The sequence below is a fragment of the Anomalospiza imberbis genome, chromosome 4 (genome assembly GCF_031753505.1).
Source record: "Anomalospiza imberbis isolate Cuckoo-Finch-1a 21T00152 chromosome 4, ASM3175350v1, whole genome shotgun sequence".
NCBI lineage: Eukaryota > Metazoa > Chordata > Aves > Passeriformes > Viduidae > Anomalospiza > Anomalospiza imberbis.
Window position 1 is genome coordinate 57,247,936 of NC_089684.1, and position 72,089 is coordinate 57,320,024.

A 72,089-nucleotide genomic window follows, 5' to 3' on the forward strand; every position below is an offset into this window, starting at 1 on the left:
TGGCAATGCAAAGAGTATGAAACATCATCAGTCAAGTCCTAGTCTTTCACCACTTTGCACATCTTTACTGTAGTAGGAGAAACTAGACATACTGTGTTGTGAAAAAAAGAAGCAGTTGTGGAATTGTGGGGGTTCTTTTTCATTAACTACTTTATTCAAAAGTGGTATCTTACTGGTATCACCTAAAAGAACTAAAAATAATTGAAACAATGATTTGAAGAATCTAAACCACATAAGTCCAGCAGCAGCAGTATAAGAAAGTGAGGTTTCTTCAATCAGGATATGGACAGTTGAAAGAGAAATATTTAACTATTCTTAACTTTTCATTTAAATAAAAGAATGAGCTTTTTATGTTAAAATCATGCAACAAAGTTAAGATTTTCTATTCTTTTTTTAAAAAATCACTGTATATGTTAAAGGGTCATTGTCTTTTATGTCAATGAGTTTGTTTACCAGTAATCTTTATGTTAAGCTGCCTGAAGTCAGATGAAAACTATTAGAGGCCAGAAAGAACATTTATACCCATGAAACAAATCAAACTTACATAATAGACTTTGCAAAATAGGATGAAAAAGTAGAGGGACTTTTTACTCATTAACAGAAGAGAAACCACTTCTGACATATAAAACTGCCATTTCTGTGTCGCTTGCTTAAGATGTGTAAACAACAAAGTGATCTTGAATTTTACACTGTTTCTGGTAGAAATGAAATCCAAGTGGCCAATTTGAGTAATTTTATGTCTTTCAGATGAATAGCTGTGAGGTACATCCTTTGAGCCAGACAAATGATCTGAGACAGTTCCCAAAACATATGATTATATATAAGCACCTGCTTGCTCTTATGATGATTCAGTCAAGAACAATTGTGACTGCTTTTATGAGATCTGCAAAGCTATTAACCTCAGCTGAATACAAACCAGTTTTTTTCTTAATGTCATAGTACTGAAATCCCTCCAACAACTCTTTGTATAATGGGATGAGCAAGTCTCTGTATATTGGACCACATAATTTAGAAGGAAAAAGTTTCAGACGGACCAGCTACAAGGAAAGGAGTGAGCAGTGAACCTCTACATGGATTAAACTGTTAGAAAACTGAAATGGGTCTTATTCAATCACAATCAGATCTGTGAAAGATCTTTTCTGGTCCTCTGGGCCATGTGAACTGGTAAGAGGGCAGTCATGTTCTGGCAAAAGTTCTTTTAAATTGCTTCAGGATGTAGATTCCAATGTCCAGATTTCTGCAGCCAAGTAGACAAGAACTGTGCAGCATGAAGCTCAACTTTAATTTCAGTCTTAGTCAAAGTGGTGTAAAATGTAGCAAAAGTCTCAAAAATGAGACTATCATTACTCCAAGAGAAATGTCAAGGAAAACCTCTCACCTTGCATGTTTGTGTAAGGCAATGACAATTAAACAAATAGGGAATGTAAAAAAGGTGATCCAAGAGAAAGCAAATGCTGTTATTGTCCATATGCAAGATTGACTATTAGGAATGCTAAATGTCAGAATTTAATAGCACAAGCTCCTTTCGTTTGTGTCTGTCATAGAAATCAAAAACAAGAAAAAGAGGAAAGACAACATTGTGCCCAGGAGCATGAATAATGGACTTAGTGAAGACAGGTCATGAACTTATCACAAGATTAGAGTTTCTTAACAGGAGCCACTTATGAAAATGAAGGTGGCTTATGATGGTCCACATTAAAATGTCATGTAGCAAATATTATGCAGAATGGATAAAATTATATGTATGTAGATATATATATATATATATATATATATATATATAATGGACATAAAAGCATAATTATGCATACTGTTTGATGACACATTTGCTATAAAGCCAGAGCAGGCAGAAAATGAGATATCATATGAATATCACTAGTCTATGTGAATGAGAAGAGCTCCCCCCTGACCAGAAGTCCTGAGAATGTGGCAGTGGTGCTATAACCCCTTTTTTACTGAAGAGAAATACAATCCTTTAGGTCATGAACTTCTACTCTGTGATCAGTGATTTCCAGATTCATTATGCAGCTTTGCAGTTTCAAAAGTCAAACACATGAATAGGAAGGATTTATACATATATATTTAGATATATTTTTCTCCTTTGCAAAAATTTATGGCTACTAAGGGTACAGACAGCTCTTAATATTCACCTATGTAACAAATTTTTCTCATGCTAGGCCTGTATCATCAATAGCTATCCATGCAATGAAACTTGAAAAATAATTTTTCCTTTGGCCTTATCAAAAAAAAGCCCTTGTTTACAGAACAGCATGACCTCTAGGGAGACTGACTTAGAATGGGAGAACATTTCTACCCAACTTGCTACAATGTCCATGACTTGATAAAGCCGGTCAGTGAAGAGCACACTGTCTCCCAGCCACAGTGAATGAGGGAAGAGTGACCAGCAGGAAGCACACAGTGTCTTCCCCTATCATTCCTTTGCCTCTGTGCCTTCATGGAAATGACTGAGGCTGGAGCCTGTACAGCCACAGTCTCTTTTTCCTCCTCCCCTTTTCTTACCTCTCTTTCCAAACTTGGTATAGCAAAGGCTGGTGCTAGAATCACCCAGATCAATGACACTTTTCAAAGAGATTGAGTGAAGCATGTAAAATTCCTGCAGTCAGTCTGCCCTTTATAGCTTACATAACCTTGATTGACATGTGAAGTGGTTGGGTGGGCTGTGATCAACTAGGGATTAGGCTGATTTTGAGTTTCAAGCACAGATTAAGGGGTTGGGTAAGAAAAGTAACTTTTTTTCTGCTTATTTTGTGAGTGGAAGTACCTGTCTTGTTTGGAAAGACTGTTCGTAGAAAGCTGCATATTTACCATTTCTTCCCTGTTTCGTAAGAGGCATGGAAGAAATGGCAGATTACCTATGTTTTGCCACTTTTCTAGTCTGCGGCTTTGCTTGACTTGTATTAACCCAGGCATTCAACAAATGAGATCCCTCCAGTCAACAACAGCTCACACACCAAACCCATGTGTGTCAAGCAATGTCTGCTCCAACTGCAACTTGAATAAATATACAAAATATAGTTTTAATCTTGGTAGTTTGTGTTCTGGCGCAGCAAAAATGTGTTTACACAAAGGTGCATTCAGTTCCCCAAGAGCTGAAGCTTTCTGGAGGGCTCGTTCAGTGTTTCAGTGTTGAAATTCACTCCATCATCCCCTCATTTATTGGTCTGTGTAGTTAGATTAATTCCTGCTTGGTGTTGTGCCAGAAAGTGCATGCGCTACACCTTTTGCCATGAAAATTTGCTCCTGCAGGGTAGAAACACTTTCAGTCTGAGCTGCTAGCTCATCTGAGGTTTCTGTCATAGAATCATAGAATGTAAAGGATTGAAAGGGACCTTAAAGATTGTCTAGTCCCAGTCTCCTGCCAAGTGTGGGGACACTTCCCACTAGACCAGGTTGTTCAAAGTCCCATCCATCCTGGCCTTAAACACTGTCAGGGTTGGGGCATCCACAACCTACCTGGGCAACCTGTTTTAGTATGTCACTATCTTCAGAGTAAAGAATTTCTTCCTGATATTCAACCTGAATTTCCCCTCTTTTAACTTGTGCCCATGACTCCTTGTCCTGTCACTGCAGCTCCTGATGCAGAGTCGCTTTCCAGCTTCCTCGCAAGCCCCCTTCAGATACTGAAAAGTTGCTACGAGGTTCCCACACAAACTTCTCTCCTCCAGGCTGAACAGCCCAAACTTTCTCAGCTTGACTTCGTAGGGCACATGTTCCCATTGTCTTATCAAATTCATGGTGCTCCTCTGGACTTCTCCAACAATTCCTTCTTATGTTGGCAGCACCAGAACTGTACACAGTGCTCCAGGTGGGAGTCTTATAAATGACTGCAGCTCACAAAGAAAAAATAATCCCCCAGATTCACAGAATCACAAAATAATTGAGTTTGGAAGGACTTCTTTAGATCATCTAGTTCAATCACCCTGCTAAAGAAGGTTGAACAGGATTACATCCAGTGGGGTTTGAATATTCCCAGAGAGGGAGATATTCAAGCAGCTGCCCACAATCTCTTTGTGCAGCCAGTTCCAGTGTTTGGTCACCCTCACACAAAGAAGTTTTTTCTCATATTCAGTTGGAACCTTCTGTGTACCAGTTTCTGCCCTTTGCCTCTTGTCTTATTACTTGATACCAGAGAGCAGAGCCTGGCTCCATCCTCCTGCCACCCTATCTTCAGATTCTCATAGATTTTGATGAGGTCCCCTCTCTGTTTTTCCTTCTCCAGGTTAAACACACCCAACTCCCTCATCCTTTTCTCATAAGTGAGGTGCTCTGGTCCCATAATCATCTTTTTAGCCCTCTGCTGGACCACTCCAGAAGCTCCTCAAGTTTCTTGAGCTGGGAACCCCAGAACTGGACACAGCACTCCAGCTGCTGTCTCTCCAGGGCAGAGTGGAGGGGAAAGATAACCTCCCTTTACCTGCTGACCATACTCTTCCCAATGCAATTTCTAATTTGGCACAGCCCAAACCTTTATGCATTTGTGCTTTCCTTGTGTCACATTTTCTACTAGGGACTCAAAAGAGCAGTCATGTTTTTCTGCAAATAATGGTGAAAATATCCCAGAATGGCTCAATTTAACAAGTGCTAAGAATGATTGGATGTTGTTAGCACCATGCAGAGTTTTTCTTAAATACCATTTGCCAGATGCAAAATGTCTGAAATAATCATAATTTTCATAGGCTAAGAATGCTGTCTTCCACTGAGTAGGAAACACATGTAGGTGCAAAAGGTTGGAGAAGTTCACAACAGCTGATTTTAGCCCTTTATATACATATATATTTATATATATTTGAGTACAAAAGCTTTAAATAATCCCAGATTTTATGACCAATATGTTTTTAAGAAAGAAACATAATTGCAGTTTTTCAGTTAAATTTATTCTATACGTACAAGCTCTAACCTTCATTTCATTTGCTGAATGGGTGGGTCATGACTCATTGACATAATCTCTTCAAAGTCTACCAGCTTGGGTGTCTTCCCTAATGATATTGCTTGTTTTGTGCATTCATAGAGTGACAGTTGAGAAAAATGCTTATTCTTTGAAAGGTCAGTGTACAACTTAATCTACATCAGAGCAATCAGTTTCTGCAGAGCTTATTGCTGAAACATAGTTTTTAACCTTTTTACATCCCAGCTTTTCAGTCTTCTTTTCACTTACTGCTCTCTGGACTGACACAACAGCTATTTGACATTAAAGTTTGAATCCTTTCTCCAAAATGCTATATTTGGTAAGGTCAGGAGTATAACTGCTCTTCCTTATCCTCAAGAGTATTTTAATGAAAGACCAGCATTACACAGCTCAGTGCTAAAAGGATTATAGAAATTGCAGAGCACAGCACTCCCAACCCTGTTTTATGCAGAGAATCAAAGCCAAAAGTGGTTTGTTTTGTTTTTTTTTTCATTACAAATAACATTTGCATCCCATCATTACTGGACAGAAGCCCAAGAGGTCTATCTATCTACCCACCTGCAGTATTGTTTTCCTGCCATTTGCCATCAGACTCTAGTCAATAAGCAACTCAGGGCAGAACAGAACTTGCTCAGTGCAGAGTACACAATCAGCACTGAAAGCAATCACATTAACATTCCTCTGCCTTAAGGCCTTTGAAACAGTATTGTGCTTTTGAGAATGTTTCATGCTGAATATGCACACGACACACCAGAGGAATACACATTCTTGTAAAAACACACTACTTTGCCGTTGAAAGTTTACTCAAGACAGCTAGAGACATTATTATGTGGGCCAGACATAGATGTGCAAACATCTAATAAGAGAATCAGTAGAAAGGCAGTGAACCGCACAGAACCCTACCACATGACTCTACTTGAAATTTATTATGTGAATTAAATAATACAGTTCAAAACCTTTTTACATCACTTTGCTGTTCTCCCTTGGCACAAGAGAGTGAATTAGACAGCTGTCACCTTGTCTGTAAATAATGTTCAAAGCTAATTTCTTTGAAGATGTTCTTTTATGTGCATTTCAGTAAGATGAATGTAGATAATTAAATATTAAGATATTTAAATCAAGTTGAATATAGTCAGTAGCTGAAGTAAATTACTACCTTGTACTGAATTTTATCACATGAATCTACTCGTTTTCTTTTGTTTTGTTTTGTCTTACTCTATTCAGAAAGAAATGTCAATGAATTGCAATTAGAACTGGATAAGATGTTCAGATGACAGCCTCTTTTTCATCAAATTTGAAAAATTCTTCCCTGATTTGTGTCTTGCTGGACATGGCATAAGGTGAAGAATGTGAGGATCATATTCTCAGGTGAGATTGTATTCTGTGCTCTGTACCTGCAATAAGTTACTGAGCAAAACTGTGGTCTAAAAGCCTGTCTGAGGTCAGGGGAAAAAAACAGAAGCAACACTCTCTGTACAAAGAATAACACCAAGGAAAAGGATGACCTCAAGGCCAGACAGAAACATCAGAGAAAATTCAGTGTGATTTTTAATGCCCATGGAGAGGCAATCAGGACACTGGTGTTTAATATTCCAATTCCACATCATCAGTGTCAAAGGGAGCTTTGTCATTGGGCTTTGCCTGATTCATTAAGACTTAACACACCACGACTTTGCCTTGGCAGGAGGAGATGCTGAGGTAGCTGCACCAGACCTGAGCCTGTGCTCCCAGTTCTGACAGACCATTAAGCTATATTTGCTGGATTTATTGCTTAGACTGTGAAATATGTTTGTCCCATGACAAGCAATATGAGGCATTAGCAGATTAGGAAATGGTTCAGCATGAACTCAGGAAAGTAAATATGGTTACTTTTTACTTCATGAATTTTATTCTATGCACTTGAGCACTCACTACTTAAGTATTTCAGAGACACAAATCACTTGCAACCACAGCCCATCAGTGTGACCTGAGTCTAGAGCAAGCCAGACACGTCTCACTAAAGAAAATAAAATTTAATTCATATTTACTGACATTGACACTAAAATGGAGAGAGGAAGATGAGCATGTGTATAAGCTCTCAATTGAGGAAGAACTATATAGAGGTAAGAATGACAGAGCTTTGCCAAAAGTGGCACTGTTTTTCCCCTATTTCCAAGCTGTTTTGTGTACCATACATTGTTATATCAAATCGTCCCACATGTAGTCTAGTTTATTTTGATTTTTTAAGAGTCTCTCCATGGGTCAGGAGTTAGGACATACTTGAAGGACATACTTTAAAATCACAGGACAGAGTCTCTCCTACATTTGCATACCATTTCTGCTACCTGTAGCCTGTACATCAATGGAGGAAAATTGAAGTGGGTAATGTAAAGGTATACTGAAAACAAAAAGACTGTATGAAAACAAGAAATTTTCTGTATTTCTTAGCAGCTCATTTGCATGCAACCTAAAAATGCAATACTTCTTCAAGCATATATTTTTCTTGTAAGGAAGATGTAGTCTCATTTTGGAACAACACTGCTACACTGCAACACATTGGCAGCTTTTACGTTTCAGTAATTAAGTTATTTATTGGAGAATTACTCTATAAATTCCCCCCAAACAGGCAGTAAAAAAAAGCATATACATGCATGGTGCATAGCTGATTTACAGGGGCTGGTCTCCTTCAAGTTATGTAGCAAAATAATGATTTCTTCAAGTTTGATGGCTGGGTTTAGTGACATGTGTACTAAACAGCAATACCGCCTAGAAACAGATATGTTGCTGGTTGCCATTGCTCTTTGCAGCATAAAAACTGCCACAAACATACTGAAAGAGGGATCTGTTTTCTCTTTTAGCTAGCTGTTCTTGCAAAGTTGTGAGGGGAATACCAAGCATGTTTGTAATTAAAGATAACACACAAGTTACACACAATTCTTCTGTGTTATCATTTCACCTACAAAACCCCAGAGTCAAACAGCAAAAGAAACACATACAGTGCTGCTGATGGGATTTTCTCTGCCTGAATTACATCTTAGAGAAAGCATAAATTTTGAGCATGGATCCTACCAAAAAATAAATGAGATTCCATTTACTGCTGCTGTCTGCTCAGAACTCTTCTCTAATAGGTGTAAGAAAAAAAGTGCAGAAATAAAGTTCTCCTGGACAACCATTACCTACAATTATTTTCTAGGAAAGTGGGGCTGCCTGTAATCTCCACTCACTGTCCACAATGGTCTTCAAACCCTCCGAGAGCATGGAAACTTTCAGGTATTCCCATTCCAAAAAGGCCAGGCCAAGGGAGTGATAAGGTCTCCTTCTGACTCCTTTGAGCATATAGGTGAGAGGGCCCAATAGGGCCTTTTGTTCTTTTTGTAAAATATCAGACTTGTACACAAGACCTGAAAATTTGTCTTGGAAGCAGCAGGGAGGTGTTAATATCTTTCAGAGAGAAGGAAAAAGAAATACAAGTTATCATAAAAATTTTAACAGACAAAAATGTTTTTTAAGAAAGATCTGCTGTTTTACATAACCTGTTGGGACTTCTTGAGTATTTTTCAGTAAAACTCCCTATCATAGCAATGCCTTGCTCATCAAGCGATGCAGAAGTAGGAATGGCTTGATGAAGCTGTTAAATCTGTCCCACCACACTGGGCCATGAAATTGGGCTTTGGTCCAGATATTGTCCAGCCTTCAGTCTGGTTATGTGCACAGGCTTGTGAGCCTCCGTTGTCTTCTGCAGAGCAAAGACTGCATGACATGACTCAGGAATAATCCCTTGGCATCCAACTCAGAAAACAGACTAGATAGTCTTATGAATAAGGATTATTTTACCATTGTCACCTCTCACTTCTCCCACAATAAGTAACCATAGTTTTCCTTTTTGGTTCTAAAATCTATTAATTTATGACCCTGGAATTATAATTTGTCAATACTTCAGAATATTTAGATGCAGGATTTTTCTTCTGCTCAGCCTTTGTATTTTAATAAGATGAGAGCACACAGTTTTTCTGGTTGTGTTCCAGTAAGGAGCCCCCACACCTATTGTTTAACTGGGAAAGTATGAGAGCCAGTTCATTATATTCCAATTTATTAACAGCCCCTAGTAACTCCTGATGGGAACCTGGCACGGGTTTTCACAGGAGCACAATAACACTCTGGTATGTAACGTCTTTTAGACGCTATAATGGAAAAGACCGTGGCAATTTTATGTGGACTTTATGGAAAATAATGACATACAGAAAATGTATGAGTAGCACTGTCAATGAAACTCTACAATCAGATTATTTTTCTACCAGGCTTTAACTCCTGCTTCATGATGCATAGCATATATCACAACCTAGTATTTCCCAGAAGAGCCCATAACAGTGAGAACTATTGATTAAATGTTAACCCCTTGACTCAGAAAGTTGAAATTTCACAAAGTACATCCCATTACCAGCAATGGTAATATGTTGAGACAGATCAACAATTCCAAGTCGTTGCTGTATAATGCTGTAGATTTAAATTTATATTTTATCTGTAGATTTAAATTTATATTTAAATAATGCAAGCTTTTTTTTGCTGCATATAGTTATGAAACAAATACACTTTGAAATATAGCATTGGATGTTAGTATTACATGCACACATATATATTTATATGTGACAAAATATTGTTTGTAAATTAGCAAATAGAAATATAAATATCAATCTGCATATGAATTCCAACATACTGTTATGCTAAAATGTTTATGTGTGTTTTCAACTACTCACACATTTGCATTAGCATTCTATAATAACTGGTTATTTCCATATATAATTATGGGAATTGCATAATTCTCTAAGTATATAAATGTGGATATAATGTATTTCTTTTTTACCTTAAAGCAAGCTACTTTATTCTGAATTTCTTTACTGGTTTTCTTTCTGAAATTCAACTTCTCCCTGGCAATTTTTTTTTTTCTAAAACCTTGACACCTTATCTGTGAAACAAGCTCACGTTTTTATTTTTCTAATGAAATATTTATGAGACATAGGATTTTCTTTATTTAAAGAAAATATATAATTTAAGTCAGAAAACATTCAGCCCCCACAAATATAATTGGCAAATTTAGAAATAGGCAATTCTCAAAATATTCATTCAGATGAAATCTCAGGGGTTCACACAGCAGAGCAAAACATCAAGAAAAAAAAAAAACACTGTGATTCTCTGTAAAGCTTTCTCTGGGTGGATACATTTGATTTCATGATGCAACAATGACTTTATTTACAGTACCTTATACTAATAATGCTGTCAACCAGATGACTTCAAAAAAACTCTCTAAATTGTAGGAATTGTAGTACTCAATCAAAATATTGTGTCTTTGTCCACTTAGTTTGGTTATTTTTTCTTTATTTCATAAGAAACTAATATTGCTGGCAGCTTTACAATTAGTTTCATTAATGCTGTACACATCAGCACTCAAAGATGCTTAAATTTCTTTTTTTCACTGGAACTTACCCCTTAAATATATCATGGGATAGATGTATCTACATTTCCCTGTGTCACTGAATCAAGGCACAGCACAATGAGTCAGTGTGTAATACACTTCTGCATCTGCCTCAGAAACATTTGTAGGATATCCTAAAACCATCTTCAGCAACACAGTGTTGCAGTCAGGGGCTCTGTGCATCAAACCCATGTTTATGCAGTAACCCATAAAGTTATTCCTTTGGAAAGTCCTAAGCAAAGGGTAGCCCATGGCAACAATATGATGGCTCTCATTTATCAGGAGCAGTGTAAAACCCAAGCACTGTATTAAATAAAGAGGGAATGTATGAGAGGTCCTGCAGAGTTTTACCTTTCATTACATGGGAGTTCCACTGTAGTGGAGTTTATGGACTTGTGATTTTATGGAGTGTGCCTATGATTTCTTATTTTTTATCTATATCTATTCAATAAATTGCTTTAATTTACTCTCTGTGCCAGCTGCAAGTTATTGTTTATAAGTTTTCAGTCCTTGCAAGCATTACAGGGCAATATTTATCATAGGGAATAGCTATGTCTGGCAGCACTTTTTGGGCTCTTGTGCCCATCTGTATGTGTGTGCCTCCTCAGCCAGCACATCTTGGGGATGAGGGATATTTTTTGACATTATGCAAGAAAGAAGGTAATAGTGGTCAGAGGCTGTTTTACATTTTTACAAGTCTGGATATATTGTTCATAAGCATACTTTAAATATTGAACATTACAAAGATCCAGTTTAATCAATGTACAAAATTGCAATGAATAGCAAATCCATAGGCAAAAAAAGATTTGATGTCACTGCACAAATACAACCTGAGGTTTTGTCAAAAATGGTATCACAAAAAAGAGCTTGCATTTCCTACTGCGTTCCTTTAAAACCTAAGCTAGCTGAACAGCATTGCACAAGTAGGGAAACCAGGCACACTATGCCTCAGTTCCTTTTCTTCCTCTTGTGCTCTGTGTTGGGAAATCAGTCACATCTTTTGTCCCCAGTAAGTTCACTGTGCGTATGGCAAGGTCAAAGGCAAGGCACGAGAAGAAGGCTGCTGGGTGCATTTCTCAGTGTGGACACACTTTCTTAGTCTGAGCCTGTTAGATCTCCACTGCTCATATGTGTAACCATCAGAATAAAAACAGGTGCCCTGGATGTCCCTCTCCTGGCCTTAGAGTGCCCAGAGAATGGCCACCTGCAGCTCTCTCCTTCCGTTTAAAACGTAAGGATTAAATTATGTACTCAAGAAGTGGGAAGACTGGGGGTTTAGATTCCTCACAGCCATCATTTCCCTGGAAAATGTCAAGGCATTTCTAGAAATGTCCTTGGAAAGTTCTCTGACCATCAGACTGCGATTCAGCTGTGATGTTTTGTTCTCCATCTGAGGCTGTGACCCCCAAGATACGCATAGTAAAGTGATGGAGCTGCAAAGAGAAGGTAAAATGCAGGAAAGAGCCCAGCACTCTGAGCTCTTTGCTGTCATGCTACAAAGAAAATACAAATGTGTTCCAGAAAGGAACAGCCTAATTCATGAACGATAGATCCATCAGGAGGCAAACACAGGAACAACTTCACCTTGCCAGAAAGTCTTCAGATCAGGGAGAAGATGTATGGGTGTGCATTTTAGAATAAATGGACAGAAGAGTATTTCCGTATTTATATTCTTTATCATGCTTTTCCCTGGACATTGGTGGAGCTGGGTTATGCACAATCTAGGTTTGAACCACAAGAGCTGTTCTAATGGCCCTTCTTGTGAAGGGGAAGTGGATCCAAACTCCCAGCCTTTTTTATGTGTTTTCTATTAAATAGTTAGTGACAGGAGGGAGTGGGGGATATCAAACAGCATAAATAATCCCACAATCAAGATCAACCTCTAGTAAAAGCTGGAAATATGCACAAGAGAAACAACTATGAAGGAGGGGAGTCAGTTCATTCTCGGCACTATAGGAAATCTTAGTGGTCCGGGTGTCCTTTGAAATATGCCAATACATGCCATTTTGGCTGGCTGCAGCTCTGGTCACAGGGAACAGAGGACAACATTCATTTCACATAGACTGCTAAACAGCCGACAGATGGTAACGACTTCATGTCACAGGTGACCCAAAGGTGAAGGTCTCCATATCTCATTATGCAGCCCCTTAGCTGTCCAGTAATCCCAAGCACTTTTTGTCAGGCTCACACTTTTATGTGTGGGAAAAAAGCATTCAATCATGTGTACTATTTCTCTTCCTTTGCAAGATTCTTCCTTCAGGATGGGAAGCCCCTCAGGCTTTTTGGGATTGAGATACCGTGTTTGGAAGGTTATTTTCATCAGCTTGTAAAGCTTGAAGCAAACATCTCTACTCCCAATCACACAGAGCTCTAATTGAAACCATTCCCAGTAGCTCTGTATCTACATATACACATCCTGATTATGACAAAGCTCATGAATAATCACTGGTGTGAACTTGTTCCTCACTGTCACAAGTTCAGGAAAGCAATGGGGATCCAATGGCATCACCCGATCCCTCTGCAGGGCAAAGATGACAAAGTTCCTATTTTCTAAAAATAATTACATAGCCCAGTGTGAATTTGTGCGGCAAAGGACACCAGGATGACTCACAAGCACAGAGATTATGAAAATTTATTCATGCTGCAGCATTAGGATTAGGACAGAGTGAAGTTGTAAATATTCAGCTTCACTTCAGGTTTCACCTCAGCTCTTCAAATTTCTGGCTAACTCCATGTGCAGAATTAACTCAGCATTGTTGTTTCCTTAAGCACACAAAAATACTTCTTTCTAAAAGCTTTTAAATGCAATGCAGCAAATTCTTCTGCCTTGGGTTCTGTGCTCTCCCTTCCTTGTTAGCACATATGGTTTTCAAAGGAGGAGAATATGTCAGGCAATTTCTCTTTTCTGACCCTATGAATCTAAAATGAGATGGTTTCATTGTCTTTCTTTATCTACACGGTAATTGCAGTTCCTGGTCTATTTCTAGAATGCACCTCTCTGGGGATACAAACACAATCATAGTATATTAGAATAACTCAATGCTTTTGTTTTCTTCATGGTTCTTGTAATGCTTCCTTTCATATTCCTGATCCTCACTGGCACATACAGGAGTACCTCCACTGAAATCAATGAAATGACATTTATTTTTCGCCTGCTGAGGATTTGATCTGAGACCTTTAGCTTTATCTGTGTTGTACCACAGCTGAACGGTTTACTGTATTTTTTTTTGCTCTCTTGAAGAGCAAAAATACATATAGTTCTATATGTAAACTTCGTATCAAACAGGCATGTAAAACTTCTGACTGTTATTATACAGCATAAAGGGAGTATAAATGATGTCAAGAAGATTATTTTCAGTATGATTAATTGATAAAACTAGTAAATGGTATAGAGTGAATTTTTGTCTCAGGATAGGATGGAGATCAATAACATTCATGGTACTTTACCAGAAAATTGAGGTTCTTTCTATTGGTTACTTCAATCTTCCTTAAAAACATTTTAAAACCACCATCAGGTAGAATTTAGATTAAAATCTGGTTAAACTTGGTCTGTGTGTTTTAAGAGAAATTTGGAATTTTTTTCTGCTATCAGTAGAAAGGAATGCTTTGGAGATATTGCTACAACAATAAGCTCCTTACCTTGAAAATTGTATTTAGGGAAAATGTTACTCTCAGTTGCAAGATAAAGCATTTTTTTCCAAAATACAGATATTTTTTGCCTGCTCATTATATAGCTATGGTTTTGTATTTTTTTTTTCATTCTTAGTAGTGGGTTTATATAAATGTCATATTCTGTACTGCCTAAAACTGATGTGCCATAGGAAAAAAGAATGTTCATAGGTATACATATGTATATATATTCAAATTTTTACTCTGGTCTCTTTCAATGATGGTAACTGTAAACCAAAATGCTTTCAATCACAATTCTTTTCTTTGACAGTTTTGATCTAAATGGCTACACAATTCAAAGTGTCCTAGTGCTCCTGTATGCTATTTTCCAAGAAATTGTTTCACCAAATATTTTAGACCAAGTGTGTTCAAGCTGCAGAAGAGGTAGCTGACAAATATGACTGGAATAATATAAAAAGATGAATTTTTTGTCCCATGAAGACAGCCATGCAGTGGAGCAGGCTGTCCAGAGAGGGTGTGAAATCCCCATCCCTGCAGACTATGAAGATTTGACTGATCTCACAGCTGCCCAGATTTTGGGCAGGAGTTTGCACTGCAGATCTCCTGTGGTCCCTTCCAACCTAGGCTGTCCTACTATCCTCCAGTCCTAGGAAATGTGAATTATGTTGTAGAGCTACAAATGCTTTCCAATTTAACCAAGGAGTTAACATGGTACAGATCAAACTTTTTTAAAATTTTGGTCCCTCATGGAATGTTGTTTCCTTACAGGAGTCACCAGTTGGAACTGCTGTAATGGGATGGATATATTAATGACATTCTTCTGAGAAAAGTATAGACTCAAAGCAGTCACTGCAAAGTCTTCTGGAAGCTAGCTAACTACAACCTCCAATGCAGAAATTGTAGCAGACTAATGAAATGTCATGAAGAGTGTGTTACTATGATCTATATATTTTTTTTTTTGGTAGGATCAGAAAGAAAACAAGAATATAGATATCCCATTAGGGGAGAAAGAGCAGACAGGCTCAGGAGTTACTGGCCAGGTACAGCCCTCATTAAATCATGTGATGCATAGCTATAGATCAATCTCTAGTAACATATCCTTCCAAAGTCAGGCTCACTACCAGGATTTTAGCATTAAATGTGAACCATCATAAAGAAATAACACATATTTATTGTTTTCAGCTTCAAAAATGCCTGGCTGTTTTGTGCTCCATCTTATCTAATATTTATAAAAACATCACATGAACACCTAGAAATTATTTAATATGATTTTAGCAACTTGTCCAGGATGCTCCAGTTTAATGGACTTGGCAGCTTTATAACTTTTACAAAATGCTGTGTGAAAAAAAAAATACAAAATGATAACCACTGAAGTTTGTGTAACAGTTTTGTGTTATCCCCACAACCATGGTTCTGTTATGCTCTGTGCTTTCAACACACACACACACACACACACACACACACACACACATACGTATAAATTCCTTGTGCCTCCAGGATTTTCAGCCTAGGGACTTCAGGGCAGATCATCACAGTGGTCTGGGTACCTGCAAATGCATGGGACTGCCCACTGCAAATTTCAATAGGGAAGAGAGTCACTTCTGACTTCAGCCCTCTAAACAATCTTTCCTAAACTAGTTTTCTAGCCTACTCTCCTTCCATTGGCAGGAGATATATCGGCACCTCTCATGCAGCCTCACTGCATCCTTAAACAAGTAGCATGAATCACTTCCTGCAGCACCCATCATGTGCAGAGGTATTTAAATTCTGAAGCCAGATGCAGAGACATTTCTCATGATTTTGAGGAAAGGCATCTAAAATTAAAATGAATTTTTAATCAAAATCTCCCATCTGTTTTTTTAATACAATATAAACAAATAGTAATATTAAATTCTGAAATAACAGCAGAAATAACTCCCCTTTCATACACTTTCCCATTTTTCTTTATTCTTTCGTGAAAATTTTTAGCAGCAGAAGTGAAATCTATGATGTTTCTAGATTAAAATCTATTTCATTTTTTCTGCCTAACTTTTGCAACTCTCTACAGCTTTAAATTTTCCAGAAGTATAAAATTTTGATATGTATTATTGAATTTTATTACAGTGCCCACAAGTATACCTGCAGCACAACAATTTGCAAAAAGAAGAGAGTGAGGGAAGATAGAAAAAGAAGTGTAAGGGAAAGGCACAGATTATTCCCTCAGACAAGAGTGATGAAATGCTACTCATTCCATTTTGATACATTGAGAAAAAAGAAGAGGATAAAAGTTTAAAAACAAAAAATGTTTTGTTTCATGCCTTATCATTTCATCTGAAACCCTGAATAAACTTTATTTATTTATGCATGTGTCTCCAGTTTACAACCAGAATTGATTAATCAACTTTCTTCTTTAATATTTTAAATTTACCATTTATAACTAATATGAGATACTTCACAGAAGTATCTCATAAGATAAAACACAAGAATTTCCACATAAGAATTTCCAAAGACAGTAAAAAATTTTCCCATCCAAATGCCAGGCAATTCAGCGATTCACTGGCCCAACACATGCCACTGAGAGTCTGCCAGCAGACCTTTGGAACAAAACTAATCATCCAGAAAAGACCAGGAGAGCAGACTAGGCTCATGCAGCTATTGATCTACAGCCAGCAGCTCTTGTGTTTGACAAGGTTCTTTGCAGCTAAATAAACCACAATCAAAGCATATAAGTAGATATTTAGATTAAGGCATTGGCCCCAGCATTAACAAGGATGTGTTAAGGTTAAATTCGTCATCACTACCATGTGCTGTTTTAGCAAGTCCTGTGTAATTCCCTTAATTATCAGGTGCTGAGCAGATAAGGTGGTGTTCAAGGCCATAACCTATGGTTAAAAATGAAAAGCATAAATCTTTGAGAAAAGAACTGAACATAATTGTTTATAATGTATAATGGGCTTCCTGCAATGAATATAAGAAATTCTGAAGACTAGATAAACCAGGGAAATGACAGTGTGGGGAACAAAATATCATCTCAAGCACAACAAACTCCTCTGTGATTTGAAGTGATTGGGAATGAGGTGTCCCTGATATGTTTTGTGTTTTTTAGTTTTAAATCTGTACTTGCTCCCACTGTTAAGCAAAGACAAATGCAGATATTTGCAGTGCAGGTTTTCCTCACAGAATGTAAAGGGCAACTGAGATAAACTGGGACACAAATTATTTGCGGAAAATTTCTCAGCTGCAACATTTGTTTTAAATGTGTGTCTTATTCCTTTCACCTCAGTGCAGACTGAATGCTCATCCATGTACTGCTTACTGATCTTGTTCTCATATTTTGAACCAAAGCACTGTATTATCACAGACCTTTTCTTGCCTTTACTGTGATTATAACACACTTTGCAAATTCCATATCTCTAAGAGATCATGCCATGATCTGGTAATGATCAGGGAAATCATATAAACAAAACACTCAGGAGTTGTGGAATTGAGAACATTCACAAAGAACTGAGCTTAAAAATACCTTTTGGACGTCACAAAAAACCTCTTTGCACCATGTTGTGTCTTTCTCTGACTAAAGGTGATAAAAGTTCAAAGCTGTTTAAGTAAAGCACATTTCTAATACCACAGTCCACTGAGCTCCATAACACCATCTTGATTTGATTTCTCATGTTCCACATTTAGTAATCACCCAGTTGGGTAACAGAAATAGTGTTTATGGGTGAGGAAGGCTGCAAACAGCTCCTGTCCTTGGGAAGCCATTCACTGTACTTGTATTCCTCATATACTCTCCTCTGTCATATTCAAGAAGCTGCTCACAGGTACAATATCTTCAATTGTTACTCCAATTTCAGGGCTAAAAAGCTTTCCTTTTTCAAACAGAAAATGCACTATACCTATGTATTACTAAGTAACTTCCAGAAAATATTTTGCTGAGCAGTTCTGGGTCATGAGTGCACAGCCACATTCTCAGTATTGGACAAAGACATAAGAGACGCTTAAAGAATTGGGAAAATGTGCTACAGGGACATATACACCTGTAGGGTGTAAGTATAACAGTGATGGGTACAGAGAAATAAACCAAATAGTCTCACAAGAGATTTTATTTCTATCTGTGTGGCACCACTGCAAAGAGGCATCTAAAAATATTTTGCCTAGCAGACTGCCTCCTGCCATGGAATAGAATTGTTCAGTCAAGATCTCACATCTAGGTTTTTTACCATTCTCATTTTTTCCTCAATCCAGATACCCCCTTGACGTGTTGCTAAGCCTTTATTTCCCTTGATTTGGGGTGAAAGAAAATAAAACCTAGAAGGAGGAAGATATTACTTAAGAATATAAGGAGACAGCATGGCAGAAGGAAGAAAGATGAATAGTAGCAAATTGAGTAGATAAATTGCAAGTCAAACATAGCTGATGAATCATGGTGTAAAATATTTGCAACTTGATACCTATGAGAAAAGAGAGGTATTCCCCATTACCTCATCTCTCTAGCATGGTGTTAAGATACTGTCTTTGCAGTAGACTGAATATTTTTAGGGCATTTATGAGCTGGATCATATGTTCTATATGAAAAAAGATATATAAATGAGATTATATTGATCTACATATTCTTTTGAAAATGTGCTTTTCTTTCTGTTGTGTGGTCTCTGCTCCTCCTCCCCAAACAGACAAAGCTCTTCTGTGACTGGTTAACTTTCAGTGGATAGAGGTTTGGATAAGTCATGCCCTCTGCATATCAGAGAGAGGGTAATGCTAAAGCCCCAGAAAGTGTCTTGACTTTGCTTTTCCAGGAATTCCTGCTATTAAATTTAGATGTTTTGAGAAACTCCAAGGACTGCAGGTACTTTTACAAAAGGGAAAAAATCCCCAAAATGAACCTTTTATTTTTATTTTACGAAATGAGACATCAGTATAGAAAATCAAATGGTGTAAATTGGTTTCATAAAGACATACCCTGATGGGGGCACAGCCACTGTTTCCCATCCAGTAGATCCATGGGTCTATCCAGAATCCTGGACAGAACTCTCAGAGCACACATGCATGGGTTTTTGTTTGGAAAACAAAAAAATCACAACTGAGTGTTTTGTGCTTCTAATATTACTGAAAACTCCTTTCAGAGAATGACTTATAAAGCAGGCAAGGTCAGATAAGCCCAAAGCAAGCAGCTGTAGAAATCCTGAGGCTATCCCTTATACAGCAAGTTCTGTTAAAATTGAGATTGTATCAGAAAAGAGATGGAGTTTTGTACTTTAAAACCTGCCTATTGTGCAGAAGGCATTAGGATTATATCAGTCTAGATGAGGATTTTATGGCAATTTAGATGATGGCAGATTATTAATGTAGAAGTACCTGTTTTATCAAGAATATCACTTTTTTTGTCTGATTTTCATCATGTGCTATATGTACAGCAGTTGGTCAAAGTCTGTGAAGGCATTATCTCTTGCCTCACTTATAATTTCTGAGAAAAGATGAGAAGGAAGAGAAAGGAGGGACAGAAGACAATGATCAGAAATAGAAAAGTTTCAAAGCAGATCAAATAAGAATGTCCGTAATAGTTTCCCTTTAGTGAAAGGCCTCATTAATCAGCTGTAATGGTGACTAAGAGTGTTGGTAAAACAGTAAATAAGCTGAAGAAAGCAGTCTCCAAGAATAAATGTGTACTGCATTGCAGCAGACATGCTTCTCATTAGTTTAACTCAAATGTCACTAGTTAATGGGGGAAGCGATTTAGCAACGTCCTGCGTGGTATCACTGTGGTTTCTTCATCAGCTTCTCCCTAGGCACCCGACTTGTGTACCTGTGCAACACAACAGAAAACAGGCATTTATGAGTAGTTTGCAGACCATAACCTAAACCAAACCAAACAATAAAAAAGGGCCCAAACCCCAAAAAAATCCCCAAGCAAACAGCCAAACAACAAACTACCAAAAACCCTCAAACAAAAAAACCGTCCCATATAAAAAAGGAGCAGAGCATTACATGGAGCTCTGTTACTGCCTCTGCATAAAAAATTACCTTGCTTGAAGCCCTGCCAGAAGGATTTAGACTGCAGCACAGCTAGGGAACAGCTGGGAGACAAGGGGATCGATAACATCAATGGCACTGGTGCAGTGCCTGCCTGAGTCACAGCACCTATGCCTGGCACCAGACAGGAGCAATGCACACCACAGTCACTCCCTGCCTGTAGCAACCCATCCCTCCCCACCACCCAGAACCTGCCCACCTGGCTCACTTGGGTCCTCTTGCCAAAAGAACGCTCTTGAGCAGAGAAACTGGCTTAGCTTTTCAGTAGTTCCTTTGGGAGCTCCTACAATAACCTGCCATTCCCCTTCAGGGTGCCATACACATGTAATGATAGTAAAAGTGTTGTATCATGCTCTTGTGCTGTTTGCAGAGACAGACCACAGAGCTGATAATAACCTGTCCTGTGGCTCCTGTGTGGGCCAGTAGAGTGGGTTGGAGCTGAAGTAGAGACACACAAGGGAGCAGAGTCAACATCAGGAAAAGTCCCTAAACCTAGACCAGAAACTAGAAAGATTTTAAAACTGTTCCAATTTTGTTGCTGCCAAAGTCAAGAAACAGGACCAAGGGGAGCCATCCCACAGGTATTTTACACATCTTCCATATCTTCAACATCAAAAAAGCCCATCCTGCCCTCCACTCCCACCCCCATCCCCCCAAATTGGTAAGTGCTGATAAATTGTTTTGTCTTTATTATTAAATGACTGGGTTTGCTCCACTATTGAACTTTCTCAGAGTTTTTTCACATATAGGAGAAGGACCCTACTAAGGAGGATTAAGACATCAGATTTAGGTAATTCCTCTTGCTTTGCTTTTTGCTACTGGAACTTCAGTGAATTGACACCAAGTCCTCTGAAATCACTACTTTGTGGATGTAAAGGAAGCAGTAAAAGACTTCAACAGAGTAATTGACAAGCATCAGCTAGAATCTTTTACTCCCTTCCTTTAACCACAGAATTTGCTTTTAGCAATATTGAAGCTGAAGGACAAAAAGTGAATTCAGATCAAAACTTGGCATTAATGAATAAAGGAAAGAAGATAGAAAAAGTACAAGCACACCCAGATACTCCTCCTAATGTATCCTCTCAGCTGTCAGAAATCTTAGTATCCTAAGCCAGTTATTGTATTTTCCTCTGTGTTTAACATCCTGTAAGGATCTTTTCATTTCCTATTAATTCCATGAATTGCCTTTTGCAGCCACTTATGCTTTTAACATCCACAACATTCTGTAATAAAAGGCAAAAACTTCTCCAGACCGGCTCAAATTATGGAAACATCAGAAGACAACTAGTGAAACTGTGAAAAACCATAAGCAATTTAAGCAATTTTTTCCATGATTGCTTTTTTTCTGTCCTTTGCACCATTTTTTAATTTCCTTCATTAACTCCTTTTCCAAGTTTAGACATGCCAATCCAATCTATCCTTGCAAAAAGGCAGGCATCCTTATTAGAAGGGCTTGAGTCTCTTACATAATATTTGCTATTTTGCTATTTCCCTAGAGATGTCTAGGGAAAATGGGATTATCAAGTTGTTTTATTTTTGCTCTGTGACTTATTTCACTTTAATATTCCCTTTATTCTTTATTCCCTTCATATCTCTGTCTTTTTTTTTTTTTTTTTCTTTTTTTTTTTTCTTTTTTTTCCTGTAAAGAAAATGAAAGGCTGAGAGATTTGGGGTGGTTCAGCCTGGAGAAGAGAAGGCTGTGTGGAAACCCTAAAGCACATTCCAGTACCTAAAGGGAGCCTACAAGGGTGATGGAGAAAGACTTTTACAAGAGTGTGTCATGACAGGACAAGGGGGAATAGCTTCAAACTGAAAGAAGGCAGGTTTGCATTAGGTATTAGGAAGAAATTCTTTACTGTGAGGCACTGGAACAAGCTTTCTTTTTAAGTCCAAGCTGGATGAGGCTTTGAGCAATTTGATCTAGTGGAAGGTGTCCCTGCCCATGACAGGGTTGGAACTAGGTGAACTGTGCCTCTTCCAATACAAACCATTCTAGGTTTCCATGATTCTGTGAAATTGAGAAGAGTAATTTTTTTATTCCCGACCTCTCAGCCCCACCTCTGAGTGCCTGTGCTTCAGAAGGGACTTCATTGATGCAGCGAGAAGATGCAAGCCTCAAGCAGCCCACAAAGCTGCAACATTTCTGTTCAGTGGTTTATATGAAAAATCTTCAGCAGATTATCAAATTACTCAGCTACTTTAAAAAAACACTTTTAGATAAGAGCCAAAGAAGAGGCAGTTCTAGCTGCTTTTACAGATATTTCTGATTACCCACCAAGTTTTCCAAGCTATGAGAACAAGCTCTGCTAGAACAGTGAAGTGGCTGAAATTCAGTCATTAGATGTGCCAAAGGAAAAATGTACCCTTTCACCTCCAACACTAGGGAACAGTTGGTTTTCACAGAGAGCACATAAAAAGTCATGTCCTGCTGATTTGGTTTACTAACTGTGGAACTAAAAATATTCTTTTTGGCCTGTCAGAACAGCTGATCTTGTAATTTACTTCAAAATCCAAATTACTTGCACAAAAAATGCCTGTACACCGAATAAGTGAAGAAAATATCTGACTGAACTGCAGCTGGAGGATATGGTTTGCCCCTGTCTTTTTCTGCATTTGATAAGAGAAGTCTGCTGATATTTACAATTGAACATATCTTTGCTATGTGCTAATGCTAAATGCATGTAACAAATGAGAGCTTCTGCCTGCACACAGGAGACTTGTCAGCCTGTTGATATTTGCACTCAAAAACTAAGGCAAACTGCTTGCACCCAAATATCTGCCTTTATCTGGATGCATATTTTCTCTTACGTACTCAGGATTAAAACCCTGAGGAAACCTTTAACAACATGTCAAATAGGAGGAGTTATTATCCTACTTTGAAAAGACTCCTTGAACCTTTTTAACTCTCTATGCCAGTGAGAACTGGTAGTGAGCCCAAACAATAACCCCAACTGCAAATCTTTACTATATAGCACAGATCTAAAGCCTGACAAACTGAGTCAGTGAGCACTCCAACAGGGTCAGGAGAAAGGGAGTTTTTAAAAGTATCATCTAAATCATCAGAAATGGTACTATTTCCATGCCATTTTATTCTAGGTCTTTCCAATTTCTTCAGCTGTGCTATACACTGGACCAGCAGGCTGCTTTGAAAACCCAGAGTCTGAAACCCAAATTGCTGCAATAACAGCTGTTGACAAACACAATAGGGACATATCCCAGAAAGCAGTTAACCAACAGCATGCAATCAACCAAATGTAAGGGGTTTGCTGTCAGAAGCTAAGACACAGACATCTTCCCTATGATTAATGCATCTTTGCATTTCAGTCAGGAGATCCTCCTCTTTCTGTCCATTTTTGGGTTGTTCCAGTGCAGTCAACAGCACACCAGAACCTGTCAGGAAAGATCAGCCTGAACTGCAAAGCACTCAGCTCTATAGCATTCATCTTCATTTAGCTCTTCTAATAAAACAGTCTTGGGTTTTGTTTAATTTGGTGGAATTCAAATCTAGCACTGTTATCTGCCAGAGATAGATCCCAAAGAAAACATTTCCATTTAAATAGTTTAAATGCTACATACAGATTTATCTAGATGCTTGCCTGCTTTTTTTTCTTTATTTTTAATTTTTTTTTCTGTTTAGAAGGAGAGAAATGCTTAGCTCTATCAGTTTGTGGTGCAGAGAGGAAGAGGCATAGAGCCAGAATATTTCAAATCAGATCACCATCACGAGCTCTGCTCTCTCAGAAGGGAAAAAAAAAAATGTTGTCTGCAGGTGGGCAAAATTCAATGCTGCCAAGAAAAATGCAAGCAAAACTGCCTTTACCTCTAAGAAAAGTGTCTCCAGCTGCTGCATTATGGTACCAAACAAGTTCCACATGTCAGATGAGGAATGCAGTGTGGTGCTGAAAAAAAGAAATGGCAGGCACCATCTGTATTCTTATAAATTCAGCAGTTGCCTAGAGAGTTGCTGCCATTGAAGGAAGATTGCTTCTCTTCTATTAATAAGGAAACTTGACAAGACTGAAAAGGGCTTGAAGGAGGTGTCATTAGAGAAGTTTACATTCCACAGCATCTCCCAGCAAAGAGAATGCAGCTCTGAAACGTGTAGGTACTCACCATCCTGCGACTGCCAAAAATTTCCAGTAAATAGACCTAGTTCTTGAAGAGAAAAGTGCTGGGGCAGTAGCAAATCTACATATTTTTAAAGCAATATAAGATACTGTTTGGTACAGAGAGGGTCTACAGGTAAATAAGGGGATCAAATGTATACTGGACAACCCTTGTCCAAATGTATACAGTAGCCTTGAAATCTGTTCTGTGAAATCAGGAAAGTCTTGTTCTGCAGCTGTGCTGTCAGCACATGTAAGATCTTCTAAGGCAAGGACCACCCATCTGTGTCCATGTTCCTCCAGCTGATAGGAAGTGTTGTGAAATAACAGGAAAAGTAAAAGGCTTGGTGAGGAAATCCACAGCAACCACAGGACTCAGCATTGTGCTTTGGAAGATATGGATTTGCTTGTGGATGTGAGGGAAGAGAAGGGGGCTGATGTCCTGTTCAATGGACTCTGGTGGCTTTCATCTGCTGGGGCTGCCTGCCTGGGTGCTGCTGCCTTCTCCCCACACAGTGTACCATGAAAGAGAATGAACTGCAGAGTGGCATGGAGGTGAATATGCCAGGCAGCTCATTAGCACAATGCTGGTGCATTGCTCATTGTTAAGATGCCAGTTCCCATTTTCAGCCTGGAGGGTATGCAAAGGGCAGGTAAACAGTTAATGAGCACAGTTCTTTGAATTAAGCAGCTGAATCTGTGCTGAACTTTTAAATCTTTTATAGCTGTGATATTTCAGAGTCCTAAAAATGAATCAGAACATCTGACAGGTATGCCATGAAGTTCCACATACACACTGTGCCAAGATTTAGCACTGAGAATTTACCTTCTGATATGCTGACAAAGGAAAAATGTTTTATGCAGAGGTTTGTGGGCTGTTTTGCACCTAAAAGAAAATAGTAAAATTGAGCTTTTTACTGTTGCTTTTCTCACATAGAAAAATTCCATTGAAACACATGCAGTGGTTTCCCAGTATTACCACAAGCAAAAGGTTACTTCATCAATAAAATAATGTTGGTGCTCAAAGGCTTAATATATACATTACTGACAAGGAAGTGCTCAAGGTCAATATTGAAATACAGTCAGCAGTCTCCCAAATGTTAAACTAATCTCTATTCTTACATTGCCCAGTTCATCTCTATGCCTTTCCTTCTTTGAACACACAGGCAACAGTTAACCAGCCTGAGTGATAGCTTCAATTGAAATGCAGCCCCTTTGCTGCATCTATTTACCATCCTGCAGTAAAACTACATCCTTTTGTTGACCAGAACACCAGAAAAAGAAGTAGCACATTTTCCAAGGAAACTCTTCTTTTCCAGAGCCAAGTAAAAGTGAGAACCACAGAATCAGAGACTATGCCGAGTTGGAAGGAGCACATTAGGATCTTCGAGTCCAAATCCTGGTGCTGCACAGGACACCCCAAGGGTCACACCATGTGCCTGAGTGATCAGGAATTGCCTGTTCACTTCCTCTCAGGAGGAAGTTGTAACTGCAATGAGGTCTCTTCTCATTCTCCTCTTCTTCAGCCTGAACTGACCAAGTCACTCAGTCGCTCCTCACCAGGTTTCCCCTCCAGACTCTCCCATCCTCGTGGCCCTCCTCTGAACACTCTCCAAGAGTTTAATATGAAATGTTTCACTTTGATATAAAGGAGTTCCTGTGATGTGTTATTAAGAAAGTCTCAATCTCATCTAGACACCTTCTGCTGCACCTCAATCCCTGTTGCTGCAGTATGAAATCTTCCTTCCCTCAGTGGACAGAGATTTTCTGACTCTGAAGCCGACATTTCTGTTCAAATCCATATTTATAAGAGGTATCCAAAAGAGGAAAAAAAAAAAAAAAAAGAGGTAGACATTCACAACAAAATTCTGGCAAAGAGAAAATAAACATTTCTGCCCCTTCTTGATTTGAGTAAATGTACACAGAGAAGCAATTAAAAAAGGCTTAACTTAAATTGGTTTTCCAGATGAACAACGGTTTGGATAGCAGTGATTGCATATATAACATTTATCCCTTGGGTTAATGATACTCTCTTCCAATTTTCCTTAATCCCATTATAAAGTCAATAAATATTTCTTTTTTCCTAACACTATTCTCCAGCATTGTTTAGAAAAAGGGAAAGAGAGGAGAGGAGAGGAGAGGAGAGGAGAGGAGAGGAGAGGAGAGGAGAGGAGAGGAGAGGAGAGGAGAGGAGAGGAGAGGAGAGGAGAGGAGAGGAGAGGAGAGGAGAGGAGAGGAGAGGAGAGGAGAGGAGAGGAGAGACTAAATTTAGAACTTGAGTCTGAGGAAGCTGGAAAATCTTTGTGTTAAAATTGCTCATCTCATCTCAAACTTCCTCTCTCAGTGGCCTTTCAGCAGTTGACTCCAAGTGTCAGAGCCCACATGATGTGCTGCACCTCACTGAGGGAGTTTTGGCATAAAGGATTTGACATATAGCAAAAACTTCCAGTAGTGGCCCCAGTATCCTGCCACCTTAAAAATGCTACTCATAGGCAGAGATGCTACAGCTCTTAGAAGCTGGTGGCTTACAAATCTATTGTATTATAAACCACTTTGAAATCTTCTCCCAAAGATTTCCAGCTTCTCATTTTTCAGCTACTGGTCTTTGAATTATGGCAGAAGAGAGGTCCTGGTTACTCTGTGCCTTTCTTGGACTAGATATATAATTTGCATATATATGTGTGCATGATCTTTTTGACCACACACATATATATATATATATATATATATATATATATATATATACACACACACACACACACACACACACAAATATATGTAGCAGGTCTTTTCAAAGCTACTTACTAATACACTAATTATGCAAATTTTTTAATCAGGTGCATTTATGGTGATAATTACAGCACATAATCCATCCCTGAGACAACTTAATGGATTGGACAGAAAAAAATCTGTCTGATCTCTTTCATCTTAAAGATTTTAATGTCTTTTGTTGTTCCCATTGCATTTTTGTGCATTTAGAAAATGTCTATCCAAAACAGCACAGACAACTTTGCACATTTTTAAAAGAATATCTCTGTTAAAATACCATCAGAACACAATCTGGTTTTGTTATGCCTGTTGACAATCAACAATGCTTTTTTTTATTTCTTGAACTGTGCTTATCAGCTGAACCACAAGTGGGGAGCACAACAAATGCTTCAAAACAATGCCATCAGATACAGAAACTTTATGATTGCTCCTGTCCAACCAGCTCTTTGTGAAAACTGCAGGTCACAAAAGATTAAAATTCTGCCTTGAGTGGGTTCATTTTTTAATAAAAAGGGGAAAGGGGGCAGGGAGCCTTGGGAGGATCAGAAGAACAGATTAGCTGTCTACAGAAACACTAGTTAAGTATCATTAACTCCACTGGAGCTATTCATAGTTAAAGCTAAAAAATGCCCAAGTTGACATTCTTTCCTCCCATGCTGTCAGGGGGGAGGTCAGAGACAAGATTTTCCACTTCATCTCCCAGTTTCCTTTTATGTACAGTCTCTCAGCATACTGCTCATGTTGCCACAACAGAGACCTTGAACCTTCAAAGCTATCTGCAGAGACAGACCCTTATCCCTGATCAATATGGATCAGCAAAGAGGCACAGACTATCCACACATATCTGTTTGCAGGAGTGGAACTTATATTTTCAGCGACTGAATTTACTTTTCTAAAAGGGCAGAATGTCACTGCCAATTGGTGTCTGCAAAGTGAGCTAAAAAAATATCTGATTTTCATAGAACAATAAGCATGGGGAGATGCTTTTATTGGAGAGCAAGTCATCACTGTGACAGAGAAAAGTCAGCTGCACACCCACCCCTGAATCCTTTTCTGTGCCAGGAAGAAAGGTCCACCTAAAGCCAGAGGAGGTGATTTTTCTCCAGGAGAGAGAGTTCTGCCTTAGGTCCAGTCTGAATGAATATCAACACTCATGACCTAAAGGAGAAAATCCTACATTAGTTTATTTTTCATATAATATTATGCAGCGATGAAGGACAAGAATATTTTGCAACTCAGTGCATGAGCAAAGAGCAGCAAAACAGAAATTTGCTTGAAAATGTGTCATCCATGAGAAGAATAGTTCATCCTGCAGGCACTGAAAAAGAGGAGTGGAAAATCATAAAGGCATGACCCTGATGAAAATTAACCCTGATGGAAGGTGGAAGTTAGACACAACTAAGATGCTTAAAATAATTCTTAAGACGAAAGATTCTTGGTTGAAATGCTTTCATCCATTCTTTCCTCAAATATTTTTTGAAGCACCTTAGCCCATCACTGGCCAGAAAAGCCTACCACTAACAGAGATGGCTGAAGAGCCAAAGGAAAGATTTTATCTTCAATTCAGTGATGCCTCCAAGCTCCATCTTACTACCCAGCTTTTTTTTTTTTTTTTTAGACTATAAATATTATTTGTTTAAGGGGAACAATTTGTTCTTCCTATTGCAGATATACTTTTACCATGTGACACCTCACTCCTGTAAGACAACACATGCTGATGTATAATAGCTTTTTTAGTATATCAATGTCATTTTTAGGAATTAGGAATTGAGGAGTTCATGATGTTCACTTGATGCTTTTTCTCTTAGTCATTTTGTTACAAGTGTATTCCTCCACTTTGCATTAAAGGAAGAGGTGATCTTGTTTCAGTAAAGGTGCTGATAGAAGGACTGCTTCCCTCGGAGGAGCTGCTTGCATTAAATATGTACGGGCTGACTAAAGAATATCCATAGGGAATATTAAAGTGTTTTAATAACTGAAGTGTAAGGACAAAGAAGAGGAAACTATGTAGGTGCATATTAATGGCAAAACCAAAATGAAATAACCTGATAAAACATCTTTGACATTTTCTTGTGACATGATGTTAATGCTAGACCTGAAGACAGCCAGCAGGGAAAAGTTCTGCATAGGGTAAGAAATGTTTCCTGTGAAACTTCCTATCCACAGTACTATACACATCCTCCTCTCAACTTCTTTCTCTATATATGTGTTTGCAGAACCAGTATAAGATCCACAGACTTCTACTAAGGTTCAGTTGTTCAGGTGTGATTTATGAAACATCAGCAACTATGAATATAGCCTAATATGAAGCAAGCCAGTGCATGCCTCTGCTCTATCATTTATGCTGAAAGCCTGATAGTTGCAGAGAGGAAAGGGGGTCAAGTTAAGAATAAATGGTTGAGAATAAAATACAAATCAAATACATTCATGTTGCCTACTCAGCAAGGCCACTCTTTGTGTTTTACTTCATGAAAAATCACTCAGTGTTGATTATAAACACTGCAGCATTGATCATCCAGACCCCAGGAAAGAGGCAAGCCATTAAAGCTGAAAGGATGAGAACAAAACTCCTAAAAACAGTTAAAGACAGAAATCAATTATCTCTGTCCAGCTTTTGGGGACACAACCTTGTGACACATCATCACACATGAGTGGGACACGGGGCTCAGCTGTGATAATACTTGTGTTCTTATTGCCTAGGAAGTAAATTCAGATTTTGCCTGGCTCCTATGTCAGATGGAATTTGTTCAATCTGAACAAGTGGGGGCAGGTCTGTCCCCTCTAATGCCATTAGGAAGAGCATAAACTAAATTCTGGAACATAGTCCTTACAAATTCCCCTTCATTTTCCTTGGTGGGGATGGAAAATGCTGCCCTCTGTGTACATAGCCTCATACGTGAAGCAACCAGAGGCTCATTCGCCAGGCAACCTGGGTGCTGGGATCCCTTCCAGAAGATAGCCCATCCATCTCTTGTGCCCAGTGTGGGACTTTTGGGCCTAGGATCAAGCCATCCATCATTTTCAGAGCTACATATCCTGTGATGTCTTAGCTTTCAAAGCCAGGCAGCACTGAGAAGCCACTGATTCACTGTGGACATAGAGGCTTTCTTACACAGTTATTCTTCCATGATGTAGAGATACCCATCTCTTTGATAACTCTCTATTGCTGGGCATACATCTTTTGGGCATAAAAAGACTTCCTCAGCTTCCAAGCAGAAACAACAATGGTGAGAGTCAGCTAAACCCCCCAGCAGGGCCAGATCATGCAGGAATACTATTGATTTTAGTTTTATTTTAGGTATCATATACTGGGCATTTTCTTAATTTTTGTTCTTATCTTCATTATAATCAACCACAAACAACCTCCAGTAATCCCATTGCTATGAAGTTACACATTGCTATGAAGTTTTCTTTACTGTGTTTCTTGTTGGCTATTCCCAGTACAGTTATATGTTAATCTTTTCAAAGCAGGCCTTGATCTCACTTAAGAGTATACAAATGTTTGTTTTTTTCCTTAAGGGAGAAATGCAGAAAATCTTCTTACAAGTAGAGATCAATCATGAAAGAAATTTTGTATTGGATTGTTCCTTCTTTATGCTTAGCTTTCCTTTGAAATAAGCAAGGAATATCTCAATTTAAATGTCATTTCAGTGATTGTCTCACATTAAAACCGCAGCTCAATAACTCTGGAAAAAAGCAGATGGGAAGAGTCTTACAAACAAGCAAACAAAGTTTGTCTTTTCTCACTAGCAAAGAGAAAAAGAAGACATTTCTGGAGGAAAAAGGCAAAAGCAACACTTCACTGTAGGTCTTCTCCCTTCCTTGTGGCAAGCAATTAAAATTCTCTACTGGTGCTAAAATGCTAATCCCAATGCTTGTAGCCTTGCTAAAATCCCAATCCTTGTAGCCCATGTCCCTCACTCGTATCCCCAGGAGTGTTCCAGAACTGGTGATGCAGGTTTCAGTTCTCTTCTGGTGAAGCCATGGAGAGTTTCACCTGAGCAACATCGGAGTAAGCAATGGAAGCCAAGGACTCCTACAAGTTTGGAACCACTATAGAACTCCATGATAGACCTTTCAAGTGGCTCAGGAACTACTCAGCCCCCAAAATGCCAAAATGAAATTATCTTATGCAGAATTCCCCATATTCCTACCCAATCACAACTTTCACTCAGGATTTGGGGGGGTTTTGCACACCAATATGTTTTCCATCACTCTTTTCTTATATAATTCATCAGGCATTAGTTGAGTTTCTTAAATGTCCAATACTATTACCTTCAATCCTCCTATAAGGAAGAAGAAGAGAGCAGGAGAACTTGATTATCAGGATCTATATGCCATTCAGGTCTATCTGAATGGTCAGACAAATCAGGTTTAATATATTCCCAGAAGTGTAGAATAGTTTATGTTGGAAGGGATCTTTAAAGGTTATCTAGTCCAATTCCCCATACAATGATCAGAGACATCTTCAACCAGCACCACATCCTACCTGATCTTAAATATTTCCAGCAATGGGGCATCTACCACCTCTCTGTTCAGTGTTTTGCCACTCTCATCATAAAACATTTCTTTCTTATACCTAGTCATAATCTACTCTATTTTAGCTAGAAACCATTACAACTTGTCCTGTCACAAAGACCCTGCTAAAATATCTGTTTCCATCTTTCTTATGAGGGTCCCCCTTTAAACATTGAAAGGCCAGAGTAAGGTCTCCCAGGATCCTTCCCTTATCCAGGCTGAACCACCCCTACTCTCTTATACTGTCCTTACACAAGAGGTGCTCCATCCCTCTGATCATTTGTTTGGCCCTCCTCTCAAAATGATTGTTTTGTGTGTTGAGGGCCCCAGAGCTGAGTTCATAACTCCAGCTCATCCCATGAGAGCAGAGGGGCAAAAAACACCTCCCTTTACCTATTGGCCACACTGCTTTTGATGCAGGCAAGGATGTGGTTGTCCTTCTGAGCTGCACATTATCAGCTCATGTGCAGCTTTTCATCCATCTCTCCATCCATCCATGAGCACCCCCAAGTCCTTTTTAGCAGGGCTTCTCTCAATCTGTTCGTCCCTCAGTCTGTATTAATAATGGTGGTTGCCCCAGTCCAGGTGCAGCACCCTGTACTTGGCTTTGTGAACCTCATGAGGCTGACACAAGCCTTTTTCTCAAGCTTGTCCAAGTCCCTCTGGATAGCATCCCCTCCCTCAGGTGAGATCAGGTTTCTGATGCATTGATCTTGTTTGGCTTAACATTGGCATTACAGCTGCCATTTCTGTGTCCTTACCCTGTGGGCTGTCCATGGCATGCAGAGATGAAAAGCCTAAAGCCCACACTCTCATAGCTCAGGAGACAGGCTGATAAGAACTAGTTAGACAAGCTGGCAGGAAATACAGGGATTTTTTTCCTGAGATTTTTTCCATCTTTAACTACGTATTAAAGTGCCCAGAATCAAGATGTAAACATGCAGTAGGGGTCCAAAATTAATCTTCTGTATATGCCATATGGAAGACTTGTAAAATTTATAGAAATAGGTCTTGTGTTAAACTGAACCAGGTGGGTGTTGAAATGACTACGCTCTGCATATGATTCAGTCTCATAGCAGTAAAAAACATTCCCAGTAAGATATCATTGCTGCATGTCAGGGTAGATCTTCCCTGAATGCCAGACAGAAGCTTTGTGCAGAATCTGACTGCAGAACAAGCACGACCAGCCTGAAGCAATTCCTGCAGGCACACAGCTTCTGCCTTTCCTGATGGCGGTGCAGTATAGCAAACAAAGGGCTGCCAAGGACACATCTGTGCAGTGCCCCTGGCCTCAGCCCCATTGCAGCCATTGCTCTTGTCTTTTAGAGCAGCCCCAAAGCTGTGGGAGCTGCCTTTGGGCACAAAAGCTTCCCAAGAAAGGTGGTGCCATGCCCACTCGCCTGCCTCTGCACTCCAGCTCTGACCTGCCTGGCTGCTCCTTGTCTGGACCCAGGCATCTGCTTCCCTTGTGGAAATCCTTGCCTTTTTTCAGTATCTCTTTGTCCTGGTGTTCATGAACCCAATTTTATTGTGCAACTTTTTTGAAAGCTCTTGGGCAATCTGCTTTCATTCTCCCACTTTCTTTTCCTTATCAGTATTTATACTCTTAACTCCAGAACCTCATTCTTTACACATGGCATGTCCTTCTTTCTAATGCTTGATTACTTTTTGCACTCACTTATTCAGAGTGACCTTTTTCACTCCTAGTGTATTTATCGCTAGATGGCTCTCATAACCCTTGAGCATATTGTCATTTATCTTTCAACCCATTCAATTCCCTCCCCATCCAGTTCATCTCTGCTTAGTATCTCTTTTGTTCCTCCAAAGGCTGTGCTGCTGGAAGCAAAATATTTTAAATGCAAAAAATAAAAATAATAAAAAAAAAAAAAAAACATTGCTGCCGGACTGCTTTCCTGCTGTTATGTACCAGTGGTTGTATTTCAATAGAGAAAGAACAGTCAGATACTTCCAATGTGAATTACTTAAATGTTAGACTGGGGAAAACAACAGCAGGGCAGGAGTTGGAGGATAACACAGCAGAGGGGCTGGAAGGACAGCATGGCTGCTGCAGTTGCCATCCAGCTGCCAGAACAATAGATGGCACAGAAACATCAAATGCCACCTGTCTTATCTTTGTAAGGCAAGAACTAATTCATTCCAGGGAGTATGAAGGCACCTTTTGGTTCTTAATAACCTGTAACATTTCTGAAGGAAAACTTCACAAAGTGGTTCAACCCTAAAATCTACTCCTCACTTTTATTCTCATGAATTGTAAAAGGAATTAGTGAAACGCCAAAGTGGAAACAATCTGTTCAGTTTTTGATTACAACTTGCTCTATTTACATACAGCTAAATATGATGCTAGCACACTGTTTTCAAAGTTCCCTCATGAAAAATGGAGTAGACTTTTAATGATGATGGAGGAGCACCTTTTCCACCACAAACAGGACCCCTGGACCAAATTTGTTGACAGTTTTAGTGTCATCAGTAGTTCTATGGCCATGACAGACAATGCTTTTTGCAAAGGGTAACTAAAGGATGGATTCCAAGAGCTAACAGTTTTCCCCCTTGTATAGTAAGTCAGTCTTGGCTTTTTCAAACAGAAAGGTAAAATGAAATCTCTGTTTCTTCACACTACAAGATATAACCCTAACAGTCAGTTACTAAGGATTTTCCTGCTCAACTAAGATGACAAATGCCAAAGGGAAGCTATGACTGGGAATAAAGCATCAGCCAGATGCATTGATTCAGTTGTGTTGAAATAACCCATCAATCACACAGAAAATGCATTTTCACCACTGGTAAATGGTACAGTCCCAAAATATTCATCAGTCTGAATAAAGTGTTACATATTTACTTTAGATAGTTTAATTTCTGAAAGCCAGCCTTAAAATTTAGACACACAGTAAAACAGATGTACTCGCACAATGACTGACATCCATCATCAGGATTTTGGGGTATTAGGATAAAAATGTAAAAATCAGTGGAGAACATATGACTTTTCCACATTTGGTGAGGAGAATAGATAGTTCTACAATTCTCTACCTAGAAAACCAGCAGTACTTAGTGTGTGTAGCAGTTTATTGCCAACACATATTGTTCCTACTGAGCAGCCAAGGCAATCCACAAGTCCTGCCACGCTGCAGGTCTACTTCCATTTCAAGAGGTGAAAAGTGCACTTTGCCTCCTCCCAGCCCTGGGAGCAGCTCTTGCCATCTTGTCCTTCCTGCAGGCAATATATGGGAGACTTCCTATGCATAAATTAAGCAACCTAGGTTAGTGTAAGCCGCCTGTGTTATTCACTTCCTGTTTCTGCTGGGCTGGTGCTGCACTTCACGAAACATTGAGTCCTGAGTTAGCACTCCAGCTTTGTATGCACCTCTCAGGGCTGTTTCAGGCCTGCAGACTCCAGCATGCACCTGCTTGCAATTACATTTATCTGTCCAAGTTTTCCATTGCAACTACAGAAAGTTGTGTTTTATCATGGACATAAGTTTTAATAGTGATCTGATCTGAACCAGGGCTTTAAGCCAGGGCATGTAGTACCTGTGGTTTAGCCAGCAAAGTCAGATGTGCAACATGCAGGCAACAGCAAATCCCATTGCTGTTACTTGTTGTCCTATTCTTACCCTGATATAAGAGTTTTCACTATAACTGGACAGCAGAATAGAGAAATTCCCATGATATTTTTTCCAAAGCACAATGCCCAATGATAAGCTACAAGCATCATTGGACTGCAGCTCTAGATGAGGCATTTCAACAATTCTATAAATACTTGTCAACTTTTTTCTGTTCTCATTAAATGACAATTTTACCCATTTCATGTATTTAGAATGTGGGTTGGCTCAGGATTGTTAAAGTCTTGTGCCATGTTTCAATATTTAAATAGTACAGTGCAAACAAAAAACCAGTGTAAAATAATGAAATAATAATATCTTGTTTGAAAATTGTGTGATTCAATCAGTGCTGCATTCATCTACTGGGTAACATGCAAAGAATCTGGCATCCTCAAATGAACTTGTTTCATTCTCTGAATATGTGTTGGCTTTTTTTAAAAAAGAAATTATACCTCATCAGTATCCATTGCTTTTGATCATGATGTGATGAGGTAAGTTAAACAAATGGAGAAAATATTATCCTTTTCTTCCTTCTGTTTAGTTCATCCATTGCTTTCTGATTTTCATAAACCTTGTCACTCTATTCAACTAGGGTGTTTCCTTTATTCAGCTATCATTTATTTATAGGGAAAAAAAAACAAACAAAGAAGGAAGAAACACCAATAAGAAGTGGTTTTTTAAAGTCAAAAGAGGGAACTAAGTCTAAGAACCCATGTGAGTGACCCTGTTTTAGCTGCATCCAAACCCAACCATGACTCTTTGAATAATCTTTGTATTCAAAATACCAGGTTTCCATGTGTTCAGAGAAAAAAGCCCGGATGGTGAAGACCAAGTGTGGCAGGTGTTTGGGTACAAGGACAGTGGCAAAGCAGTGGTTAAGCAGGATTTGAAGCAGTTCAGGTTTCAAGAGCTGTAGAAATTTCATATGTATTTTAAATGTAAACTTAGGAATTCCCAGACTAATTTTCATGGGCTGAGTTATTTAGAAAATAACATTTCCTCTCAAGGATTCTCTCCTTAGGTAATTGATAAATATTCATAACCCAAACTCCCTGTTAATGAAGATTTTTGCCTCAGAATAACAATTAAGAGTCTTTGTCAAAATCCCAAGGTGAAAATAGCTGTCATTTAAATGTTATTGTTTTTGAGTATGTATAAAATATTGCTTTCCAAGATCCAAGGAAAAATCTTGGCTGGCAAGTTGTTTGAAACAATACCTAACTAAATGTGAAGGGGCTTGTCTTAACAGCATACCAATGAGGTGTAACTGGCAATCAGGTGTGACTTGTTTAACAAATTACCAATATGTTTCTCTAATAGGAAATTTGTAACTCCATATTCAGCACTGAAGATTTGCAGCTACTTAAAAAATCTACAGAGACTTTCAACATAATTAAGGTTAAATTTACTTTGAAACTCATGATGGCCATATAAAAGCAAACCAACAATATTGTACATCTGGAAAAGCACACTTTCATGAAATTCTTTAAGCCTTTTGTTAAAGATATTTCATTTACTCGTAAAATATAAATGAGAATTCATCAAACTATGATTAACAGCCATGTATAATTCTGAGGGGGTTTTGTGTTAAAGAAATCAGATGTCTTATCCTTCCTTGTTTTTTTTTTGGTTTTTTTTTTTTTTTTAATTTCTGAAGATTAGAAGGAATTTGAGGTTCTACAGTTAATCATAATTAATTCCATTCTAAGCTACTGCTCTGTTCCTGTTTGTTAATTCTAAAAATTACTGCAGCATTTATCAGTTTGCCAGTAGTGGCCATTTCTGAACAGGTTTGCTCTATTCATAGGTTTCCATACTTACACAGATAATTAAACAGATGCCTCTGACTCTCTCAGCCAAGCAATTGAGATCTGATGGCATCTGTATCAACAGGCTCCCTGTTTTCATAGTGTGCATCTGCCCCAAAACATCCCAACTGCAGAAATATTTGATGAAGAACCATATACTACAAGAGGATTTAATGGAGTCTTATTACTTTGAAGTCCTGGAAACTGCTTTTGTTATTCTTACTGTTGGTATTTTCTTCAAACATCTGTATGCTATAGGGTACTGAAGATACATAAATACATTTCCTAACATTTTAGCAAAGATGGCCATTATATGGTATAAATCTAAACACATTCAAAGCAAATATGATGAGTGTTTATTAAATGCACCCTTGAAACCATCTTCCAAATCCAGCTGCCTAATCAACCAGTGTTAATTTTCATAGAGTCCTAGAATGGTTTTGGTTGGAAAGAACTTTAAAGATCATCTTATTCCAACCCCTCTGAAATGGGAGAGGACACCTTCCACTAGACTTGTTCAAAGCCCCATCCAGCCTGGCCTTGAACACGTCCAAGGCTGGGGCATCCATAACTTCTCTGGGCAAACTGTTACAACACCCTCAAGGTAAGGAATTTCTTCCTAATTGTATCCTTTTTCTTAGCAAAACTGTGTATTCAAATGGATGTAGATCTCTGAAAAAGCAAGGTAAGGAATTTCTTCCTAATTGTATCCTTTTTCTTAGCAAAACTGTGTATTCAAATGGATGTAGATCTCTGAAAAAGCAACCTCCATATCAACAGATGCATTGGCTGTTTATCGAAAGGCAATAACACTTATAAAAACCTTTGGAACATCCACATTATGGAGGAAATGAATAATTAGAAGAAACTAAAAGGAAACCCCACTTTGGAGCACACCATCATGGTGGGTCTCCTGAAGAGGAGAGGACTTCTCATGAGCTAGAAATTCATCTTTCACAGAAAGAGAAAGTCTTATAAATGCCTTTCTATTAGTGATAATTTCAATTTTGTTAGTCTTTACATGGAGAAACACAGACTAGTAAAGAAAGTTAACCCCACCTCTGAGCTGTCTGGGCTTTTCTCCCAGATGGCTTGCTCTTCTAAATCTCCTAAGCAACAAGCCAGCTACAGCTGTCCTTGAGAGTCTCTTCTCATCCTACATTTATTTATTGTTTACAGTATGTAAGTATTTAATGAAGTGTGCCCTCAATGTTCCTTTCCCTTGCTGAACAGGAACTCTGCCTTTTCTCCTTTCCTCCCCTTTGGGTTATCCCACTCTCCTTGGCTGTTGATTCCCTCTACCTTTCTCTGTAACATCTCTTCTCAGTACTCTTTAAATCCTTTCCAGCCCTTTGGTGTCACTACAGGGACCAGGCTCATCTCACTGCACTTAGAATAGCAGAAGCTGAAATGATCAGCTAAAACAAGACTTCTGCCTTAAAGGTGATAAAATTCACATGAGTTAATCCCAGCACAGGTGATTAGAAAGGATCACAACATTATCAGCATGGCAGCTTGCTTCCCCGTCTTAGTAAGATTTAACATGGAATGTTTAGTGTACATTGAAGTATCTTGTAAGTCACAGTGCACTTAATAATAGCCTTGTTTTATGTGAACACTTTTTGTTTCAGAGGAGAGTGAAAGATCATATAATTATCTCATTGGCCCAGAATCAAACATTTGCAGGGCAAGAAATTGTAGGAAATGTGGGCAATTTTCAGCTTTTCAACAAAAACAGAGAAATTAATATTTATCAGACATTTCATTAAGAGTCAAAAGGTGTTTTCTGTTTAACTCAACTAAGACTGAAGAGTTTTCAGTATTTAGGATACCATATAAGTATATAATATATCAAAAGATATATCTTAATAATAGGTGGAATAATGTACATTTTTCTTTAAGTCAGCTTTCTTCAATTTGAGATGTTACATTTTTCAAAGCTAATTTTTGAAGCCAAATTCCATGACAGTGAAAGCAACATGGACTGAAACAAAAACAATTATGTCTTATCATGAAGCCAAAGAAAACGTACCACGGTCTCATGTTTTTGATTCCAGCAATGAGAGCTGAAAGGTTACAGGGACATGAATAGCTGAATACCTAGCAGCACAAATAAAAAGGTACTATTTAGATGTATTCCTATTCTTATTGAAGATTATTCCATTTAATCAATGCATACAGATAGTAAATTTGAAACCATTTTAAATGCTTTTAAAAGAAAAGAGAAGTTGTCCCTTGGATTCATTTTCACAGAAGAGAAAAGAGGTTTTATTATAAATAATATGAAATATTTGCAGCAAAACCAGTCAGTGCAGGTTCTTTTAGTATGGAAAAGAAAAAGGCTTATTCTAACCCCATGAACATATATCAGAGTTGAAATCAAAAGTTATTAAATACTACTGTTCCTGCTAAGTGTAGGAGATCTTCTAAGTACAGTATTCAACTAATACTATTAACTTTTATGAACTTAAGACAAAGTTTGGATTTCAGGTATATCCAAGTAACTGCAGTGACATCTATGGGAGCGCTAAAAATAAAAAGACAATATTTTAATCTCACAGAAGAGATTAGGCAAGTCCATACTGTCCTTGTATGTATAGTAAGAGAGACACGTAGACTTGTTGATAAATAAGTTTCTTAGAAACCTTCAGAATTGTGTATCAGAGCAACACAAACAAGGTGTTCTGGAGCTCTTGGGCTGAAGAGGTCACCAGAAGGTGAGTGTGCTGCTCATCCACTGCGATGATCCTCTGTCAGTCCTGGAGGTGATACAATCAGTCAGCAAGAACTGCATGAGTATATAGTTGGGTTTTTTTGTTTTTCAAGCCTTGATCCCCAGAGATTTGATCTGACATAGTACACTGTGGCTCTAGATTTATGTTTTCTTGGCAGAGACATACTGGCAAAGTTTTGTGTAATGTTGGCATTTTCTTATCTCCTCCATAAACTGGAAATGTAACTTCACTCTTATACTCTTGAGATTTTTTTAATGGATTTTCAGTGATAATTTTGTTTGACCTATTCTCCATGATTTTTAAGGGCAGTGTTGTATAATCAATGAGATACAAATGCCTCCTCAGGGAGAAAGATGTGCATACTTCTCTGTGTGCATATGTCCACAAGTGTCCACATGTCTATGTGGATCTACACATGCACGTGCATGTATGTAATGTAATCACAGTGTCATAAATACTTTTATTAAAAAAAAAAGGAAATGTTTCAGATATTTCCAATGTCCATTGTTTCCCTTTATGTATTGTGTAAATGGAATAATAAAACAGAGCTACTGTATTTATTCTGGACATTTCTAAATCTAAATTAATAAAGATTCTTTGCAAAACATGCCCTGAGGTCATCCTCAAGTAGACAGTGTTGAGATTTCAATGCCAGATTAATTCTCAGGCCAAATGGATCAATTCTTCAAGCTTGTCAAAGATTGTTGATGTCACAGATGATGATTGATGTCAATCAATCTTTACACATTTCAGTTAGAAATTGAGCAAGGAAAAGGATTCTTCCAGAAAAACTGCATATGGAAAAGCCCATAGTATGTTTTATGGCAAGTCAACAGGATCATGAAGGCCTCATGAATCCCTAAACACATTAACAAAGTGAATTACACTGCAAAATTTCAACTACCTAGCACAAGAGAAGGAATAAATTTGAGGACGGTATCTCCCCACTGATCACTGCAATTCCCTCTGTTATGACTTTGATATTGTTTGGTTTCTAAACTACTTTCAGCCCATAGCAATTATACTCCTCTTATTTTAAAAATAAAATTAAAAAAAAATTGCCATGAAAAAGATAGAGGAGGCTGAAAGCTGAACTGACCATTTCTGTCTTCATCACACCCCAGAGTGTGTCAGCTGAGCAATGCAGAGAGGACAGGGACTATGCTGGTAGGAGACAAGATGTTAGCAATGAGCCAAATGAATCCCTGGTGTGACTTCACTCACTTCATTTGAGTTATCCCCAGGATAAATTTGTCCAGAATACTGAAGACTCTCAAAGTTTTGAGCTGAAAAGAGTAGCAGTGCATGGGAAAATGTCATTGCAGTCCTGATTATTTGAACTGGATTGTGAATCCAGTGAGTCTGGTTCCAAATTATGTTTGCAGCTCAGTTTTGATACAGTCTCTTGAATCACTTTTACAGTTCCAGAAAGTGTGGCATGATCCAGCCAGCAACACTGCATTAATAAGCAATGAGCTATGCAGTCCTGTCAAAACAAGCTCATTAGTAAGTTGGCTGCTGGGTTTTTGCAACCACCAGCTAAACTTTGGCAATATAAACAGGGGCACCTACAGGGAGGTCCTCCAAGCCCTCTGTATTTTAAAAGATTTAACGACTTATTTTTGAACATATAAATAGGACTCAGCATCCATTTTCAGCAGTGCAAGTACAAAATAATTTTCTAAAAGTCTCACAAAAGGTTTATTGCAATGATTATGTAGAAAGTTTCTTCTCATATGATTAAAAAGAAATCACATAATATAAACAAAAAAAAAAGAATATATTGTCAGGCTCATAAAACCTGACTCTGGTTTTTCAGGACTGTAAACAAAGTAAGACACTTTGATGCTCTGATGATTGGATGGTAATTAGAGGGCCACACACGTTCATAATATATATGAAGAGCATAATATGTTGAAAGTCCCTGGTTATGAATAAGATCACTCATGGCTTCCCCAGTGATTCAATCAAACTTGTCCATGAAAATTAAAGGGTACTGTGCCTAGCCTTTCTTTGCAAGACTTACAATGACCTACCCAGACTATCCTGGGCAAACACCAGTAAGTCCTGTCAGACACTTCAACAACAAAAAATCTACAAACAATGACTAACGTATTTGAGTCAAAAGAATTTTTTTCCATGACAGAAGTTCTGAATGTATTTATTTGTCTTTGTATAGATGTATGCATATTTTAAAAATCTATTTATATTTGAAGAAAGTTGTTAAATTTTATTTATCACCAGTCTTGGAATTTCAGAGGTCAGAGTTATCCCGCCCACAGATATCACTTTTCCTGCTGTCTGCATCTAAGGGTAGCATCCCAGCTTTTTCTTTATCACCAGTAAACAGCAGCAGTAGCCTTGTTGGCTTTAGAAACTGCCTGCTTGGCCAGAAGGCAGGTGAGTGTTTTTCTTGACTGAAGACTCTGACCCAGAGGTGCAGGCTTTGCCACCTGAAAGCTGCAGTACCCATCTGAAAAAGAGCTCTTTTGTATCATCACCACCGGTAAGAGCCTCACCACGAGGAGGCTGTACTTGGACTCTGTGAGCACACATGGCTTTTCTGAATGCATTGCCTTCACCTGTAAAACTCCAACTAGTTACCTGCCTGCTGTGGAAGTTCTCTACAACAAAAAAACCTGGTTCAGCCTCATTGCTTCCATTATGTAAGTTAGAATGTGATGGTTTTCAGGTTCGGACAGCAGACATACCTGTCTGCAATAAGAAAACATTGGTGTCTGTGACTAACTTCTGGGCCCTTTTCCACACTGCATCTGCAGAATCAGGTCCATGTAAGGAGCACTGGGGTGAGAAGTATGGGTAAAATACAGCATCAGCAGAAGTGAGACTTTGGGCATCTACCTGAGTTCATACTATACAGTAATGTCTTCTTCCTAGGACAGTTAACTGTAGAAAAAGAAATTGGGTCCTTTCATTTTCACCAAGTTACTCAGAATCAAAAGTAACAGTATTAATTTTAAAATCAGAAATTAAAAACTCCCTTTTTGAGAAAGACAGGGACTATTAATACTACTTTCTATCTTCAGTCCTGTCTGTAACAGTTTTTATCTAATGTCCAAACTCTGTAAATGTATATATTTTTTTTCAATGGCTAGTAGCATAAAAGCTTGTATTTTGTTCTATTATATAAACTTTCCCATTTGGGCGACAGGCAATTTATTGCAGCACTTGGATGGATTGTAATGGCTGTAGTAACTGTGCAGTTAAGTGCTGTTTCTAAAAAGTAGAACTGGCAAAATATTTAATGAAGCATTTGGCTTTCTGTGCAACGAGATGAGAGCACCCTGTTGTATGCCAAATCAATCTGATTTTGCACAATATATCCATTCAAGCAGCAATTCTGGAGGCTGGAGAGCCAGAGGAGCTGAGAGGCTAGATTTTCTAGGCTGTACAGAAAATAGTACTTCCAGATGTAATTTCCAAGTACTATGAAGTGCCATTTACTCTGGGAGCCATGTATTTGCAGCATGATTTGAACAAATTCTGTGGAAGCTCTTCAATCTTTGTTGAAAATCGCCAAGATTTTTCTTGACTGTTACTGCTGCTACTATGTGTTTAACATAGTAGTATCAATATTTATAACTGCTAATTCCCTAGAAAATGTATATCCTGAAAACATACTCTGCCAGGTGAGACACAGAGACTGGGCAAGTGCTGAAAATGAGTAGCTAGTTCCTCATTATACGTGCAAGAGTGATGAAAAGATGTTTTTATAATTTTTTTCTCTTTTTTTTTTTGTATATGGGAGTGTTTTGTTGTTGTTCAATGCTTCTTTTCAGCCAATTTTGTTGTTGTTCAATGCTTCTTTTCAGCCAATTTTTACTCCATGTACAATTTAAAGGCAAGTCATTTCCATGCAATTCAACAATTACAGGGCAAATATATAACCTAGCATTGTCCCCTTCGTGCAGACACCAAAAATCATCTATGATATCCTTCCATAAATAGCTTTAAGAAAGACTAGAGAATCATAAAACTCTTAGTACATACCATTCTACTGAGAGAGCTGATCCCAGTGGGTCCTGGATCCTTCAATTATCTGAGATTTCTGGCCTTAAATTATCATCTCAGGGCAGCCTTTCTTCAAATTTCTTCATACAAGACTTCATTGCACATTATAGTTGTGCCTGGGAAGCACTTGCAGAGTTCTCAAAATCAGTTCTGCTGAGTGGAAAAGAAAAGCTGTGAGAGACCAGCTGAGCACTGATATGGCCATGTTCTCATTCTGAGACAGGGGTAATAAAATATTGCTTTAAGAGGCAGCATTGTTGCCACCTGTAACCAGCACTTTTATCACATTTAGAAGTCTCTCTTTGGCCAAACAATTACTAAATTATATAATGGTTTTGATATTTTTAGGTGGTGTCCCTTCCCTGATGCTGGAAAATCAGCATCAGTTTGTGTGTTGATAGAATCAGAGACCGGAGTCTGAGAAGAACAGACTTCCACAGTTTGGATTCATAACCTATGCCATGTTGCCCATGGAGCAAGCAGGGTCACAACCTCTGGGAGTTTAGAAATGCTTTCTAGATCACACCTGAGGAACACAGCACTATGGAAAGGGCCAGCATGTGACAACAGCAGCCACTAAAGCCACATTGAGATGAGTGTGCTGCAGACACACACAACAGAGGAAACTATGCACTTGGCACAGGAGGAAATCCAGCAGCAAAATAGAAATGTCTCACAGACCTGCTCCCATCAGCAGACCATTCTGCTAACTCAGTGTATTTTTTTCCTAAGAGTATCAGAAAGGTTAGAAAAAGTGACAAAAACTGTCTAAGGCCACCCAGAATTGAAGCTATACAACCTCTGTCTAATGAATTTTCATTCCAGGCAACTGCTGTGATGGGTACTATGAAGTCACCTTTCAGCTTCAGAGCATGATGGTAAGGTGCCCTCGGCCAAGAAGGTTGTCTGGAGATGACACAGACACTCCAGAACAGCAGCAGCAAACCAAGCAGGAGAGACCCTGGATTTCAGCTGGGGTGTGACCGAGGCTGTGGTAAGGCTGAGTCAACTCCCAGGTCCCTTGAAGCAAACAAAGTAAAACAAAATTTTCATAGTGCTGCTACTTGCTATTTCACAGTCCATAGGATCCCTTTTTTGTTGTTGATTTTCTTTTAATTGGGAAAGACCTGGTATTTTTCACAGTCCCATAAATTTTTAAGTAACCTCTAAGCTTAGTAAAGTATTTTCTTCTGCTCCATGTTCACAACACCTGCATTTAATCAAGCCAAACAGTCCCAACCTCTTGCATGTCACTCCCACATGTGTTCAAAAGAGCTTGTGGTACCCTACCTTTGACTAATCCCTTTATAACTCCTCTTTGTAGATGCCACCTGTTCAATGATTGTCACCCAAGACAAAAACATTTCTAGATTTGAATTCTCAAAAAGAAGCTATTAAAGACATACCCATGCCAAGACAAAAAAACAGAACATAAAATTCAAACTATCCTGCAATAATTAAACTTTTACTTGCTTGCAGAAAAGATATGGATTTAAAAAGAAATTAAATATGGCTTCCTTTTAAATCCAAATATCTAACTATATTTTTGAAGAGGTTTATGGTTCTGCTGCATTCTGAAAAGTCATATTTTATACTTCTTATAAACACTTTTTCTGGTGGATCTACAGAGCTAAGTCAAAACTGTGTGATCACTTCTGCAGGGTACTTTGTTGTGGGACAACACACACATTTAATCCCAGTGGGGACATACCACACACAAAAACATTCACATGGAAGTTGAAAAAGAAGAAAAAAAATGGTTTTTCTCAGAGAAAAAATGTTTTTTGATCTTCTCATAAATTACAGTAAAAAAAAAATTATCAAATTATTTTCCACACTGAAGCAGATGCCAAAGTAGAGATGCATAAGATTCAGAGGATAATTGGCCAGGAAGGGAACTCATTCCCTCTTTCTGGTACAATTTTAGCAGGAAGTCTAGACACAGCACAGTAAGTCTACAGGTGGGTATCAAATAAAATATGAGGCAAATGATGCCTTCCTAGAGATGGAAGATTAAAAATAATTAAATGGCAATAATATAGACCGCTGTAAGAATAAAACTTTTTATTGCATTTTAAAACGTGAATAGAACTGAAAAACAGGAATTAAACATAAAAGTACATATTGGCCAGCTGCTCTCGGCTGCAACCACTGATGGTTACATATATATATATATATATATATATATATATATATATATATATATATATATGTGGCCTAAATATATCTAAAGATTCCAATCCAGGTTGAGAAAGTAAATCACCTGAAGGGTACAAAAGCATTTCCAAAAATTAAGCTGGAAGCAGCTGTGTATCTGTCTGCAGTCTGAATTGGTCTCTGTTCTCCAAACAAGATGTTTCTCAAGCTATTGTGAGCTGTGGGCAAGAAGCACTATTTTCTTTTGAAAGATTCAGACCATTCTCCACATACATCCAGTCAAGTTACCTAGCTGCCAAAAACCTGCAAATATTTCAGGAGGAACAAAATGAATAAGAGTCAAAAGATGAAATTTAGGGGATACATTATGAAAAAAATAGCCTTCAGTGATCCCTCAGTCCTGCTTCATACAATCCAGATCGGACAACTGAGCTAAATTTAGATTTGCCTTGTTAGGCAAATCTAGGTCAAAAATAGGTCAAATAAGTTAATAAAGTGCACCTCGTCATCACTCACTGTTGCTGGATTTGACTGTTATGCTTTATTTCTGGCATCTAACAAACTCTGCCTCCAGTAACAAGACATTTCTCACAATACAATTGAAATGTTATAGGAATTTTTTTCCTAACTGAATGAATTATTGTACAAAATGAAGGTTGCATTTCTATGCACTCTCATATTTCTTAATCATTCGTTTCGGCATTGGCATCCCTCAATTTAAGCCTTATAATGTCATAAAACATAAAAGAAAGGATTCTTCTAATTGGAAAGACAGTTTTCTCTGATTGTCTATTCTTTTCTTTAATTATTATTTTTTTATACACACATAAAATCATCCAAAAGCTTTGTTATAAAGAAAACTATAACACATGAACAAAAGACTTCCATCCTATCCCATTTGTTCCCACAAACATATTTCCTGATTTGAATTTCATATTGGTTTGAGTGGTATGGCTCCTATTGAATTATGATATACTCTGGTGTGAAATCAAAGCAGGCTTGTAATAGGTAGCATAGCCAGAGGGGACTAGAGAAACTAAAAACTTAACATCCATTGTTCATTTCAGCTCATCACTTGCATTATTATTAGCAGCTGTTCTACTACAAACCACATTTTCCTACCCTTTGGGTATGAAGTGGTGCCTCTAAATAGCAGCAAAATGTTGATGTAGCCTTCTGAGAACAACTGACTGCTATCTAAGGCTGCTGAGGAATCTTGGCAAGGTCCATTTCATCTTCTCTCTTGCAAAACAGGTTGCAAGTTTATCCACCTATTTATTGACAAGTGACTTTAAAAATATTCTTTTCAAACACTAATAGATCTGCTGCTTCACATACAGGTCTAGTTAAAGTCCCCTTCATTCATATCCCATATAGCTTGATGACCCCAAAAATGTATTTTCAGAACATATGTCTATTCTATGCTAAAAACCTCAGTAAGTAAACTTTACTGATCAGTCCCACAGCTGAAACAATATGATATGTTCTCCAATCATTGTACAACTTTCACTACAAAAACTGACATGCAGAAAGAACAAAAGAAGCAAGAAAGGGGACTGAGGCTAATGCTCTTCTAAGAGATTCCTGAAAAGCTTTCAGCCAAGGAAAAGGAGAAATGTAATTGATTTAATTTAATTTGGGGATGAGGGTTTGGTAGTCTGTTAAAAGAGGTTATATTTTAATATTTTTGCTTTGTCTATTTTTATCCTAAGTATTTTCATATCATGAAATAAAAATTCTCATTGTTTTCTTGAAACATTTCTATTTTCATTTCTAGCCAAAGAAATATTATGCTGTAAGTCACAGCTGAATTGTAACTAATAAAGGGAGTTTTAAAACTACATGGAACCCAAAAATCTTGGCTAATAATAAGCCTATAATAATTATACACCCAGACTCTCAAAACCACTGTCATGCTTCTCATCTCTGTCATTAACATTTTTTCACAATTGTCTTTCCCCTCCTTGGCAGAAAGACTTGCTATGCTAGCCCTCAAATTAGAAGTAACATTGCAGTGGAAGGAAACTCCCATATCACCAAGCAAAAATTCCTGCTGTGATAGATAACTCTGATAATCTCAACCATAAAGTGTTCTAGCTCCATTTTATTCCCACTTGAAGTCTTTTCCACAGCCTCAAAGCTCTCATGGTCACAAACTTTCCTTCATTATCCAGACTGACCTTTTATTCCTATGTGGTGCCTTTCCACCCAGATGTATTTGCAGACAGTGTTCATATAACCCTTCTCAGCTTCCATTGTGTCATACTAAATAATACTTGCTCTGCCTGTGAAAAAGAATACTATTTTTCGATCAAACCAAGAGGATCATTTTAGACAAAAGTTCCTTGACCTAAGTTTCTTACAGCTAAGCAAACATTTTTCCTCTATTCATTTTAATATCCGTTCCCAGCTCTAACTTAGTTGAACTTCCAGCACTATTCTTTTCACACCAGTAATGACTACCTTGCAAAAGCCAGGTTTATTTGCTCATTAGTTTTTCTCCTAAATATAGGTTCCCCGATTATTTAAATTCTTTTTTTTTTCTGATCTGTAAGGACTGACTTTAGCTTAGAAAGAGCTTTCTGACAGTTTGCATTCTTATGACAGAAAGAAATTCCCAGAGTTGTTTGTGCTTAGTTCTTAAGTTCCTCTTTCAGTCTGGGCTGACTATGTTCACTCACTCCTTTAGTATGCTGGGTTCCCTCTTGAAATTGTGACTCTTGGATTCAGAGTTACCTTTGCACCAACTTCTTTGTAAATGTCTAATGTCCAATCCAATATTGCAATGACCAAATATCCCAAGATCTTATGCTCTCTGTCTAATTGCATTATCTTCTCGCAACTTCACCCCCTTCAAAGGCCAAAAACCACCTGAGTCATCACTTGCTTGATGCCAAGGTTACCTGGTAATATCCCAATGTGAAGGTGAGTCACAATTTTCCCCACTCCCTTGTACACCTCTTCTGAGCTGCAGCCTGTAGCTGTCGATCTCAGGGAGCTGTCATCCTCAAAGAAAACTTTGTTTTATTGAGCACCGAGCAAGTGTTCCACTACTTACCTTCCCTCATACTGATCCTCTGTGCTCTCTTCACCCTTTGTTCATGCTCTCTGATTTTAATACACTATCATCTTGTTCTCTCCTGCAGTCTTTATCCTTTGTTATTTCCATTTTCTTTTCCTCCTTTCTTATGAAACCAGCCTCTATTCTTGTTTTCTTTCCTGCCATGTTCTCTTCCTGGTTGCTCATCTTTTCTCTTCAGTACAAAAAATATTTTGTCTGTTCCTTAGATAGAAGACTACTCAGTTATCCAAGTTCTACTTGTGCCTTGGCCTTAAGTGTTTGTTTCTATGTGAAACACCCCTTGAATGGGTATTTGGCTGTCCAGTACGCTATGTACCTAGAAGTTCTGACTTGCTTGCAGTTCCTTCTCCATTTTTCTCCTAGCTGTTTCAAACTCATTTGAATTATATTTTTATACATAGCCTTGAATTTTTTCATCCAAGAACTGCAGTGAATCTTCTCATCCAAGAACACGATGCCGCATCCAGTTGATGTCCAGTCACCAGTGATGTCCCCCAGGGATCAGTACTGGACCCAGTCCTGCAGCTTGCTGCTCTTCAGGCTCTCTCAGTTGCTAGTCCCTTCCATTTCTCTTACTTTTCTCTCCATTTCAACAGCTGAATATTCATTAGCAGCAATTAAAGACAGGAAACCTAACTCCCTTAGCTACAAGGCCTTTGACCTTTCACCTCACTCAAATACAAAACTACCCTAAAGCCAGAAATGATAACTAGAACATCTCATTAAGAACAACAATCAAACCATTGAACCTACAATTGATGACGTGCAACCTAATAAACAACTAAGCAACAAAAAATGCCATCTAACCCACAAAATAGAAGAACTTCTTCATCCTCCACCACGAATAAGTCTCACCCAGAAATCCCTGTTTACTGTGCTTCCAGCAGTGGGGCTTTTTATGATACGGAAAAAAAAAGTGCAATGCAGAATGTCCTAAACTATTGGGTGGGTTTTTTATGTTTCTTTACTGAACAGGTAAATACCCACTTGCATCCAAATTTTCCGCTGCATCTCAGCAGCAAACACAAGAGATGCTGTGGATTCAGAACTGCAACCATATCATAAAAACTATTAGAAAGACAATGGTAACTCACTTTTATAAGAACCATAGTTTAAACAAGGACTCTCTTACCACTGCAGAGAGTAAACAAGCAACTTTGGTATCATCTTTGTGCATACAAATGAGAAAAAAAAATAGCTTAAGGCCCATTTTGTTTATTTATTATTGCCATCTAAGCCATTATGAGATGCTGTGAGTTTCCACATAGCAGAGTCACACAGTGCAAATGTCATGAGTTCCTTTCCTTCCTAATTCAAAATTAGGAACATTAAAATGCATTAAATTCAAGACATTATAATTTAAAGGGAGACATCATAAAATCTCTTTGGTAGTCAAGGCTGTATCGGTATTTCCGTTCTATTTTTTAAGTGCTTATAAAACAGCCATAAATACTGCTCATTTTGGAACCCGCTATCCAAGTTTTCAAGCCACAACCGATCACTCATTATATCTTTTCCTGAAAATGTGAATCAGATCAATCTTTCATTTGGGTGAGGTGAGTTTTTGGGTGTCATTGATCAGAAGCAGTGCACCAGAAGGATAGAAAAAATGTATTTTAATGAAATTGTAATGTAATGTAAAACAGAACTCTGTTAAAATAATGCTCTTTGCAGTCTGCAAGAAAACAAAACCAGAACCCAATCTGATTGCTAGTTTCTCAAGATATAATCTACATTTGTAGGTTTTGGAAATAAATTAAGAGCCAAGTCAGTAAAATGGTGAGAACATCTTTAGCTTGAATAACTGCTACTGAACTTCCAAACTGCTACAGCTCCTGCAGCTTCTACAGCTCCTACATCTATTGAGGAGCTCTGTATCCTACAAAGCTAGAAGCGAGGCAGGCTATGCATGCTCAAAGCAGCCTTGTTCTGCATTTTGTTGTCCTGAATTTAAGAAAGCAGTCACCAATGCTGCTTTCCAGTGGCTGATCACTTCCTAACCAGGCTTCTCCACATTTTGAACCACTCTGCTGTGTGAAATAAAAGAGTGGCATGAAGACGTGTATTTAAAAGGTTTTTTCATTTTTGGTTTTGTTTTTACCAAGTTTTGTTTGTTTTTGTTTTTTTTTTTTAATTTTCACTAGACTGTTGCAGCAGATCCAGGAGTAAAGAATAAATTCAAAACCATCTAATAGAGGTTAGGAGAGGAGGATAGGATTATGGCCAGCCTGCAGCACCTTCATCTGCTTGTCTCCTTTATTGTGCTGCTCACAGATCTGCTCTGTCACATGGGAAAAAGTATCTTATTGGTACATGAAATGCAAAAGTTACTGGATAGATATATCTGCAGCTGGGAAGAGGACATTTATGTCACCCAGCCCAACTTAGAAACATGTTTTGGAGGAAGACACACTAATTCTTAGAAAATCCTGTTCAGGACCTCAGGTCAAAAATCACAGAACAAGTGAGGGACAGAAATAAAAAAAAAAATCTCAATAAAACTTGTGTGTTTATTAACATTTTTCTAAAATTGTTATGTATTGCTCTTGGCATTTAGAGGCCTCCAAATGAGTTTGGTCTCCATTGTACTCAGGGCTGCCTGAATGTAATGCAAATAAGAGCCATAGCCAAAGATCTCCTTTTCAAATCCACTGATCAAAGTATACACCAGTAACAACACTCAAACTTTCAAGGCTTATTAACATCACAAACAAAAATTTAAAAACCTTTTTAATAGAACTGAGCAAGATGAACTCTGAGTCTGGATTAGTTTTCAGTTTGGAAGAACAAATATATCTTAATAAAGTCAAGAACACTTTCTGCTCTCTAAGGAGTCATGCATTGAAGTGATTAAAGAATGGCTCTGTGGGATAGTGAGCTTTCAACTGAATAGGTGAAGAATCTTATTCTGAGATCTTTGAAACGGAACAGCAGCTTGGATAAATTGATATCTCTTACAAAAATATAACACCACAGTTAATTAGCAGATTCTGGCACAAAAAAGAACCCCAAAACATGACAAAGAATAGAGTTTCAGGACAGCTTTCAGGTTTTATTTTTTTAATAATCATAATTTGTAAATATAATGTTTATTTTATGAGTATATCAATATGGCCCTAAGAAATGCTGAAATGTAGGGCCAGTCAAATTATTATTGAGGAGATACTAATTTATTGCACTTTTTTCTGTTTGTGGTTTATTCTTGATAACAGTTTTATTAGATAGTAGTTAACTATGTACATTTCATAAACTATTTACTTTGGCTTTAGAATAATTGATGTATTCAATTGTTTACAATTATGATTTCTATTTCTTGCCCTGATGTGTATTTGTTTCAAGCTGAGCTCTGAACAGTTTTACTACCACCTTGCAGCTATGAAATGTGTTTGCAACGTTAGAAAAGTGGTTATGCTGAGAAAAGTAAATCGGCTTTCAAAAGATTTTTCTTTTCAGAAGGAAAAAACTAAATTCATATGTCACAAAAAGGTAAAAGAGATGCTCAGAACACAGAATCCTCTTTCTGTAGGGAGTTTCCTTCAAATTCCTTCAGGCCCAAGGATTTGTGCATGCACAATTTGTTTAATTATTCTCTGCCCCACCCCTTCATTGGGGAAAAGGCTTCCTTGCTCTTCTTGTTTATCCATGAAGCCCTTCTGCCACTTTTGGTTGCTTTCCTGCTTGTCAGGCAGAACCATTCTCGAGCTTGGAGGAGGTGATCTTGAAAATCAGCCAGCTTTCAGGGACTGCTCATCTATTTCAGCCCATGTCCCATGGGATTCTTCCAAATAGGTCTTTGAAAAAGACAAAATCTGTTCCAAAGTTCAGAGTTGTGACACTAATTTTGGCACTTCTCCCACCTCTCAGGACCCTGAATTCTACAGCTCATGGTCACTGAAGCCAAGCCTGCCCACAGCCTTCCTGTTGGTAAGTATAAGGTCTGTCAGAGTGTCTCACTTTGTTGGCTCTTCTACCACCCATGTCAGAAGTCTGCAGCACTATCCCTGTGCTGCAGGAACCTCCCAGATCACTTGTGTTTTGTTCTGTTTTTCCAGCAGGTATCAGGGTGGTTGGAGGCCCCTGTGAAGACCAGGGCTTGCAAACATGAGACTTTTCCCAGCTGTCTGCAGAAGCGTTCATCTGTTCTTCCTGGTCAGGCTGGCAGCAGCAGGTACCCTGCTCAGAAACACCCACATTGTTACTCCTGCTGATCTGAACTTGCAAGTTTTGAGCTGTCTCCTTATCCATGCCAGGGCAGAGCTCTGTGCATCCCTGCTGCCATCAGAGAGAACTCCCTCCATCCCCCTGGACGGTCCTTCATGAAAAGCCCTTATCCATCCATGGAAATGCTCCAGTGGATGCTCTAGTTCAGCCCAGATGCTATGCTTGTGTGAACACAAACATGCTGTTAAACAACTGAGTCATTCCCAGGGTTAAGGCACCATAAATTTTTGTCTAAGCTTTATGTCCCTTCTTGAATTAGGACAATTCAGACGGCAGGCAGCATTCTTGTTAACAGCTCATTTTCTCTTCTCTCTCAATCTTCTGTCAGGAAACAGCTTACAGGTCTTCCTGATGATCCTCTAGAAGAAATCATAGTTGCACAGAGAATTTTTCAAACAATAAATTCCTAGGGAACAAAAGAAAAAAGATTGAAAAGCTGTTGCAGAACACCAAGTCAAGAAATAGGAAATTTTATTGTTGTACGTGCACCCTCAGTCATTGTCTTTGCTGGTCCTGGGTTAGTAGTGGTGGAGTGAAATAAGTGCTGGTTACACACATTTTCAGCTATGGCTTAGGTCTGTTTACCCTCTGTTTCTGGAGGGTAAGTGCTCTTTGGAAGCTGTTTAATTCAGTGCTAGCTGAGTCATGGCCATTTGCCTAAATGACCTCCCTCTGAACACGGCATGCTCAAGAAATGCCTCCTGCCTACTTCCTACATCTGCATGCGGAATACGGACTCCGGTCACTTCATGTTTCAAATTCTGCACTCAAAAATCCAGAGGTATTTACGACTGAGTGGTTTTTTTTTTGTTTTTTTGGTTTTTTTTTTTTTTTTTTTTGTGGGGGGGATTAAATACATATTTTTGCAAAGTTAAGCCACTAAATACCTGCTGCCCCAAGAAAATATGAGAGTAAACATTCAGCCTATGCAGTGTCCCCCATCATACATCAAAGCAAGCCATAAAAATTGACCTACAAAACACCTATAAATTAGTTTTACAAAGCTGGATAACTGCAAATAGCCAGCTAACAAAAAAGCACTGGTTTGTGGTTAGTGTTCCCAGCTGCTTATCCTTTACTACAAGGCACAAGGGAAGCTCTCTCCACCTGGATGAGAATAACCTCTTGCCTCATGAAGGGATGGGCTGCACAAACCTCACTCACTCACCTACAGCATCAGCAAAAGAACACCTCACTGCTAAGAGCAATGACAGCCACATCTAGCCCAGCAGTCAGTGCACTTGCTCACTGTGTTTACAGCCTTGAGCACACGTATTTTAGCCAGAATTATAATTGTCTTCATCACTGTACAGAAAATACACTTTCCTGGACTTTTTTCTATTGAAATATATCAAATTCACCCATGATCATAAACATGGAAGTCAGCAAGGAGTGTTGCAATTTATCACAGCTAAAGAGAACATGATTTCTTTGATCCCAACATCCAGCCATCTGCTACCACCAGGATGCGGTGCTTCAGAGAGGAGAGAGACACTGTTCTTCCTTTGCCCCCCACTGCCCATTAACTTGTAACCTAAACCCCAAGTCTGGCAATCTTCTTCACAACAAAGGTTACTGCAGAAATCTTGAACTTTCCTAACTTAGCCTCAGAGCAGTGACATACATTATAAACTCCAGAAAATACTCCAACATTATATTCCAACATTGCTCTGGACTTTGAATCTCTGCACCTCTCAGACTGGCAGAAAAGGAAACAGAAAAGCAGGATTGATAGGTGAGCAACAGGTAATTTGTACACAATTGTGGAATAAAATCTATCTGGCAAGAAAAATTGTTTACAGAATGATCTTCTGAAGACAAGTAAAAACACACAAAATAAATGTTTAATATTTTCTTGTTAATGTCTACAGCTTTGTCCTGACTGACTACAAAGAGATGCCATATAAAGTGGATAAACCCAATGAACTCAACATTGCAACTCTGCTGGTTGCTTGTACAGTGTGCAGTGATCCTAAACTACATTTTTTTCTTGTTTGATCTTCACATTTTAAGCAAGAAAAAGGATCATGAAAGCATTTTCAAGCATTTTTTTTTGTCTTTTAATTCAGTGACACTTTCTGCTTCCTATGGTTTAAATTATTCATTACAAATTGTGCAGATTCAGATGCCAGCAAGTCATTGGCTAAGTAAGAAATTCAAAAAGGATTTTGCAGCCATTCTCATGACATACCAGAAAGATCCTGTGCCCAGGCAGAACTGAGCATTCATTTTCAGTAACATCTGAAGCTGGACTCATCTCAGTCTTCAATGACTTTAAAGTTACTTGATGTGCTAAATGGGCAGGTATTAGTTGGTCATGTTTAAAAAATATTGGTTAGATCTAAATGTTATTCCCAGCTGAAATCAATTAACGAGAATGCATGGGCCTCTAACCCAACAGTGCACTGTAACAGAAGGACCCTTTACAAAGGGTGACGAAGAGTCTTCAAATATTGTCTTTGTTGTAAGCACAAGGTCAGCATGTGCCACCACAACCTCTGCACACCCTCTGAGGACCAAGCTCCTCAGGACACCTCCAGCACCAGCGGCTGGTTTTCTGCAGGCTGGCTACACGGCACCTCTGGAGACAGGTGGTGGGCTGGCATGTGCTCTCATGGCCCCTGGACACTGCTCCTGCTGAGAATTATAGGCATGCACTCAAGCACTTCCCTAGCACAGGAGAGTACACCAGGCTCACAGGAGAAAACATAAAGCAAATCCTCCTACCCAGAGGAATTTATAATCTGAAAGACTGGGTGGTCATTTCAGAGTGTTTTATGTTCTGGGACAGGTTAGAGGGAGATGGGAGAACGTGAAACAAATAAAGGGTGAAAAATAATTTTCCCATTAATCAGTTTAAGGGCATACAATGACATCCATATATCATGGAGGCCTAATTCTTGTCTCTAAATAAGGTATTTGTATGGGAACATGGCCAGTTAGGCAGCTGTCTGGTCACCCGTGGATGAGAGCAACTGATTTATGTGAGCACTCTGTGCATTTACACACATGAATTACCCATTTACTCAGACAATACATGCCTGGGCTTGAAAGCCCAGGTCCCAGTTTGCTAAGAACTGGGGGAGGCTTCTGAACAAATAATTGATAAACTAAAATCCTTTTGCTGTCAGATGGGCTGGGGATGCCCAGTATAACTTTTGGAGGTATCTCACTGGCAGCTCAGAGAGAACTTGATCCTGGGTAGCTGAGTACTCTTTCCTGAAGTGGCTGTATAAGGCACACAAAATGAAGCAGAGCATCAAGCTTGCTTTATGTATCAGTCTTTTTCTGTATCCCATAGGTCCATGTTTTCCTCACAGCACTGTCTAATTTTGAATAAAACACAAAATGATCTCCAAGATTAGACCAATCGATGCACAGAAAGCACTCTGAGCACACTGTTTGAGCCTGACCTGTGACTGAATGCTCACCGTATATTTAGCTCAACCATTTGCAAGTCTGTGATGTTGAACAAATGCTCTACCTTCCACTAGTTTTACAAAGCACTCCTAAATTTAACTCTGCGTCAACACTGTATGACTGCACATTTAGGATAACCTGCATAGTCAGCTTATAAATTTTTAAGAAGCTTTTCCTTCTCTAACAGTGAATGTAAATGCAAGTTGTTTGAACAAAGACACTAATTTATCAGTTATAACAATGAATGCATCTCTTTGTCTACTTCTGACTGTGTGAAATATGCATTGTCATTGACATAAATGGAGATTGATGACAAAAATTATGTGTAAAATGCAGAATAAAAATCAGAAGGCCAGGACAGTCTGGTATGGATTGCCATATCTCCAGCAATATCAGTGGTGTTAAGACCATTTTTTTAAAGCTGAAGATCTGTTAACTGTTAACTGTTAACATCTCAAGGTACTTTTGTGATGTGCGTTGCCTATAAACTTTTCACATAGTGCTGACCTTCTTTTGATTTGGAGCAATGATAACACATTGTTTATGTTTTCACTCTGTCTGCAAATTTATCTCCTGTGCAGTCAACAAGTTTTACTCGTGCTTATTGGTATTAAATCTCTTTATGAGTCTCCACAAGTATAAGTTTGTGTTAGAAAAAAGAGAAGCATCATTGTTGCTTCTAGTCTTGACCTATAATGCAGAAAAAAGAAAAGAGCTTTATTTAAGAAACATTGGGGAAAAAATGCAGAATGATATAAATTAAATAATGGATAATCCACAAAAGACCTGCAAATAAGAAAAGGAAAAAAAAAACATAGGAAAGAAAGAGATAAATAAAGAGTTTAGAATAGTGATGCCACATTTTCATAAAACAATAGTTTACTCAAAGTCAGCTTGCATGTGTTTTGCACAAGGTCACATTCAGAATCACAGACAAATTAGCAAATACCACACTTGTGAGAGCCTTCTCCCATAGCAGCACTGTGCCCTGAGCACCTTTGTGGGATCTCTGATATGAACCAAGGCCCCACTGAACCAAATGCTGCATTAACAACGACCTCTCATGAGCGGTTTCTCAGTGAAAGAATCAGAATGGACACAACTCTACTCTCACCCCAACCTGTGACCAATGAATGCAAAACCCACCACAACCATTCTTCCCAACTCTGATACTTCCTGCACTTCTTCCAGTTTTGGTGGTTGCAACAACTGCAAAAAGTAGACTCTGCCCTTGCTTTCAATCTTGCTTCAAATAAATATTCAAATGGAGAATAAATGTCAAATAAATGGAGAATTTCTTCAATCACAATTTTACTCATCAGATGTCTCAGCCACACATATTCTTACTTAATGTTTAGGGTCTTTCAACAAACTCCACTAGCTGTCTATTTTAAATTTATACTCACTGACAGAATTTAATGAAATCATTTTTATTATTTTTTTTTTTATTATTATAATTTAATTAATTATATACACAGTCCAAGATGAGAGACTCATGGACTTCAATACAGATCAAGTATTTTGACATGCAAAAAAGCAGAGAGAGAAAGTGTAGATGCATGCAATTATTCTCCTTCTCAAGTCCAAATTTATGACTAAGGAAGCAAAAAAGGGCCCCAGCCATCTTGAAGAGGTAGAAGGGACAAGAATATGCACCTGTTCTAATTTTGAGATGATCTGGTTTTGAGCTGGATATCACACTGAGCTACTTCCATGGGAATAAATCCAGATTACACTTTGTCAAGACGCACACACTGAGAAAAAAGAGTCTTTGTCCTCTGCTAAATGAGCAGAGGAAGAGAAGATTTACTTCTCTTGTGTAGAAAAACCACAAAAATATTTTCACCTACCTTTTAACCCAGAACACAGGGAAGCCCCAGGAATCTGGTCTCACTTTATATCAGCTGAAGCAGTACTACCCTAGGTATATGAGCAAGCAGCAAAGGCACCTTCATCAGCATTGATGGTCAGAAATGCATTTTTAAATCTCCCAGCCATTTCCCCGTTTACGTGCTGGGATTTCCACAAGACGCCTGTCACAGAGCACACGAACTGACCTCTTCCAGATGAAAACAAACCCAAAGATGTGCTTCAGGCACTAACGAGCATTCAACCTACAGGACCAGGCTGTAAGTAGCACCAAGTCCCCAAAACCACACGTATCACAGAGGTCACTGCAGGTTATTTCACTCAGCAGATCCACTCCTAATGGAGCACACTGCTTGCTAATGTGGAAAGAGTCATGTTCAACCACTGCACAAAGGGACAATGACAAGTGGGGACAAGGCTGATTATGGTCAGCCAAAATCAACTGTCAAGCCCTAACAAGCTTGTGATGAAGTACAGCTAATGTAATTATCACCTTAGGGTCCACAGAGAAGGGCACTGATAGAGTAGAAGAAAAATGGGCTAGTAAGCAAGAGTCAGAGTAAAAAGCAAGGATTCCAAAACTAAAGGCTGTGATCAAGTCAGCTGTGTCGTGACAGCAAGAAATACTGCAGGTAGTCAAAATGTAAGGTAATGCACAGAGGGTAAGAGAGCAGTTACTTAAGCAAGGAACACAAAGCCCATTGTTTATGCTAAATAGCATAAATAAAAAGTGGCAGTTCCTTAATTCCTTTGACAGAAATAACCATTAGGAAACCCATCTTTCTTTAAATTATCTTCTCTGTTTTCCCCTGATCTCACATTTTCATTGTGAAGGCTACAAGTTTTTTTCCTACAATTCCCTAGACAGGGATGATGGGTTTTGCTGTTGACATTGTTAGTGAACCACACATGAATTCATAACAGCTCCCACATCCAAAGAAGACCACATAAGAAATTACCCTCATACAAACATCTTTTTTTTCCTTGATATCTGATACCATAAACCTGTTACTTCCTTCATGGATCAGAGGTCTTTGGAGAAAAAACAAAATTGACGAGAATTTCTAAGGAAAGAAAAAAGTACAGCTTCTGTTGGAGAACTTTTTAGAATTTTTTATTGCATTATAAAGAAGACAAGAAAAGTAGCCATAAAGCATTGTATTTGTAGGTCACCTTTAAAGAGTAAACAACAATTATATATACTTCATTATAATGAGTTCTGCATATCACGTTGATGTTCCTCAGTTCATCTGTCTTTCATACTGAGGGGACTCATCCATCATCTAGTCATACACAGGCCTGTCATATGGGGGTGATAGAAGTTATCTTCAAGGTAACTCACTGACACTTCTTAATTAAATATCTTGAAATATTGCATATTATTTTCCTGTACCACCACTGGAGACAATGGTAATTACATGGTGATTCCCAGAAACATTTTATGAATCCTCAATTATTGTGCAACTACTTAGATTTGACATTAATGCTGCTAGTCTACAATGAATTATATGTGGTAAAATATTGGAAATATTCAGGCACCTTTTCTGAGTTATCCAAGACTGTCCATTCTCCAAAGTTAGATTTTTTTTGCAAAATATCCAATGACTAGGTATTTGAAAAAATCCTGATGTATTTGACTGGGTGATTTCCAAGGTAAGAACAAGTTGCAAGACACCTTTAAAACACAGTCATCCTAAATTAATGTATATTTGCTCTTATAAGCATTCCCAAGATGCATGGACTCAAGGACACAAATTCCTCACATTTCCATTGTCTTCCTTACCAAAAGGCATATAGATGTTGCAAGTGTTGCTTTATAAGGCCAATATAGGGCCTGTTTTGCAACATCCAAAGCCTTCCAAAGGATTCACGCATTTCTAGATTTCCAGTTATGACAATGGTTCACATTTCTGCATGTCTAACTCCTTCATGAATTTTCAGTGTAAACCATAACCTTCTTCCAGGGATCTGACAGCCATAAAGCATTTTACAAAATATAAATATTCTTGTCCCGCTTCAAAGCTGATCATTTGATGAGTATGGTTTAATATGCTCATTCCAGTTGCCACATCCTGTTTACGTAGGTGCTATTCCTGACCATGCAATTTATTGATATTTATTATGTTTGTTACAAATGGATCTTGCAATTTCTCTGGAGTTCTCTTCCTGCTGTATCTTCCACTGACAAGTGCAGTTCATCCCAGGGTGTGTCACAGACAAGGTGCTTTCTGGAAAGACAAGCAATAGATGAGGGAGTTCAGAAAGCAATTAGCAGACAAGGACAACATAAAACTTACTTTAAAACTTGGAAATAGTTCTGTGCTCCTAAATAGTCAAAATCTCATTTTATCCCCTCATTTTCACTAATTATAATTGCAGGACATAAATCCATACTTGTGTCCCCCAGGGTCTCCTCCAGTATTTTGCTTCCATGTGCTGTGGGGCTATTTTCTCCTTTCAGTTTCCATCTCTCTTATTCTCTCCAACTTCTGCTATTTGCTTTACCACTTCTCTGCTAAGCCCCAGGTCCCAGCAGACTCTTCCCCTCCAGTTCTTTATTTGCTTTAATATGCTTCTTGCCTGAAAAAATGCTATCTGGTTTTCTCCACTTCCACTAATTTTCTTCTTCTCTTCATCCTAAACATCACTATTTCCTGAAGCACATTAAGCCAGTTGAATATTTTACTGCCACAAAACAGTCTCAGCTATGCACTTCATTTTTCTTCTCATTCTCTTTTTCAAATGTTTCAGTGTTTTCCTGCTTCATGTGTGAATTACCAGTTCAAATACATCACCACTGCTGTTGACCCTGCCAGCTGAGGATATTGAAACACTTCTGCACTGCCCATGGATGTTCTGCTCTGGTCACTCAGCTATCAATCCTGAAGTCCAACCATCATGCTCCACCAGACCCTGCCCATAGCTTTGGGGGCTCTCTCTGACTTTTATCAATATTGCCCATTCCTGGAAATCCTTAAAAGACGAGAACTCTTTTCTAAGAGGTATCTTCTACATGTTTCTTCTGCTAAACCAGGCACACCCTGTGTTCCTAATCCCAGTACTTTTGCTACAGTGTCTGCTTTTACTTTACAGAGTGCACCATGGTTTACTTCACAGGGCAGAGGCAAGGAATACTTATCACCTGCAGAAGTGTTATGATCATTTCCTCCTGACATTTTATGCTATTAAGTGGCATAAACTATGATGAAATGTCATCATTCAGACACAGCAACAAAATGAAGCCTCCTCCAAACATGATCTGACTACAAAGTGTGTGAAAAACACCCCCACTTTATCAGCAAACAGTAGGAAAGTAGTTGATAATTTATGTCATAGCATTCAAAGTTTCTGAAGTGATACATTATTCATGGAGAAAGTCATCTACTTGTGTCTTTTTTAAAGACACATTAAAAAGTACAATGTTAAAAATAAATGGCATTTTATTGGAGATCATAAGTATTTAAAAAGTTGGCAACAGGCCTTTTTAGTTCCTAAAATGACCTTTCAAGATGAAATGAGGAAAAGAAAAGCTTCTCTGAGGAAGAAGCTATGAAAAAATCCAGTGCATAAAGAATGCATTTACCTTTAATCTGAATTTTAGTATATTCTCCAACAAGAACAGAGACCAGTAAAATCACATTCAGAAGTACCGAATGGTAGGTCTGCTGAATGACAGAATTTGTAACCTTGCTGTGACCAAAATTGTCATGATACATCTGTAATTTGGAAATGCTAACTTTGCCTGAGCAGTAAATGAGGAATGCACAAATATATTGAAGATCATAAACATGAGCAGAGAGCAATCCCTAAGTACCATTTACCTGTCTCAGTGTTGCCACATATATTATCAGTAAACAGATTTGTTTTCATTTCCCTTAATCAGTGTTCACTCTTCTGCTTACTTTCCCCCTAAGCAAAGATCATGTGAAAATATTGCTAGTGTTATCATTTAAATTGACAGTAAAAGCATAATTAGAAGTGGACAAACCACTGGCCAAAATCACGCAAGAAAGCAGTTAGCAATTCTGCACTGCCTTTTGAGTGACCCCTCCCTGCACTTATTTCATTTTTCCAGAGGCATGTTGTGTGTGGTCAGTCTCTGGGGCACGTGCTGGGACTCCAAGGGTGACCTTCCACATCGTTTACTGGGCAAGATCCAAGGGTGGATGCATGAGAGAAACCACCAGCTATGGGATGACCAGGATGGTATGCAGAGGTATGATGACAATGGATTACTTAACCCTTTGCCTTTTTCCTTCTCCTGCCTAAGGCAGAGTCAGATCCTCCGAGGTGGTGCTGAAGAGGTAGAACTCAGAGCATTAGACTGCACAGCAAAAGGAAGCAGTGAGTTCCCTTGTTAAGGCCAGCTCCAGGAAAGTATCCTCATTCAGAGAGGACATTAAGTGCCTTGTTAAATCCTTTTGAGGCTGGTGGGACTGAAAAAAAAAAAAAAAGGCTTCAAGTTAAGCATATTGTTAAATGCTTTCTAGACTTAAACTATTACTGCTTTTCTGACTAGTGCCATGCTCTTGGAGGCCATTTCGTTCCTTGGAGGCAGTGCAAAAAGAGGCACGGGGCTCTTGTCTCTGCAACGAAGGGATAACTCTTTACCCCAGTATACTTCTCTGCTGCATTAAGCAAGTTCCAGAGAGGAAACCAAGAATTTCACCTTTATTTAAATTTATTCTTCAGTTTATATTAAACAAATCTGAATCAATGTATTAATTACATCACTGCTTTCATCTTGAGCAGTTGCCTCCTATTTACAGCTGACTAAATGGGAGCTGGGAACTTTGTAATAGGGAACTTGAAAAGTGAATGAGAAGAACAGAGGTGCAAGGAGCAACCCACCGGGTCCAAAGAGAGCTGTGTTATAGAAAGATAAATCTGTAAATCTGAGACACAATCAGCATGTTCACAAAATTCAGTCACCTGCTGGATAACTAAAAGGAACTGTATTGTCTAGTGAATGTCTAATATCCCTATTAACAGCAGTGAGCAGGGTAGCAAACTGCAGGCAGTAGAGACAATATACAGGCAATAGGCACAGCATCTGTGGCTACAAACAGAAATTACAATAGTAGAATAAAATCTTAAACCTCTGCCTTCAAAAAATACCACAAATTCTATAGGTCGTTATTCACAGGAAACATTCTGCATGAAAAAGCATAAACATGGCTTTAATGCAACAATATTGCATTGTCAGCTCTTGGTAATAGGTTTAATTTTAACTCAGGAAAGCCGCAAAAACAAATCAAGTTTTTTGTGTCCCTTTGCATTCTTATGGTTACAAATGAGATTTCTAGCAGCTTAAATTCCAGTGTATGGTGGCTGCACATCGAATCATTAATTACCTACCTTCTGGTAGAAAAAAAGTAATATTGAAACCCTAAGCTGTGGTTTGTATCTTTTTAAAGAAATCCCATCTGTTATTTTCTACTCCAGAACATTTAGAAATGCTTGCCTGAGGGGAAAAAACCCTAAAACTAAAAATGTCATTGCAGTAGTAGGAGATGGGGTTACCTCCCACTGTTTTAAATTCATTGCTGCAGTTCTGGCCCTCAAACCTATCTTGTGCAGTGACAGGTCTGAACTGCAATATTGAGCTAACACAGGTTTGGGGAGGCAAAACTTTATGCTCCTTAGCATAAGTCAAAGCAGAGCTAAAAAAAAAATGCCTGTAGGGAGTGGTTAGGAAAAAAAAGTCAGATGAAACCAAAAGGGCACTTAAGCTCTGTCCAAAAACATGAGGCTTTGAATATATAAAGAAAACATTATCCTTTTTGAACAAAGAAGAAAGTTTCCCCTGCTATTTATGTTAGTGTCTGTACCAGGGAGAGTGCTGAACACTCAAGGGTCTCTGTGCTAAGCACTGTGCAAGTACACAAGTAGATAGTCCTATCTTTAGAAAGTTTTCAATCTAGGCCCTTTCCTTCTCTGCCTTTTGCACATATTAAGTTATGCCTCCTCATTTAATGGCAAAGAAGTGCTGTCAAACTAGATAAAGCAAAATGCCTGCTGTGCTTGCCATCCCTTTCAGAACATATTTTATAATCCACAATAATAAAGTATAATTTACGTATTTTTATCAAACTCTGCATTATTTCAATAACATCTGCAGAGATCGGATTGCAATATGTTCTGGGAGATATTGTTTTGCCCTCAGTTCATAAAATGTTATATTTTTCAGTTAAATCTCCTGCCACAATTTCATCTGCAGTTATGAGTAATTTTTTATCTGTTTTGCCAGGTCTTGTTTTGAGTAGTATGTGTTCTCAAAGCCACATGGTTTGCAAAACTTTCTTCAGTGGTCTGTGAATATTGATTTAAAGCAGGACAGAATCAATGACCATAGCTCATTTATTGGATGTCTTTCTTAAAAGGACATATGTAAAAGAGGCATCCAAAAAAACGGTCTTTTCATAAGCTTTTAATTCATTTAAGTGAACCCTGCTGTGATGGAGGACTGTGCTCAAACGAAAGCTTTTCCAACTTTTCTAAAGAGTGTGCTAAAAAGGATTTTCCACTGAAAAAAAGACTATCCACTGTTCTCAAGAGCATATTTTTCTCTCATGAGGGAAAAGTAGGCACCTGGAGTAACCACTTGGATCAGTTCAACAATGAATAGGTGCATCCTTCATCCCTGTCCAAATTACTGCTGTATCTCAGCACTTTCTCACACTTTCAGGCACTGTTCAGACATCCAGGGACTATCCCCAGTTTTTCAGTGCTGCCGCTCCAGGGTTCTCCCTTCATGGATATGGACAAAATTGTCCTGTTCCAAGCTCCTGAAGCAGACTGTGGAAAGTGACTAAAGTAAATGGCTGTGGCCAGGTCATTTCAATGAAAGAAAGATGCTGGTAGTCTGTAGTTTTGCTCAGATGAAACCATCTGGGACTGAAAGAATGCTTGCTCTTGTATCAATAATTCAGGCAAGGGGGTTGTCAGCAAAACCTATGTAGAAGCCAAAATTACTTTTGCCATGAAAACCTGACCAGGGCAAATATCCCACCTCTTATTTTCTATGCAAAATCCATTGCCCTCCAACTGATTTTCCAGGGAATGATCAGAACTGAAGAGATTCATCCTTTGTTTGGGGCTATTTAGCCTGAGTTGCACAGTGACTCTATAAGGATTTTCCTCCCAATAAGGCATCCAGGACTCTACCAGAACTCTAACATAAGAAGCTTCTGCATACTAAAGTAACAATAATGTATTAAACTTATCAGTTCACTCCTGTCTCACTTCCCCCACTCCCCATCACTAATCTGACCCTGCAGCAACCATAAACCCTACTTGAGAAACTAGGTATTGTCTCCAGGCTAGTGTGCATAAACTGAATTTGCATTAAGGATTGATCAGGAAGGATTATCTGGTAGTTTGCACTAAACACTGAGACAATTTCAGAGAAAAAAAGTTGCTTATTAAAGAGGTGGTCAAGACAGCTGTTTTGCTTTATGACTCATACACAAACAAATATAGGACTTTTTCTTGTACTAGAGACTGTAAGAATTGTACAGCTAATTTTATCTTCAAAGAAATTATATCAGGAATTTTTAAACCACTAGACTGGAAGTACAAACCCAAAACCTTTTTTTTTGCCCTTTAGGATACATTCTACATACTTCATTCTTTCATTTAAATAATAAAAAACCCACACATAAATATGTTTATAAAGGGGTAATTCCATCCCTGGGTTCTGAGACCTATAAACCAAGGTAACTTTGCTTTCTTTGTTACAAACATCTTAAGATCAAGTTATACAACTAGACATAGTTGTACATATATTTGTGGTTAAGTCCATTTAAAATTATTTGGGGATAGGAAAATATATTTGGAATGTACTGTTGGTATCCAAAGATATAAAGTTATAATATCCCAATGGTATAAACAAAGAGAGAGTAGGAATTTATATTAGGTAGTATACTGCAACAAGGTCTCCCAGGCAGAGAGCAGGAATAGGTTAAAAGTGGAATAGTGCTAGGGGAGGTGAAGTAGAAGACGAGTTTATGAGGTGACAGCTCTATTTTGCCTAAGCTCGCCTGGAGGTGAATGGAGAAAAGCGCTCTTTTTCAAAAGGGGCTTTAGTATTTCAAAATGTATTTGTGCTCCTAACCAGGTTTTACCTTTCCATAGGCAAGAAGGCCAGGCTGGCTCCAGGGTGACATGCCAGGAGCACCAGCTGCCTCACAGAGAAGATCCTGTAGAAACACCTACCAGGAGAATATTGAAATTCAAGGGATAGGGGGAAGGCTGAACAGATACAGGTAAAAATGCGCATACGCATACTGCCAGCTATAAATGGCCTCCATTGTTCCTGATCCCACTCCTTTATTCCCTCCATAAAAAAATTATGAGACCCAACTATTCACACAGCATTTCCAGAAATTTAATAGACCATATAGATTAAACTCTGAGGGCCAAGCACTGGTGTCAGATACACCCAATGAAACCCCATCTGAGAACAGAATTTGGCTCAGATTCAGTAGGCAAATGAAAGGGTTTTTTTCCACTTTCAGAAGAAACCCAAGTATGTAAAGTTTATAGGCACTAGTAGGAGAATAAATCAATTTAAGTCCATGTCACACCATTCTTTACAGTTTTGTAACAAGGTGTACTTTGTTAGATTTTAATCTGCATACATTTGAGACAGCAAAGCTCTTCAAAATCATCTTTTAATGGCATCGCAATTTATAGACAGTAACTAATTTCAAACTTCATAGCACTTGGCTTTTATGATTATTTCAAATCATTTAAATGCAAATGAATTTCCAGAGAGAGAAAACATCAAATGCCCTTGAGTGGCAACATGTAATAGAACTGCAAGCAGAAATCACAGTAGGAATTTGAAGCAGTCTGATAGGGTTTGACGGGAGGTCTGTATAAAAGTGTTTGCCTAAATCCAATTTACATTTCATTTCACATTATATTCTATTTACCCATTTTGTCATTTTAATATGACTTATTTACTTAATCCTGCTCTGAAATCCAATCTACTATCAGGAGCAAATGTGGAATTCTGGTCAGAATAGGACTTACAGCAATTTTGCATTTTAGGACAATGGTAATATAGTTTCTAAAAAAGAGTTAGCTAGCTTTTCCCCCACAGTTAATAATGTTACGGCACCATGCAGCCAAAAACATTTGTGCATGCCTTAAATAATTACACTTCTTTCAAGCTAAGCAATTGTTTGCCTACTGACAGAGTAATATTTCCTGGGAGGCATTGCTAAGCTACAGTACATACAAAATATTTGGACAGAGAGTGCTGAGAAAGATCTGAACTATTCTTAATGTGATTGCACTCAGAAAGATAAGAACTGTCCTGGAACTCCCCTTTCAGCAGCAGTTGAACAAAGCACCACAGTCAGATGGATTTGCAGGAGGCAGCAAGAGCTTCTCTACCTCTAGAGCCTCCTGTGCCTCTGGGTAGCAGTGCAGGTAAGGACCCAGGCACAGCTCGAATCTTGGTATCATCCATCCTCTGTCAGCATCCAGCCTTTAGGTTACATAGTGCATGTCCTTTTTATTTTACCTGAGATAAAAAAAAGAAACTGCCCACAATTGCAAAGTGACCAAATGCATTCTGCCCTGTCCTATTCCAGTGCAAATTCTGCAATACAGCAGGCTAAACCATGGCATTCAGCATTTGTAGGCGGGCAGAGACAGGGATGCAGTTTGCACAGCTTGCAAGGGAATTTGACCATGGTGTGGGCCAGACTTACACATGTGATCAAGGTATACGTGTCAGTTCTGGGGAAAGGAGAACTCAAATGACCAGGCAGTCCCCTAATTTCTCCAAATACCTGTTTTCCAGACCCAGTATTTGAATGAAAAGGCAAAAATACATGTCAGACTCACTAATTCCAGCAAAGGCTATACACAGTAACCAGAAGACCTCCTAGTCTGCAGGAGAATGGGGGAACATGAGTTTGTGGTGTTACTGGTATCTGAATATTTTCTCATTTCCTAGAGAGGAATTGCACTATTTAAGACTAATATAACAAAAAAAAAAAAATTAGATGTCACGTGTTTTCGGTATCTGTCGTTTTAAAGATAACAGAAGACACAAATACCTTCAGATAGTCAGGGCTATTCATCATTCTGTGCCACACTTCTAGCACACAGTTTGCAGAAATCCATGAATATTTTCATTTCTTATCAGATATAAATTACTGATACAGTCAGTATAATGTTTGTTGGTGAAAACTCCTATAGTTGAGTATACTGTGTGATGGATTTGAAGGAAAATAAGAATAAAATATTGTGCTTGGGATAGAGAGATTACTAAAATTGTGCTATTCCAACAGTAGCCAATTTCACAATCAAGATGTCTTTTCTATTGCAAAGGCAATTTTTTAGGTCTCCTGCACATAAATGTCACTCTTTTGTTTATAATGTGTTTCTTTTTCATTTATTTCATTAATTTTGTATATATTTTCAGTGAAAAGATTTCTAAGGAAGTATATTTGTCCTCTGTTTTGAGCAATTTGTCTTTTGCAAGGACGATATAACTGTGTAAAAGCAATAATACAAGGTCTTTTATCAAAAACTTATCAGCACTGTTCAAACAATAAGGCAGTTCATTTGATTTGAATAAGCTAACTCCTGGGTTAGCTTTGGACCTACAGTTTGTCAGGTTAGATGCTGGCTATTTTATTTTTTCATTTTTCAAGCTTCATGGAAAGGGTTACTCAGATAAAGGCTGGTATATTGACTAGAAATGTTCAAAGAGTAGCAAACCTTTAATAAAGATCTTGAGCCTTTATTACTACTAGGTATAGTTCTACCATCTACTAGTCCAGCTCCCCACTGGCTCCCAGGTCTTGGTAACTGATCCCCCCGTTTCATCAGTGGGGGGTTGCTCAGAAGCTCTGCCTGGGAAATTTCCCTTTGGAAAAAACAGGATGAGGTCTAGGGAAACAGTCCCTTCCAGACGCCACCCGCATAAACATCGATGGCCAGGCTGCAGAAAGTTTCATTCCCAACTCTCTGGTCTTTCCCCAGTGCTCTCTGCCTACATTTCTTCCTTTCCGCGCCCTCCAGCTGCAACCCTGGACATGCAGATTGGAGTGTCTGGCCCTGAGCAGCACAAGCCCAGGGCAGTCAATACCACTTCACCTGGCAGCAGGATGCACCACATGGAGGGGGAGAACCAAGCACTGCAGACAAAACCACGATTTGCTGAGATCATCAAATCACAGTTTGCTGAGATTTGCAAAGTATAGTCTTCTGTAAGGAGATGTCAGTCCCTTCACTGTGAGGTTATCCTGCATAGAGGCCAGGAAGGGCATGTCCTCAAAGACACCTCTGGATCCTGAGCTCAGTCTCTCTGGCTGTGAATAGTTTTAGGTTTCACTCAGTTCTGCAGGGACTGGTGAATGGCTTGCACAGTGGTACCACTCAGACACTTCAGTGGAGCTGCCCCAGGTATGCTGTGTGCATACAGCCAGGTCCTCTTGCAGGCAGGTGAAGTATCTCAGGGAAGAGCTAAAATCCACTGCCAGAAACTTTTATAACAGTAGAAAACACTCTTAATAAACAAAATATGTGGAATTTTTGTCAAAACCAAAATCTGTCAGGAAACAACATAACTCACCTTTCCTTATTCACACCCAATACTAAATTCCCTTTTTAATTTCTTCCTTTTTCTATTACTTTTTTTTATGTAGCAGTAGGATGCTTCTGGTAACACCTGAAAACCCCTATTTTAACCTTTATTTCCTTTTCTGTGACAGAATGAAGATTTTTCTTCCTGGAACTGTTGATAATACTTTCTGAGTTTAGATATGACCGTTACATGATAAAAGAAATAATAGAAACTTTCACTATGAAATAGAAAGTGCAAAACCCCCCCTAGACTTCAGTCAATACACTTCATGCACTTACAGGACACTTCAAAGCCAGGAAGCACTAGTGTTAACATAAGAACAGTTGCTCTGCAGACATCTGATACCATTCTCCCAAACCTGCTGAGTGCACTGCTTTTTTCCCAATGTTTGTTAAACAGCCCTTTCCCCAGATGGCTTGATATCAATAGGTCATTTTACCCACAACATAACCACTTTCAACAAGCTCTATATTTTTTAAGCAAATACTTCAGTGGCTTTTTTACTGCAGGAAAGAAGGGAGAAAACACAACAATAATGTGATTGAAATGAAATCTTAAAAAGCAGCATGACTGAGAGAGAGATCTCTAGTTTTATGACTGGGCAAAAACCAGGAGAGGGGGAGATGTGGCTGCTCTGTTTCTACCCACAGATTAAATATGATGTGGTAATAACAAAGATTGAAGGAAAGTATATTGTATCAGGGCCAGAACTGAGCAAGTGTCCTACCTCACCACAGTCTGAAAATAAGGGACAGATTTCCACACAGGACATATACACATCCCATATGTACACTAGAGTATTTACAAAATATTCAATAACATTTCAAGCTGAAATGAAAATTATTAGGATGCAAAAAAACTCATTTAGCTGCTCTTCATTGCAAAGATTTCTGCAATGAAAAAACTACTGAGATTATGGGAAACTCACAAAACAAGTTATTTACTGAGAGAAAAGGATATTTAAAAAATAATAAAATAAATACAAAATCTAGTTCTGTGTATATGCATGTGTTACTACACACACACACACAAAACTACGCATTTAGGATAAGAATTAATATTCAGTGTCTGGCAAAATATTCAACATTTTCCTCCAGTATAATCATCTTTTTAAACATGGTAGGACCTTTTTGCAGGTCAATCACAGTTTTCAGGCAAGCTGTAATTTAAATCAGCTACATTCTGCATCTAATGTGGATGTTTCACTGAAAAATAATTAAAACTAACCACACTACTTGTGTCTCTTTGTCTGTCAGATACAGGCCACTGTTGTGCATGCACATTGCTAATCTCAGGAAAGGAAACCTTGCAGAAAGGACAAGGAGGTGACAACGTAATTACCCGCAGTGGGTGATTTGAAGAATTGTAATAAAGAGGTGCTCCCTGCTCACACTACCTTCATCTCACCTGAACTCCTATTTGGTCACTCACTTTCATTGCCTACATCATCCTTTAGGCTAATAATGGAAATAGATAGCTCTCCTGGCAAGCACAGACAGTATATCAGAGCTTTCGACTATATCTCTACTTTTTCAGCACCAAGATGGTTCAGTTTGTTCATCAAAAGGATCTCAGCTTGTTTAATCTCCTTTATCAGCCCTGCTTCCATCTCAAAGCTTGCAAAGGCTCCTGCTCCTTAAATTGCTGCCTTCATCTGAGCCAATGCAGTGCATATTTCCCTTTTCTACAGAGGGATGTTTTGATGCCAAAGAGAAGGAGCATGAGAGAGAGAGAAATAATCTTGGCACTCATTCAGGTTGTTGTGAAGAAAAAGAAGGGAAAAAAACCCAGACTGCCAATGGGGATTTCCTCTGTAATAAGCCAGATGGCATCATAGGATGCTTGGGGAGACTGTTTCTGTCTAATTCTCTTCAGTAGCAGAAACTGCCAAGGCCTGGCCTTTGTGGTAAAACCAGTGACTAGCTATTTTATATTCTTTCTCTTTCTGTGCATACTGTCCCCACCTGTCACTAATGCCTTTGTAATGCAGTTGGTGCCTGATACAAGCCCCTTCCCCTCCTTTCCCTCCCTCACTTCTGGACTCCAAATAATATTTCCTTTCCACCTATACCAGCAACATGGATGCAACATTTGCTTTATATCCCAGTGATGTCAAGATAATTTCTTTCTTCAAG